The 72,089-nt window shown below is 40.9% G+C and overlaps 2 protein-coding genes across 4 annotated transcripts; both read left to right on the top strand.

Annotated features, from left to right (window-relative positions):
* Positions 1 to 8,875: 8,875 nt before the first annotated feature.
* Positions 8,876 to 20,483, top strand: LOC139910492 (stathmin-3-like). The gene is made up of 4 exons (XM_071897797.1): positions 8,876 to 8,978; positions 10,176 to 10,363; positions 12,599 to 12,790; positions 20,378 to 20,483. Exons 1-4 carry the CDS (start codon positions 8,894 to 8,896, stop codon positions 20,435 to 20,437), a joined length of 525 nt encoding a protein of 174 aa, XP_071753898.1. The 5' UTR covers positions 8,876 to 8,893; the 3' UTR covers positions 20,438 to 20,483.
* A 6,175-nt stretch (positions 20,484 to 26,658) lies between these two features.
* rtel1 (regulator of telomere elongation helicase 1) lies at positions 26,659 to 69,352 on the top strand. Of its 3 annotated transcripts, none has more exons than XM_078288235.1 (33): positions 26,659 to 26,785; positions 27,519 to 27,612; positions 28,907 to 28,988; positions 32,496 to 32,556; positions 32,969 to 33,044; positions 33,649 to 33,733; positions 34,483 to 34,548; positions 36,020 to 36,176; positions 36,377 to 36,415; positions 36,565 to 36,640; positions 36,867 to 36,964; positions 37,133 to 37,188; positions 38,363 to 38,434; positions 38,544 to 38,625; positions 42,056 to 42,188; positions 42,852 to 42,965; positions 43,600 to 43,640; positions 43,874 to 43,959; positions 44,130 to 44,207; positions 45,835 to 45,912; positions 52,347 to 52,493; positions 52,618 to 52,733; positions 53,409 to 53,532; positions 54,589 to 54,754; positions 55,122 to 55,276; positions 63,236 to 63,292; positions 63,817 to 64,030; positions 66,251 to 66,388; positions 67,105 to 67,236; positions 67,849 to 68,055; positions 68,188 to 68,310; positions 68,539 to 69,001; positions 69,043 to 69,352. In XM_078288235.1, the coding sequence occupies exons 1-32, from the start codon at positions 26,725 to 26,727 to the stop codon at positions 68,607 to 68,609; spliced, it is 3,285 nt and encodes a 1,094-aa protein (XP_078144361.1). In that variant the 5' UTR covers positions 26,659 to 26,724; the 3' UTR covers positions 68,610 to 69,001; positions 69,043 to 69,352. The 3 variants fall into 3 exon arrangements, with proteins under 3 accessions (XP_078144361.1, XP_078144360.1, XP_078144359.1); XM_078288234.1 differs by having other exon boundaries at positions 63,197 to 63,292; XM_078288233.1 differs by having other exon boundaries at positions 63,197 to 63,292; positions 63,805 to 64,030.
* Positions 69,353 to 72,089: the final 2,737 nt, after the last annotated feature.

Below are 72,089 nucleotides of genomic sequence, written 5' to 3'. Positions count from 1 at the left end.
TTGTCCCAAATGGGTATCCATGAGGACTGTGACACTGTTTCCTTAGTAGATTTGTGAATCAACCTCCAGATGTTATATAGGAAGCTTAGACAGGGGTGAGACTCATCCACTCCTTGCTGTTTAATATATATAGCATCTGTAAGGGCAAATTAAACTTCACCCGTTGTGGGTCAAAATAAAGAAGCAAAGGTTCAAGAGTCTTCCGTGGATTCTTTATTCATACCTGCATGGTTCAGTTCAATGCTCCAGACAAGTAACAAAGAAGTGACCAAGACAGGTGTGGGGAGAATTCACTTACATAGGTTGAAGTAAACAAAACCGTAAATCTTGGCACAGAGCCAAACCCACTTGGCTCAAAGACAACCCACAAGTTCGGACTTTTTAACTATGTGTCCACCTATAGGATCACTCAAAGCCACACATAACCATATATAGTGAACATGTATACATTCAGGCACTGATTACATCATTATGGTATGTAGGACAAAGGGCACTCCACTATGCAGGACAAAGGGAACAAAGAACAGGGTATAATATTCATTTAAAAGACACAGTATACATTTTGTTTCTTACACATCTTTCAACTGAACAGGTAGCATAAGGTGTTGCTCGATGTTAACCCATGATGGCTTAGGATAGGGAGATCTGACTGTCATTATAAACTTATTCAATGTGAATGCCCAATGATATAGCTGGAGATTAGGCAAGTTAAACCCTCCTTTATCTTTAGGTGTTTGCAATGTTGTAAGGCTAAATCGTGCCTTTCTCCCTTTCTATAAAAAATTATGTATATGTCTATGTATATGTATATTGACTTGCTTATATACATTTTCAGGCATTTGGATTGGCAGCATGTTGAGTAGATAAAATAGTTTTGGGAAGACCATCATTTTTATAGAGGATATTTTACCCCAGAGGGAAAGGTTGAGTCCCTTCCACCTCTCAAGTTGACTTTTAATTTCCTCAAGTATAGGTCCAGAGTTTACTTTCATTATGTGTTTATGTATTCTTTATATCGAGAGGAAATGCCAAGATATGTGATGCCATGTTGTGGAATTGTAATGTTCCATTTTCTTGTCCCAGTCCATCCCTGCTCCAATCCATTGCGAATGCTCTCAGTCACGGCCCTGTTTACCAGTGTTACTTGCCAGAGCTTGAAGCAGAGCGTCTGCTTTGTTTTGACTCTGCCGATGCTGTCTCTGGGACTTTGGCTGCTGTGTTGACCATCCATCCCCGCTGGCGATCGCTGGATACATCTGCGTCGGGTGCGCCTAGTTCTGCTGGTCTTGTTGATGATACCCTTCTGGAGGAGGGCCTGCCTTGCTTCATTGGCGGTGGCATACAGCTTCGGTGAAGACTTTCAGCTTGGATGGATATATCACATGGGATTTCACATGTTTCTCTTTGAGTTGTTTTCTAATGGGCACATAGAGATCCTCTCCTCCTGCAGCTTGGCAGAGAAATCATGGTCGAAAAAGATCTGTGAGCCCTGGTAAGTGATAAGTTTCTTCCCCCATGCAGAATTCAGCACTTTCTGCTTTATGTCCCACTGTAAAAAATGGGCAATGATGGACCTGGGGGTAGCTCCTTCTGTTACGGGCCTGTTTGCGAGAGATCTGTGGGCTTGCACAATAGTGAGACCGTCTCCGGAGATTCCCAGTTTATCCGTGATTAGCATTTTTAGGAACCCCACCATACCGTACCCTAAGCATTTTTATATTAATAATTATGAAAAGGCCTATTCATTTGATTGTCTGTTCCTGTCGTTCTTGGTGGTCTCTCATTTTCAACCGCTTGGTGCTGTGCGTAAGCATGGTCAGAGCTGTGCTTAAATTCACGCACGCTCTCAAGCATTGCTTGGAAATGGTCGTATGCATGGTTTACACACATATTTGTACGTACGCACTGTTGATAAATGAGGGCCCTGGACTTGACCCTATACTCTGATGTATGTGGACACCTGCTCATGTCATTCCAAAATCTTGGGCACTGATATCGAGTTGGTCCCCCCTTTGCTGCTATAACAGCCTCCACTCTTCTGGGAAGACTTTCCACTAGATGTTGGAACAGTACTACACGGATTTGCCTCCATTCAGCCACAACAGCATTAGTGAGGTTGGGCACTGATGTTGGGTGATTGGGACTGGCTCGCAGTCGGCCTTACAGTTCATCCCAAAAGTGTTCAATGGGGTTAATGTCAGGATAAGGGTTAAGGGCAGGCCAGTCAAGTTCTTCCACACCAATCTTGACAAACCATTTCTGTATGGACCTCACTTTGTGCATAGGGGCATTGTCATGCTGAAATAGGAAAGGGCCTTCCCCAAACTGTTGGAAGCAAACAATCATCTAGAATGTCACTGTATGCTGTAGCATTAAGATTTCCCTTCACTGGAACTAAGGAGCCTAGCCTGAACCATGAAAAACAGCCCCAGACCATTATTCCTCCACCACCAAACAACTACAGCTGTCACTATGCATTCCATCAGGTGTGTTCTCACACCCAGATTCGTCCGTCGGACTGCTAGATGGTGAAGCCTTACTCACCACTCCAGAGAATGCGTTTCCACTGCTCCAGAGTCCACTGGTGGTGAGTTTTACACCACTCTTGGCATTGCGCATGGTGATCTTAGGCTGCTTAGCCATGGAAACCCATTTCATGAAGCTTCCGACGAACAGTTCTTGGACGAACAGTTCTTGTGCTGATATTGCTTCCAGAGGCTCGCTGGAACCCGGTAGTGAGACGTTTCCACTTCACAATAACAGCACAGCATAGGCATCCTATGACGGTGCTACGCTGAAAGTCACTGATCTCTTCAATACAGCCCATTCTACTGCCAGTGTTTGTCCATGGAGATTGCATGGCTGTGTGCTTGATTTTATATACCTGTCAGCAATGGCGGTGGCTGACCCAGTCAAATCAACTAATTAGAAGGGGTGTCCGAATACTTTTGGCCATGTAGTGTAAATCACCAAAAGATATTTTGTAATTCCACATATATTTATTATTCAACACTGGATCACATAATTGGTCCACCTGCTAGTATGTAACATCAAAGCATAGCCATTAACACAAGTGCCTGTCATTGCTCACTCGTACAGACTTGCTAAGTGAAGATGTGACAGCAGTATCCCTGAGTCTTGTTTACCCGAAGTCTGCGTGTGCGTTGAGAAGGAGGAATGGGTGTATCCCAGTTAGTAATATTTTTTTTTTCCATAAGAGCATTAGTGGCTGACAGGATCCTTTGATATGCCTCATCATTCAATCTCATGTCAGCAATTGATGCCTTTAATCCTTCCATCAAGTCAATGCACTCTGTCACTGTCTGTGATTGCTTTTGTAAACCCTTGGTGGCAAAATCCGATATGCTGAATAGTTCATCAACCAAAATCAGCATGAAAATGAATTTCTTTGATTGCAGCTGCTGAAGAAGAGACACGCATCAATCTGAGTTTGCCCCCCCAGTTTCTGTGAACTCTGACAACACCTCCAAAATAACATCATAGTGTCAGTACTTGCAGCTGCTGACCATGAAATCCATCCGATGTCAATGTCCCTGATGTGAGATTGGACAATAGTTCCGCCTGACAAGTGCAAAATGGGCAAGTTGATTACAGCCATTCAAAGCTTCCTATTTCTCTACAACTTTTATTTGAAAGACTACAGGAATAAATGTCTAAAAAACAATGCTTAGAGAACGGTTGCATCCATCATTGGGGTTGATGGTAAGCTTTAAAGTCATGTTAGTTATTTTATTTTATTGAGTTCTGTTTATTTTCGATTAATACTACCTAATTAGCGCTTGGTAGCTAGCTATGTTAACTTTAAAAATGATGTACAGGCAAAACGTTATGACAGCAAATACTACAGCAGCAAAAATACATGATTTGCCTTTTCAAAAATTTGTAGCTGTAGAGACCACTACATATACTACAGTTGGAGCCTCTGGCACCGCTCACAATCGGAATAGAGTGAGAATAGAGTGACCCATTAACTAAGTCACAATGTGAATGCCGTTAAACACTACTGTGTTCTAGCATTGTCAAAATTACACTGATTGGCCTAAGGGGGGCGCTACAATTACAGGTCAAAATAAGGTGACATATTTGTGACGTCATTTGTGGGGGACGACATGTTTGCAGCCATCTTTTCTCTATGAAAATATTGCAGCCTTTTACAGTTTTAGAAAGACCATTTCAGTATGGCACATGTGTAGTAGTGATAAATATAGAGCTTCAAGGCTTCTTTTACCCATTCTGTCCAATCATCAGCTGAGTTTCCCTTGAATGTCTTTCCCATTCAAGCGGTCGGACCTGCATTGCAGTCTCTCCTGTCTGTCTCTTAGTGACAGAAGCCTGGAGAGCACTCAGCCACTGCAATATGTCAACCATGTTATGTATAGGTTCAAGGGGTTCATTAGCTTTCCACCTCTCCTGCAGTTCTGATGGGAACTGTCACTCCAAAGAAGCATTCAGCCAAGACACTTTTGGGGCTGCAGCCCTGACTCATTGAGCCTTTCTCAATTAATAATTGAAAATACAGCAGGGATGAGGAAGGTGGGTGTGTGCGTGAGAGGAGAGAGAGAGAGAGAGAGAGAGAGAAAGAGAGGGAGGGAGAAAGAGCAGTGCGTGCAAGCAATGTGTGTATGTGCACGCAAATGGATGTCTGATCGGGATGGTTGGGTGGAGTTGACAGTGTGCCTCTCAATAATTCAGCAAAACCTCGGACTGAGATCTACCACATGGCCCAGCAGCTGTGTGGTAGGAAACGTGAGTTTTGAGTGTGTGTGTGTGTGTGTGTGTCTTCATTCATTGTGCCAGACATACACATAAGTAACTTTTTCTCTCTCTCACGCAACCAACTGCCAAGCAAATTTTATGCAAACTTTTGAAATATGGAGGACAGAATTGGACTATAATTAGAAATTAATGAATAAATAAATCTATTAATTAATATAGAAATACATAAATATAGAATAATATCCAGAGAAATCTGTCAAGAAATAAATGAAAAAGTAAAAATGAGCATAATTCAATAAATAAATGAGTAAAACTAGAAGGGCACTCCGAGAGCGCAGACCTCCACCAAGGTTCATGCTATTATTGCTTGTTTGTGAGTCGGATCCGGATCCGCTCCAAAATTGAATGGGTTCTTCCTTGGCCCATGCTACACCCTTCCATGAAGTTTCATGAAAATCGGGCCAGTAGTTTTTTTGAAATCCTTCTAACAGACAAACAAACAGACAAACAAACAAACGGCACCGAAAACATAACCTCCTTGGCGGAGGTAACAAATGTTAGCCAAATCCAGTCAAGCAATGCACCACAACAATGACCAACCAATAACATGTTAAGCGCCACCCACATGCGTTTGATTGACAGAGCCTAATTATTATAGGATTCTAGGATATATAGGGAGAAATTGCCTACAGAAATAAATTCAGGGACAAAGATAAAGGAAGAAATAAATGACTTTTTACATAGTTTGTCTTGTTAATTCATTGTCTTACTCATTTATTTATTCATTTATGTTCACTGTTATTTATTTATATATTTATTTCCAGATTTTTTTTATATTTATTTAGCATTTATTAATAGATTAATTTATTTATTGATTTATTTGTAATTAATTCTGTGATTCTTTCAACTTTTCTCCTTTATTTGTAATTATGGCCAGAATTGTTTAGTATTGATTATTATTGGGAAAGTTGTTATTGACCTCCTCATTTCTGAAGGTCGTGGTGGACAGATATTTTACAGCCAACATTTCAGAATGTCCAAAGCCACTTTTGAACTGTTGTGCAGTGAAAATGAACCAGTCGTATCAAGCCTACATTACTATTTTTTGTATTATTATGCATTTCCATCACTGTTTATCATTTCTTGACAAAATGTTTTTGTCGATAATATATTTTGCACATTTTGAAAATGTGGTTATATGTGAAAAGTATTTGATACACTTAAATTTACATGAGACTAGAAGTTTGACTTTTTGTGTATATTTTTGTTCTGTTGGGTCCTGGAAACCATTTGCATTGCTGTGTGTTAAAATCTCTCATGAATTACTGTACCTTAACCCATGTATCACAACTGGATGTAGCCTACTGCAGAAAGTATACTGTAGAGTAATGCTCAGCCAAGAATAGAGACTTCTGGCTCTTACATAACAGCAACTTGCTGAACTCAGTGACACATCTGCAGTCCCAATACAGGTTTTTAGTGGCAGGAACAAATGTTGCATGTGAAGAAAATAGCAGGGAAAGTAGTGCTCCGAAAAAACCCCATGGATAAATATTTCATGGTTGTTCTCCTCTGCAGAGGCAAAGAAGCTTCATAACCATCTTTGAGGAAAGTTGATGAAGAGGGAAGCTTGCCTTAGTCAAACAATGTATTGGAAATGCTCAAGAATAATATCCACTTTCTAAGAGTGATATGGACAAGAAATGCTCTAGTGCTCCAGACTTTTACACAATGTCAGGGACTTTAGCCTGGTCTGGCAGACCAGATAGGTTAACCTGACTGTGTGCCATCACAATCTCCAACCCATCTAATAGCAGTGGAGTAACTCCAGTGGACGGAAAGAGATGGTAATTTGGTGAACTTTGAACCCACCATGCGCTCACCTTCTTTGACTACACAGCTGCCGGTCCATAATGGAGGAAAATTTGATTGTGTTTTCTCGCATTTTCCCGAGCTCTATAACAATTCCATAAAGGCATACAGAGACCACACCAAAATGTCAGCCTTCAGATGGAACTATTGGGTTTGTTGTTTGACGTTATAGATGTTATTTGAGTTCGGTAGATATCTAGCTACTGCTAGGATTTAGCCCACAGAATTTTAATGGATAGGGTTAGGGTTTCCACTGTTTTCTATGGTATTTTGGCTAGTACACCATAAAATGGATATATATGGTTAGTTGCTATGGTGACAATGGAAGTTTGGCCATTAATTCCATAAAGGGTGTCACACCGGCTGCCACACAGCATGAGTGGGTTAGCTTTGTAATGTTACAAGACTATCATTAAATGAATAAAATGTGATGACTTACCAACAGTAATATAGAGCGATTAAACCCTATCGGTCCAAAAATCCATGAGTAGCCCCTAAAGCGATGGAGATAGCACAAGACGGCAGTTTTCCACTGCTTGGTCCTTGCTGCAAAACCTCTCGCCTCTGCGACTTGCCGTAAGTCGGTTTATACGTAAGCTAGTCCAACGGTACCAAGGAGGTTTTATATTATCAAACGATACACATAAAAATGGCTGCTGCTTCGACCATCCAGGAGCGTTGATTTGAATGTGAAAGACCGTTCTATCCATTCAAATTCTGTGATTTAGCCTCATGTAGTTCCTTGTTAGCAAGCTAACATAGCACCGCCTCGTGTGCTGGAGTGGTTAAACATTGCGCTGTACAAAGCGTGTTTTTGCACGATAATGTGAATGTCCCTTGAGGAGGTGGAGGCACAAGCGTGTTTTTGGACACCAAAATTGCATAAGGGAAAGACAAATTGTGTATTCCGCACAGCTTCCAAGCTTCTACAGATCACAAATACAGGAGACGGACAGTGACATCCTAGAGACGAGTTGGGTTTCCCAGAGCCCGAAAAATGCCATTTTGTAACTGTAATGGAGATAGGCATATGGGTGTGAGCACATGGCTGTAATTGTTTTGGTTAAATTTGAAAGTAATTTTTATCAAAAAATATACATATATTTCCCATATCCCAATCAAAATCTTCACTCAACCTTCTCAACCTTCACTCATGTAAACAGGATTATTGTTGAGTAGCCTGACATCTGTTTAGGACTAGGATGAGATTGGTTGTGTTACCCAACCGCCATAACATAAACCAATCACATTCCACTGTGTGTGAATAACTTCTCGCGTAGACAACACAAGACAAAAAACCAAAGCCACTTACACTGGCTGAAAATTTGCCCGGTTTTGCCTAAAAAAACATAGGACCACCTCACTTTGATGAAAAAATATGGCCAAGTGTGTGATCCAAGTGCCCACAATAATTTTCATAAATTGGCACCTATGGAGGTATTAAACATAACACAACGGACAATTCAGGCAGAAATCATAAAATGGGGTTTACTAGAAATAGAATACAGTACAGGAAAAAGTTAAAATGGTAATCCACGACATCATATAAATAAATGTCTGTTTTGTTACTCTCTGTCGCTGATTGATATAACACAATAGTGATTCAACCTATAGCCAGTTCATGAAAGCTTTTACATTTGCTGCTCTAAAGACCCGGTGTCTGGTTCTACCCAGGAAAAATCTTCTGGCACACAGGAAGTGATGCGTTTTACATTTCCAGTTTGTTTAAATAGAAGAAGAACTGGGTAGTTAGCATGAGCAACGATAGCCGCCATGGCTGAACAGACAAAGAAAAGAGAAACTCAAACAGAAAATCCAAGGATATGACGTCACAGTACTGGACACACACCTTAAATAAGTAAATCCATACATGTAAGCAAACCCATATATGTTAGTAATCAATACACTTTCGTATACATACAGTCTAGTTACATGTTGGAACTATTCTATTTTTATGTTTACAATCTACTTTTTCCCTGCTGAATCATATAACTTTTGCTGCAAAAAAAAAAACAATTTCCCAAGGGGTATCAATAACTTTTAATCTTATCTTTTCTTAAACCACATACTCATGGTATACTATTGCATAGCAAAATATTGAGTACTTAATAGTGTATCCTCAAAAATTTGGGGTGTTGCCGGGGCAACAACTGAAGAGTCAATTAACACAATCAACTATGTCATCAAAATGTTGTTTTTCCTTTTCTTTCTTTCTTTCTTTCATTCTCTCTGTCTTTCTTTCTCTCTGTCTTTCTTTCTTTCCCTTGCAGCCTACACAGAAAAGATGAAGGATATGTCCATGATGTCCATCATCTGCTCCTGTTTGTATCCACAGACCAAAGCTACCACCACCCAATACCAGTATGAAGGTCAGTGGTACATTGAGTCAGATTCATACCACACTGTACATACAGTACAGTATGGCACCATGAGTTTACTGAAGTAGAGCACTGGTGTAAAAATGTACTTGTAAAAGTAAATGTAGCTCATTTGAAATGTGCTCAAAGTAAAAAACAAAACAAAACCATATTGTTGCTTATGATCTTGATCTGATGATCTTGATGATGTAAAATAAAAATGGTGAGAAGACAGAGAGTTCAGTATGTGACATTGTACATGTCTTATAGGCAATGTTGACCGTTAAAAAACTAAGATTGGCAAAGAAGGTTCTCATTATTCAACAACGACCTAGTCTTGCTTAGCCAGAACATTCTCCACACTTAAGCTGCGTTCGGAATGATTCACTCGTTCACTCACTCACTATCCCCTATGGAGTGTTTGTCATATAGTGAACTATATGGGCAATGACCGAACAAAGTTTCAGAAACTACATTAATGCGCCGGATATTCATGTGACGCACATGGACACGCCCAGCATCTCATAAACAAACCAAGCACTCGTGACAGTGGGTTGAAACATACTCAGGTAGTATAGATTTTGCAAAGTTTAAATTAATTGTTGAAATTCTAATCATGTGCAAGTGTGGTTTTGTCAACTAAGGTGGCGTCTCCTAATGGTAGCTGTTTTGGTTTGGCAAACAATAAGTTTGTGAGTTAACGTTAGCAAGCTCACAAACTAGCGACTAGCACTCTTCGTCTTTGGTGAGACACGATCGCATTGGATTGTGGTATACAGGAGAAATTGTAAGGTACATCGGCTGTTCACTACAATTTGCAGTGCATTGTGGGTATTTTATAGGGAACTATACAGTGACTCAAATTAACCGTTGAGAATTTGGACACTAGCACAAAATGGCAGACACACTATATAGTGCACTATTTCCGTGCAGTGATATAGGGAATGGTTTCGAACAGAGCTTTAGTTTTGGCTGCACCAGCGCAGAAGAATGATCTGATGATGACACTAAGCTAGACTAATAACATCTAATAACAATAACATTTCCAAAAACTTCTAAAATAATGCATGACAGCCATTTTGAGTTTGCTAACTCACACACAGATCAGCTGTAAAATGTCATTAAACCATTTAAACGTGGAACAAAATAACATGTCACAGACAACAAAGCAACTTACTTGAAAGCATTGGTTCCTGTCTTCCTGTGTAGGCATGGAGGTGAAGCCGATCAACAAGCATCTGTCGGGCCAGTCGTTTGAGGTGATTCTGAAGTCACCCAGTGAGCTAGCTGCAGATAGGTCCTCAGACCGGCTCAGCCCCCTGGCCTCTCCCCCCAAGAAGGACATTTCTCTGTACGACCTGCAGAGGAGGCTGGAGGCTGCCGAGGAGAGGAGGAAGGTAGGAGAGGAAGACAAATAGCTAATTTATTTACTGATCATATTGTTCTATTAACATCTATGTGCAACTTTTTGTAGCTGGCGACTGACTGTTGGCTTTAACTTGGGATGCATCTTGTCTTCCTTATATTTGACCACAGCTATTTAAGATCAGATCCTAATCTATAATAATATTGTAGCTCTTTAGGCTGTCTGAGGTTAAGCAGTGTATTGGCCCCTTGTCTTCTAAAACTTGGGTGTTATTTTTGACCCGTTGACAGGATGTTGGATAGATGTTGTTTCTGCCAGTTGAGGAACATTTCTAAATTAAGGCCAGCTGCAACTTGAAATGATTATTCAGGCATTTGTTTCATGTCTCGCCTGGATTATTTTAATGTCGTTTTTACATGCCTTAACAAGTCTTCTCTTGAGCAACATATTGGCCTCCCAAATTTCTTCTAGAGCTTCTGTTGGGACTTTTTATGAATGTGGTCTGTGTGCTGTTCCCATTTCAGTTTGTTATCCAAAAACACTGCAAGATATTTGTATTCTTCAACAATCTGGATTGGTTGGTCTTTGATGACAGTATTCTGGGGGAGGGGGGGGGCTGAGTCTTCCTAAATCAATGTGCATCTCCTTAGTTTTGGTGGTGTTTAATACCAGCTAGGAGTCATCATACCGCCTCACAAAATCATCCAGTTCAGGGCCATGGTGGAGCTCTTTGTCAGCGAGCAGGCTAACTAGAGCCATGTCAACTGCAAATTTAATCAGGTGTCTGACACAATTGTTGGTATAAAAGGATAAAGAGCAGCAGTGACAAGACGCAGCCTTGTGGTGTGCCTTCATTCATCACCCTGGTTTCAGATAGCCACTTTCCCACTTTCACCTGCTGTGGTTCTCTGCGTGAAGAAGCCAAGTGGCAGCTAGAAAATAGATGTAACAATGCCAGCCAACTGATTAGAGCAGTGAGCATGGTCAGGTAATCCGTGAGGACATTCAGTCAGGACAATGCACGTATTGATATTATTACATTTATGAATGGTTATTATGACACAGCAATAACTTGAGTTTAACAGAGTTTCCTGCCTGAACTTTTGTTGCTCATTCTGATGATGAGGTCCCATAAAATGGCAAAAGACCCTTGTAGTTTAGACAGCCTCTCCTCATTCCAAATATGGACTATTTTTTCCCACAGGGTTCTCCCTTTATATTGAGTTATATCGAGTATGGCACTTGACATATTGTTTGTAGTTACGAAGGCATTTACCCAATGAGCAGCTATTAAAATCCCCAAGGATACACTTAAGGGCGTCCTGGGAGATAGAGTCTAGTCTCTACATGTTAAAGTTAAAGATAGTATCAGATGCTCTGGACGGATTAGCTTTTGGAGGAATGTATACCACAGTAAAGAAAAGTTGTGGGAATTCACGTGGAAGGTAGACTGGGTGAAGAGAGACACATAGAAACTCTATGTCAGGTGTGCAATGCTCTCTTGGGCTTGGGGGACAAACTACAAATTAGTCATAATACTTTGTACTAGATAATGTACCTATTTGTTGACGTTTGGTAAAGTTTAAGATGTACCTGAAGTCTCCATGGTACAACTAAACAAAGACTTTCGCGTCAAACTATTTTCAATGCAACTTTTTGTGTAGACTAAACGCCCTAACCTGCCACTGAATGCATGTTCATGGTGCAACAGGCTGCTGATGTCGGACCAGAGAAATCATTCCAGTGTGATGTAGGAGGATGTTACTCAACAGCTTCAGATGTGTCAGTCTGTAAAAACCTGCAATGAAACCTTCCTCACCCTGCCTTAAGGAGCTGTGAACACACCGAAAATAATCGTATTAGTCTGGCCGTCAATGGAGAGTTTTAGTGTCCCATGATGTTCTAAATGCTGTGTCAGAGGCTTTTAATGAACTGAATACTTAGAATTTCTTTTATTTTTTGGCATGACAATGTTCAAATTTACAGATCAACACAAAATATCGGCTATTGGGAGCTACAATTTTGCCATGGGTATTGGAATCAGCCTTTAAACATGGATATCGGTCAAGGGTCAAACAAACCATTTTGTGAAGCAAATCTCATGGAAACAATATATACTGTATAAATCAAAAGTTCACAGTGCCATAATGAATCTAATTTCAGCTTTCCTTATAACATTTCAGCCAGTAATCAAATGTGAATGAAATGTGACCTGAATGTGAGCCAGATTTCCGATGCTGAACGGAGTGTACTGTTGTGTTTCCAGTCCCAGGAGGCCGAGGTGCTGAGGAATCTGGCTGAGCGAAGGGACCATGAGCGGGACGTGTTACACAAAGCCATGCAGGGACACGACAACTTCAGCAAGATGGCCGAAGAGAAGCTCAACCACAAAATGGAGGTCATAAGCCAGAACCGCGAAGCCTACCTGAACTCCTTGAAGCAGAGGCTGCGTGAGAAAGTATGTTTTTTTTTTTAGTCTTTTCATATTTCCATTGTGCCCCTTGACATGATTTTTTAAAGGGCAAAAGGGCAAAAGGGCAAAAGGGCAAACCAGTCATGCTGGTGTGCAATTGTGTTGTTAAAGCAATATTCCACTTAGTTTTAATAAAAATAAAGAAAATCAGAATATAAACTAATCACCAAGATCAGATGCAGCTGGATGAGTTTGTAGCATTAGGATTTTTACTTCCCATTCATTTGAATGAGTCACGAAACTGACATTTAACACGTTGGTGAACAGATTCAACAACAGTTCTATATCATTCTTCCTGACCGCCAGAGGCAGTGCTTAACACTGGATATCATCCTTCTCGCGCACACGCAGGTCGAGTTGTTTATACCAACAGAGTCACCCGTGACCCAGGATGATGTAGGGCGCTACCAGCCCCACCGTATAAATGGCTCCGTCATCCTGAGTTTTGTCCCTTCTTTTTTCTCGTACAAATTTGCGAATACAGGTGAGAAGTAGCACAAAGCTAAAGACAAAGACTAGCTGCCGGGTTTTCGTGTGGAAGCCTCATAACCAAATAGGTTGGAGCTATGGTTCCGTCCTCCAGAGGCTGCGACCTGCCGACAGCTGTCTGTTCTATTTATTTATTTTTTTGTCAGAGCGGTGTTTTCACCGGTCTCTGTTACCACGAGCTGACAATCGCTTCAGCGGCCAGCGCTAGCAGTGCTTAGCCCTGGCAGAGGTGGGTATTATAGCCGGTTAAGTTGCTTGATTCATACTGTAAGAACTGTTTTCGGTTCTCGTGTAGCGGAGGCTATCACCGGGCATAGAGCGTCCTGCTCGCAGCCATATGATAGCCATCAGTGGTGCAGGTATCGGTGGGTGCTTTCACTTGCCTCGGCAGATGAATACCGGCTCGGTCTCGGCTACGCCGGAAAAAAGAGAGAAAGAGAGAGAAGGCTGCTCTGATCCCAGAGGCGGCTAGCACTTATTGGAGCAGCACTTATAGACGGAGTGTTTCCGTTCCGTTTTCTGTGTTGTTTTAATTTGTTCGATATCATGCTCGAGGCTCATACTTGCAGTACCTGCATGGCTCCTCTTCAGGCTGATGATGGCCATGATGAATGCCCCTCATGTCTGGGTGTGGAACACCTGAGGGAGGGGTTGTCAGAGAACCCATGCATGAATTGTAGCTTCATGCCTAGGGCTCTGAAGTTGGCCAGGCTAGCCGGGGTGGAGGCTCTTTTGCTCAATCCAAGTGAGCTACCCCCATCTGATGTTGCGGCGGTTGTACCGGGGCCAAGACGCCCCTCAGCTGAGACAAGGGGGGGCCCCCCAAAGAAGAAGGCGAAAAGAGTGGACACTCTGGCTGCTAAGGTGGATACCTTGTCGTCTGAATTTTCCCAGATTAAGGCTCTGCTTCTTAATCTCCAGCCGGACAGGACAGTGATGGAAAGGGCCCCAGCGGACAGCCCTCCTGCTAGGTCTTCCCTTGCCCCTGAATGGGATGATGATGTTCTATCCACCAGAGCCTCCTGCAGTCAGTTCTGTGGGATGGGAACAGAGCAGGAAGAGGCAGAGGCTGCCTCCCACACATCTGAGGCCAATTCCCGGGGGACTGAGCACGGTTCCAGGGAGGGCTCAGAGGCCGGCCCAGCTGCAGTTAAGACGGTAATACTTCTGGCTCTAGCGCGCTTGGGGCTTGACGAGGCCCCAGTGGTGGCTACTTCCTCAAGTGCCTTCTTTAGGGGAGCTCCACAGTTTTCTGCCTTCGGAGTACCACCCTCAGAGCCTTACATTGAGGAGCTTCGGAGGTGTTGGCCGGACCCTAGATCCCTCTCTCACCATACCAGTGACAGCAGGGCCCTTGCCGCCATGCAGGAAGCAGGCAGTTATGGACTGGACCGCGTGCCTGCTGTGGAACCATCGGTTGCTTCCCTAATTGTGTCGCCGGATGAGGCCTTGAGACCTGCAGCCCGCTGCCCCAGGCCGCAGTGTCGCATCACGGACGATCTGCTTACGAGGAGCTATGACATTGCTGCCCGCATGGGCCGCATGGTGAACTCAATGTCCCACCTCATATTGGCACTTTCCCAGTCCTTGCAGGCCTCAGGGGCAGACTCCTCTACCCAGAGCATTAGTGACACTTCACTGCAGACATTTGCATTTATGACAAGAGAGCTTGGCAGGCTTATGTCAACATTAACACCGGCCCGCCGGCAGGTATGGCTAGCACAGTCTCCCCTGTCAGAGCCATGTAGGAGGGTCCTCCGTTCTCTCCCTGTGGTCCCAGGTGAGATGTTTGGTCCTGCAGCTCAGCAGGCACTGGAGCGCAGCATTCAGGTGAATCACACCAGACGTCAGTTTGACAGTCTGAGAAGGGAGCCTACATCCTTTTCTAGACAACGGCCCCCCCTAGGACAGGATAGCCGTCACTGCTGTCCACCAGCTCGCCCTGGTGGCTCCTATGGGGGCCCACAGTCCTCTGAGAGACCAGACCGGCACCAGTGTTTTCCCCGACTGCCGGCACCTAGGGCCCAGAGGGGCCGCATGTTCAATCAGCGCCCCCCCCCCCCCCCCAGAGCCCCTAAAGGCCAAGGGAATAATGCATGAGACCATGGGGCCGGGCGTCGGTCGCTTCTCCCAGCAGCGCCTCAACTACTGGGAAGAGCACACATCAGACCCTTGGGTGGTGGCCACACTTTCCCAAGGGTACAATCTCCAATTCCGACGCTGGCCCCCAATTTTCGGCGGGGTCAGGATGACTGTGGTCAACGATCCCGCAAAATCTCTGGCGCTCAGTCAAGAAATATCTGCCCTCCTGGAGAAGGATGCCATAGAGCCCGTAGATCACCGAACGCAGCAGGGCGGGTTCTACTCAATGTACTTTCTAATTCCAGAAAAAGACGGTGGTTTGCGGCCGATACTGGATCTAAGGGGGCTAAACCAGTTTCTGGAGCTTTTGCCCTTCCATATGCTGCGCACTGCAGACGTTCTCCAGGCGGTTACGCAGAGAGACTGGTTCACGTCCATCGATTTGAAGGACGCGTACTTCCATGTGCCAATGGCACTGCATCACAGGCAGTTCCAGCGTTTTGCTTTCAAGGGCCAGGCGTATCAGTTCAAGGTGCTCCCATTTGGCCTCTCTTTATCCCCTCGGGTGTTCACGAGGTGCATGCGGGCAGCTCTGTCCCCGATGCAGGCCAAGGGCCTTCGTATCCTCCCGTACTTGGACGACTGGCTGATCTGTGCCCCGACTCCGGAGCGTGCCGTACAGGACACAGCAACCCTCCTTTCTCATGTGTCCCAGCTGGGCCTTACTGTCAACCTGACCAAGAGCTCCCTCACACCCAGCCAAAACGTGGTGTTCCTTGGATTGTTGCTGGACTCCCAAAGGATGAGGGCCTCCCCGTCGCTACGGTGGGTGGAGGACATACTCAGTCTACTCCTTCGTTTTCAGAAGGGCAGGACACTGACATACAGCCTCTTCCTCAGGCTGACAGGCATGCTGACAGCTGCCTCAGCTGTAGTTCCGCTGGGCCTCCTACATTTGCGTCCTCTCCAGGTGTGGTCAGATGGCCTGCATTTGGACCCCAGACGGGACAGGCACAAGAAGGTCCGGGTATCCGGGTGGTGCATCCTTGCCCTTCGGCAATGGAGGAGCAGGGCATATCTGACCAGGGTCACCTTGGGTGTGATCCCCTCCCGCCGGGAGGTGGTGGTGACAGACGCCTCCACTTCTGGCTGGGGGGCGGTGTTGCAGCACAGAATGGTAAGGGGGCTGTGGAGCACACGGCAGAGGCAGGAGCACATAAATGTGCTGGAACTCCGGGCCGTGTTTCTGGCGCTCAAACACTTCCTGCAATCTCTAAAGGGCAAGCATCTCCTCATTCGATCCGACAACACTTATATAACACCATATAAACCACCAGGGGGGCACCAGGTCTGTCCAGTCACTGCGGGTGGCACGGCGGCTCCTGTTATGGGCCTTCCCTCGACTGGCGAGTCTCAGGGCCATCTATCTACCAGGCCTACAGAACACTGTGGCAGATTTCCTCTCTCCCCACAAACCTCCTGCAGGGGAATGGAGGCTCCACCCAGAGGTTGTGGACATGCTCTGGGGCAAATACGGCAGGGCGGAGGTTGACCTCTATGCGTCGGAGGCCTCGACACATTGCCCCCTCTGGTTTTCCTTGGCAGAGACTACAAGCCCACTAGGACAGGACGCGTTGGGCCATCCCTGGCCGAACCGCCTCCTTTATGCTTTTCCACCAGTTCCCCTGATATTGGAGACGCTACACAGAGTCCAAGAGGGCCCCTTGGGGGCCCCGTATTGGCCCGGGAGACCCTGGTTTCCCATGCTACACAGGCTCCTGGACGGGGAGCCGTGGCCCCTGCCGAGGAGGCAGGACTTACTGTCTCAGCTGGGGGGACGCATTTGGCATCCGAACCCGGAGCGTCTAAAGATGTACGTTTGGCCTCTGAGGGGTCGGACCCGCTTCTGAATGACTGCGACCAGGCGGTGGTTCAGACGATCTTGGACTCCAGGGCACCTTCCACCAGGCTGCTTTATGCAAATAGGTGGAAGTTATTTAGCGAGTGGTGTAGGGCTCAAGAGGTGGTCCCTGAGCGTTGCTCCGTGCCCATGGTGTTAAGGTTCTTGCAGTCCCTGTTGGAGGGCAATCGGTCGGTCTCGACCCTGAAGGTGTATGTAGCTGCGATCTCAGCTCGGCATGTGGGGGTGGGGAACCAGACTGTTGGAGCCCACAGCCTTGTTGGTCGTTTTCTAAAGGGGGCTCTGCGACAGAAGCCCCCACAATTGATGAGAGTTCCCTCATGGGATTTGCCGTTGGTACTTGAAGCCCTTTGCCAACCCCCTTTTGAGCCCGGGGGGCAGTTGGAGTTGAAATGGCTGTCTGCTAAGACAGCATTTCTGCTGGCCATAGTTTCAGCAAAACGGGTGAGTGAGCTTCATGCCCTGTCTGTGAGTCAGGCATGCATGCGCTGGAACTCTGATGGTTCGGGGGTGGTCCTGTGGCCTAACCCCTCCTTTTTGTCAAAGACGCTGTCTACTTCCTATGCCAATCGGGGCATTGAGCTAGAGGCATATGATCCTGGGCACATGCAAGGTGAAGCAAGTGAGAGAGCAGTGCTGCTCTGCCCAGTAAGGGTCCTTAAGCAGTATTTGGAGGTGACAGCTAGCTTTCGCCAGTCTGATGGGCTGTTCGTCTGCTACGGTGGGCACAGGAAGGGTCACGCCTTGTCTAAACAGAGGCTTTCCAGCTGGATTGTGGAAGCCATCGCTCAGGCATACAGATCAAAGAGCCTGCCTGTACCCTTTACTGTTAAGAGCCATTCCACCAGGAGTGTCTCCACATCCTGGGCAGCATTGAGGGGTGTGCCTCTAGGTGACGTATGCGCGGCGGCCACCTGGGCTTCGCCGTGCACCTTTGCCAGATTCTACAGGGTCAATGTCGCTGCTCCCCAAGCGATTGCGACTGCTGTTCTACCTCAGCCCGCAGCCTGCTCTCAGTGAGGTGGGTGAGGGATTCCTTGTGACCTTGTTGGTAATAGTCATCCAGTGTTAAGCACTGCCTCTGGCGGTCAGGAAGAATGATATAGAACGAAAGTTACGCATGTAACTACGGTTCTATGAATTCTGGATGACCACCAGAGTTCCTTGTCACTCAGAATCCTGACGAGAAGATTCTGTAGGGACAAAACTCAGGATGACGGAGCCATTTATACGGTGGGGCTGGTAGCGCCCTACGCCATCCTGGGTCACGGGTGACTCTGTTGGTATAAACAACTCGACCTGCGCGTGCGCAAGAAGGATAATATCCAGTGTTAAGCACTGCCTCTGGCGGTCATCCAGAATTCATAGAACCGTAGTTACATGCGTAACTTTCGATCCCGCTACTGTGATTTTCAACTGACTGTGGGTTCAACATTTTAGAACATAATTTCACTAAATAGCATTTTTATTGATAGAAGAAAACATAATGGAGGGATACCATTTAGGAGAGATAGTTCGTGTTTACTGGATCTACTTTTATTTTTGTTTGTTGAATAGGTTCACCAACATGTTAAATGTCAGTTTTCAGGCTATTTTCGTGGCCTCATTCAAATGAAATCCAAACGGTCATTGCAGCAGTAAATAGTAATAGGATACAGCACAGAAAAATAAAAATAGAATAGAGCAAATGCAGGTAATAAAAATAACACAACTGACAAAAACAAGACTAGAACATGTTTAAGTGGTAATCTGTGAGATTCTTGTTTTTTTTTTGTTTGTTTTTTAAGCGCTCATTGCTGTTTTTAATTTGTCTCCATCTTTGGTGCTAAGCGCTCATTGCTGTGGTGTTTCTGCACTGCACTTCCCAGAGATCATCTGTCAATCAGATGGTCCAGTACTGGACAGTGTGTCCAGTACTGTGACATTTTTTTCCTTGGATTTTCTGTAGTTCTGAAGTTTGAGTTTCTATAGGCCTTTTCTTTGTCTTGTCTTCTCTTGTCTTTGCCATGGTGGTTATATAACTACCCAGTTCTTCATCTACTTATTCCAAACAAAAATGTGTATAACCCTTACGGAAATTATTGTGGTGGCAATGTGCTTAATGGATGACAAGTAGACAACTTCCTTGTAGAATTACTGGAAAATTATGGTTTGAGATAATAAGATCATAAACAAGCATGATCTCCATTATGAGACAATTTACGTTCACTAGGCTACTTTCCTTCTTGGAAATCCCATGAAATGTTGTTTTACAGTTTGAAACACCAGCAATACAATCTACAAAAATTGAAATGTTATTTTCTTCCCCGGCATGAAATCCGGGGAAGAAACACATTGTTTTAGGGAAAACACATTTTGACACAATACTAGTAAACAGCTAGCCAACACAAGAACAGAACAGCAAAAACTTTCATGAACTGGGTATAGGTTGAATGACTATTGTGTTATAGCAATCAGTGGTATCAAAATGCACATTGATTTATATGGACACAGATAATTACTTGCATAATATATTAATGGAAAGATGGGAAGATGGGTTAAGTATGTATTACAACATGACAACATAACTGCAGTAGCACTCTACGAACCAGTAATCCCTTAAAATTCCCTTACATTCACCCCTTAATTCATGCAAAATCACCTTAAAACGAATGAAGGGAGTTATTAATGAAGTAGATCCCATCAAAACCTCCTTAAACGCCCCTTAATGTTTGACTGCTTACTTTCTAATTTAATGTAAAATTCAGGGAGACAGGAACTTTCCATTAATAACTCATTAATAACCCTGCAAACCATGCACAAAAGGCAAATCCCTTTATTTCTAGTGTCTCCACAAACCAACCCATGAGTAAATCCTTTAAAAACCCATGGTACTAACCTTACTTTTTTAATGCTATGTTATTTTTAATGGATAATTAATGTTTATGTAATTAAGAAATTAAGGACATTTCAGGGAGGAAACATGAGAACAGATGACATGAAAATATACCAACAATATGAATATATGCATGATGAAATAAGTGGAAAATTTATGAAATAAAAATGATAAAAATATATAGTGATGGTTTTCTTCTTTTTAGGAGAAGCATGCTGCCGAGGTCCGCCAAAACAAGGCGCTGCAGGCCGACTTCCCTGGATAGAAGACATTTCCCTGGAGGAACTTTGTCACCCTATAGAATTCAGAATTTCTCTCTGCATCCTCCTGTCTCGTTATTAACAGACAACACATAAATAAGCTTAGTGGAAATACATTACAGTAAATGTTCTAGCTCATAACACATCAGTTTAGTTCTGCAGGCTTTTTTTCCCCTCTGCAACACCAATACATTCTATACAAGTTCTTCAAACTCTCGATTGTCACATTTCAGTCAAGTGGTTTAGAACAGTGGTGCTCAACGTGGGGTTCGGGGACCACCGGGGGTCCTTGAGGGGGTTCCAGGGGGTCCCCAGCAAATTGAAGAATTGTTAAACTTCAGCATTATTTCATTTACAAGAAGTTAACACAATCAGAGAATGTAGAAGAATGACTGTTTTGATCAAAGTATCTCTGTTATCTCTCAGCCTACAGTACAGATACGGTAGTCATGGAATTCTGGACAAAATCATATATAACAATGAAAATATTCTCAGATTTGGGTCCGAGAGACAAAATCTCATCAAATGGGGGTCCTACTGTGGCTCTAATGTGGACTAAATTAGGGGTCCTTGATATGAAAAAGGTTGAGAATCACTGGTTTAGAATATGAAATGGTCCTGTGCTTGCATGCGCACTCTCTATTTAACACTCTTTCTGTAAAATCAACTGGAATAACACAGACAGACACATGTGAACACACACATACAGGGCTTGAAATTAACTTTTTTGATCACCAGCCAATATGCAGGGATTCTCTGCATTGATCTGTGTTATCATCAAAAAATAAACGTCAATTCTACTAGATGCTGTTGATGTTTTTCTGGAGTAGGAGTGGCTGTGCATGTGTGTGTGTGTGTGTGTGTGTGTGTGTGCGTGTGTGTGTGTGTGTGGTGCATTCTACAAATGCTGGGGAATTTTTCTCTCCAAACTCTAAACATCTCACCCTTGACCTGAGGCCTGTACTACGAAGCAGGATTTGGGGTTAGCGAGGTAACTTCAGGTTTAACCCTGGGTTTTCAGTCTCATGAAGGTGGTTCACTTCTTACCGGGGTAGATCACCATGGCAACTTATGCTGCACGGCATGTTCTATGTTCTAGATAACAGATCAACAGGCATAAAAGCACCGCCCACTGACCAATCATTTTTCTCCAAATGGCATCACCATTCATCGAAGATCCCGTGGACCTCAGTGCGCGGATCGTGAGAGGGGCTCTTAGGAGAGAAAGAGTGTTTAGAGACCGGCAAAACCCCTTGGCTTTCCCTGATGATTTCTTATATGAAAGATATAGATTCTCATCGGAGGGAATCACCTATCTGTGTCAGCTGCTGGAGCCGTATATTGCCAGTGCGACACGTCGGAGTCATGTGCTCACAGTCCCGCAGACCCTATGCATTGCCCTGCGCTACTTTGCCACGGGTAGTTGCTGTGGGAGATGCAGAGGACCTGAGCAAAAATACAGTCTGCAGCGCAATCCATGAGGTGGCACGTGCGCTAACAGAGCTATTGGATGCCTTTATCGTGTTCCCTGGGCACTTGCCCACGCAGTCCATAAAAGAGGGCTTCTATGACATAGCAGGTACACATTAACCTATTTGACTACTTGATCTATACATCATGTAGACCCTATGACGTATACTGTTGCATATTAAATGCAGCCTACTCCTGTCATAGGGTTCCCCAGAGTGATCGGTGCCATTGATTGCACCCACATCCCCATCTCCGCACGTCTGGGTGAGAATGAAGCCGATTATGTGAATCGTAAGTCATTCCACAGCCTCAACGTTCAGGTAAATCTTGCAATGATAATTTGCAATGCACAATGCACATTTTACATTCAACTTGCACATCAATAGCAATATCTTGCCCCAAGTTTGAATTTCTATCCCACCTTGCTGTTATCCCACGTATTTGCATGTAGTACAGTACCTTTATATTCCTATATTCAAATTCCTCGTATGTAATCTGATTACCTACTTGGCAATAAAGTGATTCTGATTCTGATATATATATGTTTGGTAATTCACACACACACCTCATTGTGTGTGTTTTAGTAAGTAATGCAGTAGCCTGGATAATTAAGGTCATTCCCTCTTAGCACATATGGAAATATTCACACAGCACAGGTGTCACAGTTGGACTATCTTTCACTCCACCATGGGGTCCTTTCAAATGCACATTGACGCTACATTAACCTTAATGCTGTTATCATGTGGAAGTATTGTTAACCCCAAATGCTTTTGCAGATGACCTGTGACCATCACTGCATGATCACCAGCATTGAGGCAAAGTGGCCTGGGTCAGTCCATGACTCCCGGATCTTCAGGGAGTCTGAACTGTGCCACAGATTTGAGCAGGGTAGGACAACTGTACATTGCATATCATTCTGTGTTATGTTCCTTAAACTGCAATTCGTGATACTGATCATGGCAATATTCCTTCTTATTTTCAGGGCTGTTCAGTGGAGTGCTGCTAGGAGACAGGGGGTACGCCTGCCAGCCCTTCTTAATGACCCCCTATCCTGACCCTGATGCAGGGCCACAAACCAGATTCAACGTGGCCCTTGCCAGGACCAGGGCCAGGATAGAGATGACATTTGGCATACTGAAGGCCCGCTTCACCTGTCTACGTGGGCTCAGAGTGGCCCCAGACCGGGCTGGCAGAATAGTCACAGCATGTGTTGTGCTCCACAACATAGCCACCATCCGGAAGGAGAGAGCCCCTCCTGTCAACCCACAGCCCCCTGATGTTGTGGACCCCATCACCCTGGACCACCCTACTGGCAGGGCTGTGAGAGAGGCCATCACCCAGCAATTTTTTGCCTGAACACACACAAAGAACACACCTTCTTTCTTTTCATTTACAAGTCTTTATTCTTCAATTATCTTTTGTTCTCCTGTTCCTGGGAACAAAGGAAAATACATTTTAGTTTAATTGCTTCCCATGCCTGGAAATCAATTACGTTACTGAATTACCTTCTTTCGTACTCTAGTTTCTCCACCTCGAGTTTCACTTTTTTTATTAAATGTTTTTTGTACTCAATATCGAGTTCTAAGGTCCTCTTGTAGAGAGACCTCACATTGTCTGCTCCAACCTGAAACAAATAAAACACATAATACAGTTGCTTTAACATTTAAGCATTGTCCCTTTGCAAGGCTCACTTGAAGGAAGGTGCAAATGTCACATTGACTACCCTGTTTAAATTAAGGTTAATTCATTACCACTTGTGATCCTCTTGGCCTGGAAGTGGAGGCCACAGGCTCAGGGGGAGGAAGATTTCTCTCTTCCTGCAAGATTAACATCATAGCAATGGAAGCAATTGATTCATTTTAGGACAGAGAGCACATGAAGCAGTTATTAGTCCCATGTGCAGACCACCACCAATAGCAAGTAATTGGAGATAAATCAATTACAGCCAAGTGTCCACACTCTCACCATCTGTGTTGAGATGGGCAAGTTGAACACTGCATAAAATTGGTAACAAAGGACTAAAGTGTACCTCCAAAGCTCTCTCTGAGCATACAGACACCGTCTCGTCATCTAGGACCTCCACCTGGGAAAATAAGACATGTAAATGGTCTATTTGATCCATGATCAGCAACCACAGATGACATGCCAGTGTATATGACAGGTTGCTTTCGCTGTTACCTCTGTCTGGGACAGTGTATAAGTGGGTGGTGGCAGCAACACCAATGTCTCCCCATCAACTGTAGAGGCAGTAGGTAGGCCTACATGTTACTTACTCCCACAATAATTAGTATATTATATAATTGTGTTTTATTAGCAACCCAGTAGTTTAACAGTGAGTCATTGACACATACCCTGTACAAATGTGGCCTGTTGGGAGCTGCTTCTTCCACCAGGGTCTGATGTGACACCCCCTTCCACCCCTTCCATCAAGGGGCGACCCTGATTGTTGGAGAGGGCCAGCTCCTCAGCAGGAGTGTACTCCTGTGTAGGAGGGCCCCCTCCTGTCTTCTTCATCTAATTTTTTTTCCTGTTGGCTGCAAGCAATGTCAAAGCCATTTCATTGTGCTTTTCTATACCGATATCATCCTGAGACAGAGACTGATTGGAGCACTGAAGCCTTGTACTTGTTGTACTTATAAGATATTAAAGTAAGCCTACTTACCACTTTGGATTATGTTTTTATATTTATTTTTTATTTGCTCCCAAGTACGTTTGACCCCGCCGGGGTTGCAGCTGAAAGAATAAGGCTGATATTGTCATACACGCCAGAAGAATACATCTAAGCAACACATTAATTTAATGGAATACACAAATGTAATTATAGTCAGATCTACTCATGCCCTAATGATGGGGCAGTGATATTATAAGCCTATTAACTTACGCATTCACACAGTCGGCGATTTTTTGCCAGCTGTCCTTCCTGCATTTGGCAGCTGCAACTGTGTTGCTTTAGTATAGGACTCTCGGGATTAGGATTTATTTGTTTATTTATTTGTTGAGAGTTGTGTTCCCCGGCGCATACTCCTGTCCAATTGATGGCGGTAATGCACCAACGGTTCAACCGGTGATGGAAGCGGAAGAAGACGAAGAAGAGGAGGGGGCGTTTGCTTGCGCGCGCGCATGTGCACAGGACTGAAAAGTGGAAAGCTGGCGCCAAGAATAAAACCTTGTTGACACTTTACAGAGAGAGTAGCTAGGCCACTGTCCACAGCTAGCATTATGTTAATATCTTGTGTGAGGAGTTTGTGTAAGCGCTGTTAAGCTAAATTGGTCAATGCTACTGTTACCTTAAGAGACTGCGTGATACACCATGCCTTCACTAACTTTGAAAGGAGTGGCAGTGAATTTTCCCTTTACGCCATATGAATGCCAGAAGGATTACATGAATAAAGTTATTGAATGTCTTCAAAATGTAAGTAATTTAACAGTAACGGAAATAGATAGCATAGCAAGCTAGCAAACCAACTTGATAGTTTCCCCTCTAGCTGCAGCTTGTATAACGTTAAGCTTAATGAAACTGCGTAACGTTACAAAATTAGTCCGTTGTTTCTCTCTTCTCGGGTTGTATGTATCTCTACTACATTACTTTCTAATCTACCAACGCTAGAGAAGTGTGCCAGCTTCTTTATTTTGGTAAGCCCAACAAGGTCGTCTTTACGAAGAAGTGCGCAGGAAGAAATTAACATGCATTCGTTTATTTTTAGCTTAAAAATGAAATGTGTTTTGCTTCCTTGGTGTATTTTTTAACAACCAGTCCATAGTATGACTTAAAAAAAAACATGAAGTTTGAAGGCAAAGCTCGCTACAGACACCAAAGATAGATAAATCTGGCAATTTTGCCGTGCTTATTGGCAAAGGTAAATACCAGGTAGAACATAATTGACATCTGACCAATCATTGTGATCCACTGTTCAATTCGGCATTTGTACAATACACCAAGCAGCACTTATTAATGCTTGTGAATTGTTGACCCCCTCAAAACTGCAAGGTAGCTTAGGACTTAGGACCAAGGGTTTCTGGCCTGTCCAAACTTAAAGTCACACTGAAATGAAAAATAACTTTTTTGCCGTTTACAATCATTCTGTCATACAATATAATTACTTGACTGTTTTATTTATGCCAAAGACAAAAAAAAAAGTGTTTTGATATCAAAATCTCATTACTTTTACTTTCTGGAAAATCATGGTGACTTCATCATGAACCAGGAGGCATACATACAAATTCCAGCCAATAAAACCATCACAGATGCCATTTAATTGTAATATTAAGCTTCTTTTATATGTTTGGTGTTCCTTTTGTTGTGGAGCACTTTGTAACACTATTTTCAAAATGTGCTATAAAAAAGATTTATTCCAATAAAAAACGGTAACGAGCTGTGTGAGTCAACTTTTAAGGTTGAGAGATAGATAGATTTTATTTAAATAAGAACTGCTTGGTGGATCACTTGTTAGCTGAATTTACTAGAAGAAGCTAATGATTTCTAAAAGGTCTCATAGCATGTTCTACCAGGTATGCACCTTTGCCGATAAGCTAGGAAACATCAAATTACCAGATTTTTCTGAAAGGAGTTTGGTATGGCGTTCTCTCTATATGAAAGGATGAAACGTATTGGGAACCAGTGATGAAACGCTGTGTGCCTTTTTAAAAAACAAAACCGGCATATATCTCTGCCTGCTTTTTCCAGAAAGAAAATGGGATCCTCGAGAGTCCTACGGGTACTGGTAAAACCCTGTGCCTGCTATGTGCCACCCTGGCCTGGAGGGAGCACTTCAAAGACACCATCTCTGCCCGCAAGATAGCAGAGAGGCTGGGCGGGACGGAGATGTTCCCCGACACACCTCTGTCTTCTTGGGGGACGGCTGCTACAGATGGCGACAAACCAAGTATGCTCGTGTCACCCTCGACTGCTGTTTCTCAATTTAGATTATTGTGTTTCATTGGCTACGTTTACATGCACAGAATTCCTGACTGTGCCAATAATTAAGTCGGATAACTGCATCTCAGAAAACTCTGGGTTGAGAAATCTTGCCCTTAGAATTCTGACTTGAAGGTCAGGTTATTTTTCTTATTAAGAAGTCTGTGGCTTGGAAACATTTTACTCCTTTCGCTTTTTGGTTTTCACTGTCTGCACAAACTCCTTTCCCACCAGTCCTGACTCCAAACTTTCATCCACAATTGTTGGTTGTTCCCTGTGGGCATCATCAGTTAATTTCTAGGGCTGAGTTCATTTCTAGCTATGGCCCGGTGTTCTTGATGTCCGTGATTCATAACAGTGAAAAGTAGAATTGCGTGGAACAACAGGTTATTTGTCAAGAGAGTCAAGAAGATGGCACAGGTTCCTATTTGGATCATCATTTGGATCTTTCCCCTGTATTAGCAGTAAGCTGCTATTGCTCAGTCAAAGAGGGAGGGCGAATGCTCTTTTAACTGGTTTATTCATAACAGTGTGACTCAATCACAGGGTATGAAAAATTCATGAAAATACGCCTATACCCTGTACAATATCACAAGGACAGAATTATTCATTATTGGCACTTTGGAGAGAGAGATGTTTTGGCCAGGCTACTATTATGTGGTTCTATAATGTTGAATTAGTTTGTCTTCTTTGTCTCATAGCCTTCTACACAGATGTTCCCAAGATCATATATGCATCCAGGACGCACTCTCAGCTCACTCAGGTTGTCAGCGAGCTAAAGAGCACTTCATACAGGTGAACACTGTTATTTCGATGCAGATGTCAGAATATGCTCAGTGATTATGCAAGATGTATGACTTCTGTATTCATGTGTATGATTTGTAGGGTTCCCCGAAATGGATTTTGGAAGGCCGATACCAATACTGATATTTTTGGATTGAAGCTGCCAGTAGCTGACATTTTGTGCCGATATTCAATAATAGCAATTTTTCCATTGTCATGGCCAAAAATTCCAAATATTCAGTGTTTCCCCAAGATTTTTTTCTTGTCAGGGTGGAAAAGCCTTTGAAACCGCATTTAGACCGTAATGGGACACTAAAACTCTCTAATCTGCTAATAAAGTTATCCGGGTGTCAGATAGTTTTAACATGGGGGTTATTCGGCACTTGAACGCCATGAAAACCATAATATAAACTAATCACCAAGATCGGATGCAGCTAGACAAGTTTGTAGCGTTCAGATTTTTACTTCCCATTCATTTGAATAAGGCCATGAAAATAGCCTGAAAACTGACATTTAATACGTTTCTGAACAGATTCAACAACAGATCCCGCTACTGTGATTTTCAATTGACATTTGGTCCAACGATTTAGAACATAATTTTGCCAAATTGCATTTTTTTTTATAGAAGAGACTATAGCGGAGGGATACCATTTAGGAGAGATACTTCCTGTTTGGGACCCTGGATCTACTTTTTTTTTTTAATACAAATTTTAGTGTAAACCAAAAATAGAAATGCAAAATGACAAAGGATCCAAGATTGCTTTATTGTCTTAAAAGCGGGATTTGTTGTTGAATCTGTTCACAAACATGTTAAATGTCAGTTTTCAGGCTATTTTTGTGCCCTCATTCAAATGAATGGGAAATAAAATTTGAAGGTTTGGTTGAGAAGTAGAACCCGCACACCGAAGTAATCTTAAAGTAAAAATTTGAACCCTAAAAACTCATCCCAGCTGCGTCCAATCTTGGTGATTAGTTTATATTATGGTTTTCATGGTGGTCAAGTGACTTGGCATTAAAAAGGTCTTAAAAATTCCTTCATTACTTAAGCTGGGACAAACCTGTAGTCACCCTGTTGTGCATGCTTGTGTGGAATCCGATCAACATGTCACATTGGCATCAATTTGTTGTAATTTCGTCCCATAGAAAACCAGTGTAGTATTGATCAATTCTATAATATACTGTATATGAAATCAATCAAACTGCATCATATCCATCGGAGATGACACTGACTTTTTTAGGCCAATATTGGCAAACCCATATCTCGGTCTAACCCTAATGGTGGGTGAATGTCCCTCTGCTGATTCAGGCCCAAGGTGTGTGTGTTGGGTTCAAGAGAGCAGTTGTGTATCCACCCAGAAGTCATGCGTCAGGAGAGCAACCACATCAAGGTACAGGAACTGCAGTATTTGTGATTTGTTCATCCCATCAGATCACATCTTGATTGCTACAGGAATGTCTTTCCATTCCACTCTCCATCTGGAGGTTTTGATAAAGTGAACAGCTAGTAATACACATATCCAAAACCAAAAATTGCACATTCTGTACATTTTATCTGCAGCTGTAAATTTAATGTGCTATGAATGGGTTTTTTTTTTTTACATGCCTACAGCCTAGTTTTTTTTACATATGTATGGCCTTCTGTAGACCTGCTAATGCAGGGGTCTCAAACTCAATTTACCTGGGGGCCGCTGGAGGCAGAGTCTGGGTGAGGCTGGGCCGCATCAGGTATTCCACAAGAAAAGCTTTGTTAAAAAAATTCCAATCTTCTCAAATGTCTTTATTTTTATTTTTTAACACAAAATAAGATTTAAACGTCTTTATTAACAGTTCTTTAACCTCAATGGGTTCTTCTGAATATGAATTGTCCTGAACATGAATGGAACATTGAAGAACATGAACTGTTCTTCTGAACATGGCTTCTCTTGCCTACTCCTTGCTGCTAGAGACCTGGCAGTAGTCATAGAAACAAAAAAAACAAATGACATCATATAGAAATATATGTAGTGTTCATCGTGTGAGGCAATGCAAATAGCGCGATGCAAATAAAAAATAATGACCCACAAATAACGGTGCGACCCTATAATTGGTCCGGGTTACCGGGGACTGTTATCGCCGACGGACAGGTGTCGCTATGTGACTGCAGACTACATTAGGCTACATTGAGTTCCTTACTTTTCTTTTATCCCGCCGCGTACGCATCACTTTGATTTATTTTGTCAGAGAGAGACATATATACGTATAATGTCCCGCTGGGCAGCAACTTTAAAAACTTTTTTTTGGAAGTGTTGTGAACGCAGCGCGCTGGGACGAATGTCCGCGTGTGCCCAATAGAAACGAGGCAGCCAGCCAGGCACGGAAGAAAACGCTCCATGGCAACGCTGCTGTAACTTTCACTCATTGAGAAATGTTTCTCTGCTTGCATCAAGCCCGGTCGATGTCCCACCCCCGAGAGCCATATACCCCACCGTGATTGGTAGGTTCGTTCAGCTCCGCACACAATACTGTAAAGTGCCATCCATATAAAACTCGCGGGCCGCACTAACATTAAACTTTCATATTAAGGTGGGGGCCACAAAATATCGTCTCGCGGGCCGCAATTGGCCCGCGGGCCGCGAGCTTGAGACCCATGTGCTAATGTGTTTAAGATGCACATTTTATGGAAACTGTAAAATCAAATATTTTTCTTCATATTCTCATTTACACTGGATACATTCGCATTCATATCATACATACTTTCATAGGGTTAGGGGTGGATGCGGCGGCACAAATGAACCACAGAGTCGGTACATCTCAAATTTGCAGATTTATTTATTCTATTCAATACAACCATATTATTTCACTGGTCAAATTGCAGACTGATTTGATATACCATACATAACATGCAGAGTCTTATAAAAAACATTCAAAACTTTAGTTACCTTGTTGAGTTTGTCTTCTCTTCAGTCGCAGGAAGAAATGCATGTGTAAAACAGTCTCGAGAAACTTATTAACGTATTAGACACGGGTGATCTTAAAGGGGACATAACATCATTCGCGCTTCTTGGCGCAGCTTTATGGATTGATTTAAGATTTCATAATTGAATTTTCATTCTTCATAATTGAATTTTCATTCTCCTTCCGGCTTTCTCCCTGACCAGATACTCTCTGCTTTGCTCCCTGCCAGCTTATCTATTATCAGCAATAGTTTCCTGTTTTTTCTTGTTTTTCCCCACTGACCAACTGTATGTATCGATCACATATTTATACTGATTATCGGCCGATTCCGATTGCTGGCCGATCGATCGCGGCATCCCTAAAAGAAACCCAACCTAGATGGTAATGCACTGACAAGCTATAGGCTGATATCCAACCTTCCATTCATTAGTAAGATACTTGAAAAGGTAGTTTCAGTGCAAATAAACTCCTTTCTTAAAGAAAATAATATCCTGGAGGAATTTCAATCAGGCTTTAGAACATACCACAGCACTGAAACTGCTCTTACTAAAATAATCAGCGACCTCAGACTAAATTCTGTTGAAAATAAGGTCTCAATTCTTGTCCTCTTGGACCTAAGTGCAGCGTTTGATACGATTGACCATGATATCTTAATCAATCGTCTTGAAAAGTCGGTTGGTCTTTTCTGACTGTGTGTTAAACTGGTTCAAAACATACATCAAAGGGCGAAAGTTTTACGTCAGTCTTGGAGACCATGTGTCTGAGAAACATGACATCTGTTTTGGGGTTGCACAAGGGAGCTACCTTGGTCCATTATTATTCTCACTATACATGCTGCCACTTGGTGACATCATTAGAGAGCACAATGTGTGTTTCCATAGTTATGCGGATGACATGCAACTGTACATCTCTGCTGAACCAAATGATGCTGCAGCTATAAACTCCCTTACTACCTGTCTTTTGGCAATAAATAAATGGATGAGCAAAATTTTTTTTAAAGTTAAACAAGGACAAAACTGAAATCCTACTAGTCGGCCCTAAAACAAAAAGAGAAATGCTGTTTAATAATCTGGGAACATTGACTCCCTGGATTAAATCTAAGGTTACAAGTCTTGGTGTTATCCTAGATTCAAATCTAAGCTTCAAGTCCCACATTAACAAGGTGACGAAAACATCATTTTTCCACCTTAGAAACATAGCTAAAGTATGACCATTTATAAATCAAAAAGATGCTGAAAAACTGATTCATGCCTTTATTTCAAGCCGACTCGATTACTGTAACGCACTTTTTACTGGTCTCCCGAAAAAAACCACTGAGAGACTTCAGCTCATTCAAAACTCTGATTTTGATTTTGACTCTGATTTTAAGGTCCTCCTCCTTATATACAAAGCCCTTAATGGGCTAGGACCAAGCTACATTGCTAACTCCCTTGTTCACTACCTGCCTTCAAGAACACTGCGATCATCTGCTGCTGGTTTATTGGAGGTTCCCAGCAACAGCCAAAAGAAAATCGGGGATGCAGCCCCAAAGCTATGGAACACACTACCTATAGATATCAGGGAAGCCAGCTCGCTAAATATTTTTAAAAGAAAGCTAAAAACTTATCTCTTCACTTTAGCCTTTAACTAGCTATGACTTTCCCGATACAGGCCTTAAACTCTTTTTTTTTTTTTTTCTCACTTTGCTTCGCACTTATGCACTGCTGCACTTCTTTTAAAATTTGTATTTTACTTGATTTTATGCATCCTATGTACTCTATTTTTTAACTTTATTTTTATTATTATTTTACAGTGGATTTTATTTTCCATCTTATGTTATGCATTCCTCATATTTTTACTATTATTATTCAGTGGGTTTTACTTTCCATCTTATGTTATGCTCATTCTATGTCTATTTTCATGTGAAGATCAAATGACCCAATTTCACCATGGGATAACAAAGATTTCATCTTATTTTCCAGGTTCATATGTCCAGAGCAAAGGTTGCCTCCAGGTCGTGTGTCTTCTACAATAATTTAGATGGTAATGTGTTAACACTTAATAAATACAGCAAATGCATAGATACATGAAATACATAGATGCATGATATGGACATGTGCATGGTGTTCTCTGGATGGGAAATGCATTAGATACATGACTTTACCTGCATTTTTAATTTATACATTGTATACACAAAGCCATAAATCACAGAACTAAGACCACAGTGTTATTAAGATCTAAAATCGAGATCGTAGAGGGCGCTGTTCTTCCAGCACGGAGGGAGAAAGCAGCAGGGTTTGTGGGAAATGTGGTCTTAAATGAAGAGAAACACTAGCAATGCAACTGGTATGAGATGGAGGCTATCAATCGTCTCGAGCATGGTTTGGATATATTGATGTTTAAAATGCTCCATGTAACAGCCTTTAAATTTTAATTTTTATCTTATTTTCTTAAGAGAAAGGCATTGACAAAGACTTGGTGAATTCCATCCTGGACGTGGAAGACCTGGTCAAGTTTGGCAACAAACAGAGGTTTGATTTTATATATTTTTTCCTCTCCTATTTGCCTTTTCATAAACTAATCTCTGTCCTGCTTTACTACAATATGAAGGGTCCCATTTAGCGTTGCTGGTAGAGGAGAATATTATTAGACGGTATTAATGTCTCTGGAGTGTTGAAGTTGTGAGGAGTTGTTTTCTAGCTGCAGCCTTCATTTATATCAACCCCACTGGATATCGTCCGAAGTGACACCTGCACACATCACCAGCAAAAACAGCATGATGCTTATTACTTCATTCACATTGCAGTTTGGAATGAAAGGTGCTAGAAGCACTCCAGGAAGCTGGATACACAAAAGTTTCTGTGTTTTACCATGATTTGCTCTTGAATTATATTTTTTTAATTTTTTCCTCGCTATAGATATTTAAGTGCAGTTTAAAAATGTTTGGATATATTGACTTATTGTATGATGTGTTTATCACATGATGATGGATGCATGATGTTCTATCTCATGCTCCTGTTTGTTTTTATGTCCTTGGTGCTGCGGCTTTGTCTTCCCTGTAGGGACAAAAAGGTTTATCTTCATTTTTTGCATGCAATATATACATTTTAATTCATAGGAGCTTTTTTTCTGTAGGGTCTGTCCTTACTACCTGTCCCGTTCATTGAAACAGCAAGCAGACATCATATTCATGCCTTACAACTACCTCCTGGATCCAAAGGTAAATATCAGATTGCTGTTGATGAGGAGCCATGGCTTCATTCCAGATTTGTCTTTGTGAGCTTTGGAGAAAGTGCGATGTGTCTACCAGTTTCAAGGGCTCTGTAAGAGCTGCTGTATGGAAGTTGCTGAGGTGGACTTAGAGCGCAAACAAGTAGAGGTGCACCAATACCAATTTTTCAGAGCTGAAATTAGTATTTTATTAAAGGATAATTCTGGTTATTTTTAACCCGGGCCTTATTTTCCTACTTTTCCCATCATGATCCTGACCTCTGAACATGTCATCACGCAGAAATCGTAAACTAGACCAAGGCAGCAGGACCATGTTCACCACGAACACAAAGAAAGAAATAGAAATATATCTCTTTGCTGTTTTTGGTAAGCATTGATGGGCATTCTGCCTCAAAAAAATGCTTTTTCATTATTAAGATAGCTAAAAAAAACATTCTTAAGTAGTGGTGTGTATCTCTCCGTCTAAGACGATTCGATATACACAGATATTAGCGGTGCAACTCCACATACGTACACATTGCTTCCAGCTTGGTATCCATTAAATAGCTAGTTTCTGTGATTCTTTCAGAGTACCGTCTCTCAGCATTATTAATGATAATGCAAGGATATGAAGTGGTTGTGTTAACAATAGTAGTATTGCATCATAAATTGCATATTTTACAGAGATTTTGTCATGGTTGCTGCACTTTCAAATCCAAAGAAACTGCTTGTATTCTTTTCCCTGCATGTGTTCGACAGAGCCGCAGAGCGCACAATATCGAGCTGAAAGGGGCAGTGATCATCTTTGATGAGGCTCACAACGTGGTAAGACACCACATCTCCTTGACACATTGCAATCTATAGAGGTCATAGGTAATTGATAGGCACTATCGTCCACATACATTCAAATCATATCATAAGTTTGTATATTGTTTATATATCTAAAAAGTGCCAGTGTGCATAGACTTAAATGGATGAGCATATATGAAGATAGTAGAAGTGAGGGGTGAAACGGTTCTCGAAAAAGTCTGTGCTGTACGGTTCTGTGTCCCCCGCTCCCGATCTCCCTGGAGAGTATCTGTCCAATCAGTTGTCAGAATTACATGTCAATCTACGATGACATCACAGATACCGTTACTAACACATGCGAGTTTGGAGCAAATTGTAGAATGTTAAGTTTCACTTTTGTTTTCACAACGGTAGACTGTTGGATGGAATACAATGCTGATGGTCTATTGGTGTGTGCATCGCAAAATGACAAACATGATGTGATGCGCACATCAGGTGCATTAGAGATCGATTCAGAACAATTTCTATACATTGACCAGCTTATGACTTTGTGGATTCCGTGCCGATATTGTGGCGGTGCGCCACACATGAGCCCGAGATCAAGATAGTCCTAGTCTTAGACTTAAATCTGAACTTAAGTCAAACTTGCTATAGACACTTATATTTACCTGTTCCTACTACTTCTTGATTGTTGAAGATCTCTAATTGTTTAAACACTCTCTTCTTCAGGCTCGTTCCAAAAACCAAAGATTTGCCATCTTTTATGAAACAGCTTCAGTATTTTAACTTCCTACTCTGACAGGCTGAGTCGTTGCCATAACAACAAAGTTCTTAACTCAAGATTAGCCAGGGGGAAAGTGGCTAACTTTCCTACCTCAAAATAAGTCTGTTGTAATATTTAAGTAACTGACAGTCTTAATTAGTCTAGTCCAACCTGAGAATCTAAGACCAGTCTAAGGCTTAGACTAGTCTTAAACTAGCTTTATGCAACTGGCCGCTGGTGTCACACTGCCAGCAGGAGGAGAGGAGGAGGAGAGCCGAGTTCAGACAGGCACAGAGCAATAACCAAAGCCATGGGGGTGTCTATTTCCTCTTTTGGACATCTTGCTACCTGGATGACTGAAATGAATCTACACAGACATACTTTATAGCGAAAGATAGTAGCCTACAATGCAGGGGTATTTGATGTTTTAACAAGAATGTTGCGTATTTACTTTTGAAAGAATGTCTGTTGATTTAGTTATACTGGACTTTAATTTAAGGTGAAAACAAGTTTTCACAAAGGAAACTTAAGATTTTTTAAAAATAAATTGAGTAAATTGGAATTGACAATTGCATCCTGTGGTGTTGTCAAATGTGATGGAGATTCTCCAGGGAAAAAGAGCAGTTCAGTGTCAGCGAGGTTGAGTTTAAGGTGGGGGCCAGACATCCAACTGGAATGTCAATTAGCAGGCAGAATTATTTTCCTCAACCTGTCAGAGGAAAGATGTTTCTACTCTGTCTGCAGGAGAAGATTTGTGAGGAGTCGACATCATTTGACTTGACTCCCTATGATCTGGCCTCAGCCATTGCCGCTGTGGACAAACTGCTGGCAGACCAGGCTAAAGAAGCAAGCAGAGGAGACTCTGTCACTGAAGACTTCAATGTCGAATCTCTCAATTCTGGTTAGGATTGCTGTTGGTTTTCTTATGAAGTATAGCACATCAGACACGCACTGAAAATTGCCTACAGTGTCACATGGGGGGGGCGGGATTCATTACATTTGATTGACGTGATATTGAAAGTATGATTTGTTGACTGATTAAACAAGCAAAAAATGTTTTAAAGTAATAAAATGTTCAACTGATAATGTTTTTTGTTGCAGGTTTAAAAATTAATATAACCATGATTGCTAAAATTAAACGTAAGTATTTTTTGTTACAATAAACAAGAAAAATATTTCCGAAGAATTATTTGTGCAGTAGAGTAGGTACCATTTCCACTTCATGAACTAGCTAAACTAAAGCTGATAATCGCTACATTGCCTCCATTTGTAACCGTCTGGTTTTACAGAGATACTCCTGGATCTGGAAGCTGCCATTGACTCCTATGATGTTTCAAATGACAAGGGCATCACAAGACCTGGAAGGTACACCAGATGGTGCTGTTAGATAATGAGCAGGTTTCAAGTTTTTTCCATATATCTGTTATATCATATATCATATTGTTAGAAAACTAAGCTGATGCAATAGAATGGTAATACACTATATTGCAATCAATAGAAAGTTAGTTTAAACACTATTTAAGATTGTCTTCACTTTTCACTATCTGCCTCTCTCTCTGTCTTTCTCTCACACACACACACACACACACAGCTTCATTTATGAGCTATTCCAGAGGGCTCACCTGACCTACGACACCAAGACGCCCATCTATGAAGCTCTGGATCAGATCACTAGCTACTTGGCAGGACGTCAGTATTGTGTTTTTTCTTGTGCACATTTTGCATGTTTTTGTTTACACATCACCTCTGTGGTCACATATTACTTCATTCAGAGTGCATCAGATTTTCTGGTGTATGGTATGTATTTATCGTTTGCCGACGGGATATGGGATATGTGACATCTATGCTTCTCAACAGAGACAGGAATATTCTTGAACACAAGTGGATTGCAGAAACTGGCTGATATCATACAGGTGGGCCTTGGTGAAATTGAAGGTGCTCGGTGTAACATTTTTAAACATCAGTATGTCCTTGTCAAATGAATTGTGATACGTTGGTACAATTACCAAAGACAATGGTATCCTCCATCTCATGCCAATGGTATTGTTAGTGCTAGTGTTTCTCAAAATTAAGACCACATTTCCAATAAATCCTGTTGCTTCCTGTCATACCATTAATGGAACTGTGTTCAGTGAAATATCACATTACATTTTGAAAACAGTGACTTTCTTGTGGCTTTGCTTCTGAGAACAATGCCAGTTCTTCTGATGTAGAGCTGGGCAATACAACATGACCGCTGATATTTCTCCATATGTACGTTTATTTTAGCCATTAGCCTTTATGCACGGTTTGTCCTTAAGGGCTTCCGTCGCCCAGTAGTTTTGCTGTGTGTGTTCACAAAATGTGTTGCGGTTTCGGTCACCCTCTAGTGGTCGGAAAATCGCTTAGTGTAGCTTTAAGAGAAACATAAAATTTTCAATACCTTTGTGCAAACAGTTAAAGAGCTGCAAAAAAGAAATTGTTCTGACTTTAGTGTTCAAGGATACAATTTTTTTTTCTTTTTTCACAAATAAGATTTTTTTTAGCTCTAAACTTTTATCTGAAAAATGTGTTGGGCGTCCTGGTGGCTCAGTGGTCTAAGGCACGTACCATGTAACCAAGATGTCCTGGGTTTGAATCTGGCCCAGGACCTTTGTTGCATGTCCCCCTCTCTCTTCCAATCTTTATGTCTATCTCCACTGTCAGCTATCAGTTAAAGGCAAAAATGTTGGAGCTTTAAATAATAAACAAGAATTTTCTTTACCTGCTGGAATATCATTAGCTTCATAATTAAATTCGATAAATAGTAAAACATGAATAAATGTTTGTAGACCAAAGCTCTTGATACTACTACTGTAAGCTGATATCAACTTTTTATTTTCTATTCTTTTAATCTTGTTTGACTCGGTAACTTTGTACTCTATAGTACAAAGTTAGCTACTGTACAGTGCATCTAGTATTGTGATAATGAACACATTTTTAAAAAGTGGACACAACTCGTCATTGAACCAATTGATTATACAGCAATTAAACAGCAAGTTGAGTTTACGGTTTACCACAGGGACAATAATTATTCCCTTTGGTCACTCATATTTCCTTTTCTTGTAGCTGGTGTTCTGTGGTGAGCCACAAGAGGGGAATAAAGGAACACACATGCAGGCCAACACTGCTCAATTCAAGGTTGGTATTTTTTTAAAAGCCATGACCAGCCCATTGATTGTGCATCTGTACACTCTTACTAGTTATGCATACAATGACATGATCTATTATGTATGGTTGTCTTCCACAGGTTCATATCCACCGGGACACCAGCCATCACAAGAAAAAACAAAACACTGATGTATGGGCTTCATCTTCGTCAAAAAAACAAGGTAAATTGACTGGATTTCCCTACTTTTGGGAGGAGCTGCTACTTGATCCCCTAGACTTCCAGCTGTTGAGCTATACTACCCGTTCCCATACCTTCAAACTGCATACAGGGACATGAAAAAGGGATCTATGAGTTTGTCTCACTCTGGGTAAGTAGGAAAAAAAAACAAAAAAAAAACTATCCCTTTAATCTGGTCATCTCACATTAAGGACAAAGCTAAGAGATCTTAGGAAGCAGACATACTCAGAATTTTACTAAATGCACATTTAGCCTAAATTATTCAACACTTTATATCACCTTACTATTTCCTTGTAGACAAATATGCCAATATTGCCTTGAAAATATCTGAATGACCTAGGTTATTATGACAGTACATAATAAATCCTTTATGTCTCCTTACATTATGGTTTCAGAATAATGAACTGGTAAGGGTTTATAAATTGACATACATAGGGTTATAACTGCCTTCTGATGCAAAGCATGCCCTTGTTATTGTCTCATTTACAACAGTATTTACTGGTAAGTGATGGTTATTTACTATGATATCCGTTTCCCTAGCTTTATTTATTTTACATTACTGTCTCCTTCATATGAGGTTAGCGATAAATTTTGAGTTAATGAGCTGAGCGATTCCTTTCCTTCTACATGTTCCCACTTGATAACATCATTCATGAACATGTTGTCTCATTCTACCGCTGTGCAGTCAATTCCCAGTTGTGCCTATTGGAATCAAACGATTTCCTTACAGATATCAAGTGCTGATGTCTCTCTCACACCTCCAGCTTATTCAGAATGTAGCAGCTAAACCAAGAGACCAGATATCCCAAGTTTAAGCATCTCTAAACTGGTTGGATTTAGAGTTGGTTTTATGATTCTACTGATCACGTTTAAAGCACAGCTACGTCTGGCCCCTGGCTATATTGCAAACCTCTTAGTTCCCTATTAGTCTTAGCCTTCCTGACTGTCCTCAGTCTAGACTCAAGACTAAAGGCAAATTTATGGTTTCTGCGGTGTGCCTGGTGTTCGCGGTGCGGAAGGTCTGTGCGGCGAGTGCGAAGCTCCGCAGGGGGTCTGCGGAGGGTCCGTACTGAGCTCCGCGCTCCTCCGCCTCTGCGGAGGCCTCCGCAAACGCCGCTATCAGTTCAGAGGCTATGATTGGTTAATGGTTGCTATGTTAGTTGGTTGCCAGGGAAGTAGTCTAATCGAGCCAACTGACAGCTGACAACCGCAAACATGGACAATCGGAGGAGATTCTGCGCTCTCCACGAACACCGCGCTGTTACCGCATTTACCATAAAATGCTGTGGCTCTGCGGAGAGAACGGTCTTGCCGTGAACACCGCGAACACCGGGCACACCGCAGAAACCATAAATTTGCCTTAAAGACGAGATGAAATGAAAAATGCCTTTTTAACCCTTTTAGATCACATCCCCGGTCATACTGTGCACCTATTTAACAATATATGCCAAAAAAAAATACCAAAAATCAATTTCATTGTATTCTTATATCAAAATTCAATCATGTTTTCTTCCTGTAAAACAAAATATGCCGTGTGCTTACATAAGCATGCCCGTAACTAATTTCAACCAATAATATCATGACATCCACCCATCAATCAATCTTCAACTTTTAGCGCACAGAGCTAAGAGGCTAAGATTCATTAGTTAGCTAGCTAGCAACAGCATGGTACTTCGGTGTGTCTTCAGGCGTTATGACACGCCCACTGTTCAACGTTCAAATCAAATTCCTCCCAACGTTATGTCCCGCCTGTCTTTCCTGTTTCACTCGGAAATACGTCCCGATACGGAAGTTAGATACTCTCGAAATGCCGTTTCATCTCGACTTTAAAGGTGATTGATTTTGACTGTCCCTCAGTTTAGGCTCAAGACTAAAGGTGATTGATTTTGACTGACTCAGTCTAGACTAAGGGCGATTGATACTGTCTTCAGTCTAGGCTCAAGACTAAAGGTGATTGATTTTGACTGACTCAGTCTAGACTAAGGGTGATTGATACTGTCTTCAGTCTAGGCTCAAGACTAAAGGTGATTGATTTTGACTGACTCAGGCTAGACTAAGGGTGATTGATACTGTCCTCAGTCTAGACTCAAGGCTAAAGGTGATTGATTCAGACTGTCCCTCAGTCTAGACTCAAGGCTAAAGGTGATTGATTCAGACTGTCCCTCAGTCTAGACTCAAGGCTAAAGGTGATTGATTCTGATTGTCCCTCAGTCTAGACTCAAGGCTAAAGGTGATTGATTCAGACTGTCCCTCAGTCTAGACTCAAGGCTAAAGGTGGTTGATTCAGACTGTCCCTCAGTCTAGACCAGGGGTCTCAAACTCAATTTACCTGGGGGCCGCTGGAGGCAGAGTCTGGGTGAGGCTGGGCCGCATCAGGTATTCCACAAGAAAAGCTTTGTTAAAAAAATTCCAATCTTCTCAAATGTCTTTATTTTTATTTTTTAACACAAAATAAGATTTAAACGTCTTTATTAACAGTTCTTTAACCTCAATGGGTTCTTCTGAATATGAATTGTCCTGAACATGAATGGAACATTGAAGAACATGAACTGTTCTTCTGAACATGGCTTCTCTTGCCTACTCCTTGCTGCTAGAGACCTGGCAGTAGTCATAGAAACAAAAAAAACAAATGACATCATATAGAAATATATGTAGTGTTCATCGTGTGAGGCAATGCAAATAGCGCGATGCAAATAAAAAATAATGACCCACAAATAACGGTGCGACCCTATAATTGGTCCGGGTTACCGGGGACTGTTATCGCCGACGGACAGGTGTCGCTATGTGACTGCAGACTACATTAGGCTACATTGAGTTCCTTACTTTTCTTTTATCCCGCCGCGTACGCATCACTTTGATTTATTTTGTCAGAGAGAGACATATATACGTATAATGTCCCGCTGGGCAGCAACTTTAAAAACTTTTTTTTGGAAGTGTTGTGAACGCAGCGCGCTGGGACGAATGTCCGCGTGTGCCCAATAGAAACGAGGCAGCCAGCCAGGCACGGAAGAAAACGCTCCATGGCAACGCTGCTGTAACTTTCACTCATTGAGAAATGTTTCTCTGCTTGCATCAAGCCCGGTCGATGTCCCACCCCCGAGAGCCATATACCCCACCGTGATTGGTAGGTTCGTTCAGCTCCGCACACAATACTGTAAAGTGCCATCCATATAAAACTCGCGGGCCGCACTAACATTAAACTTTCATATTAAGGTGGGGGCCACAAAATATCGTCTCGCGGGCCGCAATTGGCCCGCGGGCCGCGAGCTTGAGACCCATGGTCTAGACTCATGGGTCTCAAGCTCGTGGTTGATTCAGACTGTCCCTCAGTCTATTGTTGACTCGCCTGCATCACCCTTGAATAAACATGGTTAAGTGAGTGTGTGCAACTGTGTGTTTCTTTGCACTTTTAGGCAACATTCTGAGTTACTGGTGTTTCTCGCCTGGCTTCAGCATGCAGGATCTGGTGCGTCAAGGTGTACGCAGCATCATTCTGACCAGTGGTACCCTGTCTCCTCTTTCCTCCTTCACCTCTGAAATGCGGATGTAAGTTTGTCCTTCACAGCTTACCCGTCCCTCCTCAAATCTAATTTTGCTTATATAAAGCCATCCCTGTTAGACCAGTGGGAGTGATATATTGGTTTGCCAATATAATCTATAAAAATTAATATATAATTTTTATTAAAAATGGGATGTGATCCAGTCACTGTCATCATCCCCTGATATACTGGATATGAAGTTTGATTACATAATTTATTGTAGAATTGATCAGTGCTACAGTGGTTGTCTATGGGAAGCCCTGAATTGACTCTGTCACATTTTGACACAGTATGTATAAATGTTGTTTTTTTTTAAATTATTATTATTATTATGTTGTTTTAATGAAGAGTTTCAGTGTCCCATGCTGTCTAAATGCTGTTTCAGAGGATTTTCCACCCTGCCAAGAAAAAAACACTGAATATCCATTTTGGATATTTTTTGCATGAAAATGGTAAAATTTAAAGATATTGAATTTCAGCACAAAATGCGGGCTGTCGGCAGCTGTGATCCAAAAATATTGGTATCAGTATTGGCCTTCAAACACCATATCAGTCAAACTTAAATCACAATTCCATTTTCTTGCATCAACATAGAGAAAGCTTAACATCTTGGCTGCTAGGCTATCTTAGATTAAAAATGTTTTTTGTTTCTGCCATTTACCATTTTCAGCCCCTTCCCTGTTAGCCTGGAGAACAACCATGTGATTCAACATGACCAAATCTTTGTTACCGTCATTGATCGAGGGCCAGATAGGGTGCAGTTAAGTTCAGCATTTGATAGAAGGTAAGTATTACTGTGAACGGACAAGCCTCTATGCATCATGTAATACTTTTAACTGTACATCACCACCCTCATTTGGGTGTGAGTAATTGCAAATTAGTCACTGACTAAGGAAAAAAAAACCTGACTATGTTTTCACATCTAGTTGGGTTAGGGTGTGATCACACCCACAGTTCGTTTTCATTGGTCTGAACCATAGTGGAAAATGTAAGGCTCACACTGCCAAGCAAACCTGGGCATTGTAAACAAAAGTCACATGGACTCACAAGTAGCTTGTTTATTGGATAAGTTTCTGGTAATCTGTCATCCCGCGAAGTTGGAGATTTTGGCAGCAGGGGGGAGTCGAACCAAATTTTATTCCACTCCCTTTAAATTAAGCTAAGTATGATGGTCTTGTCTGCGCTCTTTGTCATAATTTACCGTCTCTAGTGTTCATACCAGTTAAACACATGAGGGAATAGCTGAATATAAGCATCAGCCCAGACTGTGGTTTGCTGTCGGTTCATTTTGTTATGCGTTCAGGAATGACTGAACTCATAAACTTAATTGGAAGAGGAGCACTTTACAATAGGCTACCAATTACCATAGAATTTAAATACTGATGCATTTAAAATGATAATTTTTTCTTACGTGATAGGTTTGTCCCTGAAAACATGGCATCTTTAGGCAACACTGTTGGTAAGAAGCATTCATTTATTTCAGTCATGTTATATACTAGGTTTCTAAAGACATGCTTTTCCAGCTAATGCAATCGCTATTGTTGCTAATAGGTAATTAAGTAGTACTCATGATTTAACTTGCAAACCCATAATATGTGACTGTGAGGCATGTAGATGTGTTCAACATTTTGTGTCTTCATGCATCACATGAATGTCACTCATTACCTTCTTGATAAAAAATCTTCTCTTCAGTCAACCTGAGCCGTGTGGTTCCTGATGGTCTGTTGGTGTTTTTTCCCTCCTACCCTTTGATGGACAAAACCCTGGAGTTCTGGAGAGTGAGTTGAAATACAGAGTGACCTATATGGAAATTCATCATTAGGTTTTGTGAAGAGATTTGCTGCATTCCAATTGATTTCTAAATTTAATTCAGGGATGTATTGGATGGCCCCTTGTGTTTTTTTTAATGTTGTGTGCAGCTAACAGGCTATATGTGGTCTTTCACCAGGCAAACGGACATGCAGACCGCATTGAAAACATGAAGCCAATGTTTGTTGAACCTAAGGGAAAGGGCACCTTCACAGAGGTCAGTGCATTTAATCTTCATGTGCATGGCAATGAAACCTGTATCTACTCCACTGACAGATCTTTTTAAAATACCTTAGTCAACCACGTTCATTTACATTAAGTCAATTCCCTGATTCTTTGGATGTCTTAGAATACTTAGTGGGACATAGTGTGTGTTTAGGCAACAATTTCTGAAGACAATGGACCTCATGCAAGAACATTTTCGTATTCTTACCTTAAATTTCTCGTACTTTTTTCGTGAGGTGGACTCGTACGAGTGTGCCACATCAGATTCACCAAACGCTCGTATCTTCAGAAAACAGTCGTAAATGACCTGCGTAAACATGATGAATGCCACCTGTTCTAAATGAACGCGCGTTCATGAGAATTGTGAATTTGCATAATTGACGCCCCAATAATGCCATATAAGGTTAGGCGTCCGGCCCATATGTCGGGAAGCTTCATTTATAAAAATGACACGGAAGACTAAGAAGAAATCTACCAGCTCTGAGATTGAAGTCCTACTATCAGAAATAAATCAACCAAAGCGTATAATATTTAATATAATTCAATAGTGGAATCAAAGGTCCTGCTAAAGCCAAGGAATGGGAGAAAATAACTTGTTCTGTTAATGCAGTGTTGTCTGTTGTGCGTCCCCTTACGAAAAACAACTATAGTATTTCTGTACATTTTAGATGAATACTAAATAAATATCCCAACAAAGGGCACCGTCACAGAAATAAAAAAAAAGAAATGGCTTGACATGAAATTAGATGCAAAAAGCAAGGCGATCCATGACTGCAACAGGAGGGGCCCAGGAAGAATTCTCCGTTACACAGACAGATGAAAGAATAGGCCTATACCTGCCATAATTGGCGATATAGCAGTGTCAGGTGTCCAGCGATGTCGCCCTGGACAGCGACTTGCACCTCCACCTGGTAAGACCTAAAGCCATTTCTCTTTTTAAAGTTTAGATTCACTTGCACCCACATTAACGTTATCAACTGGAGTAAAATAGCCTAGAAATCAGATTTATCTCCCTCTATAATGTATTTCCCCCAATACAATCTAACCTTGCCTTTGTCTCATCTGAATGTTTGTCAAATAACCTGGCAAATTAGTGTTTTTTGTTTTGTCTTTGTATTGAGCGCACTTATAGGCTACTATGTAACCCGCATGGATACTTATGAGATTTTATGCGGCTCTGGTAAAATAAATTACGCACTACTTTTTGAAAAAACCAACAGTGCTCCCTTGCTATTTTTCCTATGACTATAACCACTGTCCTGGTTAATCTCAACATGATTATACATAACTTTACAGTGTAATTTATATATTCAAACTCAACATTTCTTCAAAGTGACAGAGATACAATCCATTAGTCAACAACAAAGTTTTTTTTTTTGCTTTGGAGAACGGCAGGTTGATTGTACGTGACTCGTACGACAGGTCTGGGCCACTCGTACTCGTATTTTGTTCGTACCTAAGAGAAAATTCTAAATACGAGAAAATTGGTGAATGCGGCAAGTTCTCTTAAATCGCTTGTACGAGTGATTTAAGAATGAATCTGTTCGTACGAGTGGTTCTTGCATGAGGTTTTAAATGAGCACTGACAACAACAAATGATCTTGCCTCCTTGTTTTTAGGTTATCGATGGTTATTACCACAAAGTCACCGATCCAAAATCCAAAGGAGGCAGCTTCTTTGCTGTGTGTCGGGGAAAGGTGAGGTTACTGGGTGTCAGCGAGACTTGAAAAAGTCGTAAATAAAATGTCTTAAATTATATTATCTAAACTCAAGGCCTTTAAAAGATCTTGAATACAGTTTAATGGAGCATTTTATGTATAAAATTCAGTTACAGACGTCTTAAAAACCTTGTTTCTGGGTGCACTGTTTTTCTGGTGGCAAATCAGCCCAGTCATGCAGACCTATAGTATATTCTGACAGTTATACAGTTTTTAATTTTCATGTTTATTTCAATTGTGAAATTGATCTTATATTTCATTCTAACTGGCATTAGAACATGGCCAGTTAAACTATAGGTAGACCGCAGACACAACTGTCCCAGGGACAACTGAGATATGTGCTCAGGAACAGGGAAAAGACTCTACCAACTCCTAGGTGACCCCTCACATCCCCTTTTTAATGAATTTGACAAGCTCCCCTCTGAGAAGCGCTGTAGAATGCCCAGAGCCCTTAAAACACATTCAAAAGGTCTTTTATTGGGGGCGCTAGCGAGCGACAAATGGAGTGAGACGCACTTTTCAGTGCTCCTGCAGAATCCGTACTAATTTCATATTTAAATTACATTTACATTTTAAATCGCACGTAAAACGCTCAAAATCTATCATTAATAAACCAAAATGTAGTTAAAGGTCAGTAAAATCGACGTGGATGGCGTCAAATCTGCGAAAATACAAATACGAAGGTATGTCCAATGCAAGGCCCAACACCTCCTCCGTGAAGAGTTCGGATAACCCCGATCAAGCCCCACCTGTACTTGCTCGACCATGAACATTGCAGCGCTCAAAGCTGATATCCTCTCCTCCTTAAGGAAAGACATATCCACGGTAATAAGAGAAGAGCTGAAGAGTGCTTTAGCGGATGATTTTGAAGCATTAGAGAAGGAAATAAAGGAAGTGAAAACTGAAATTGCTAACAATACAATTGCAATTCGCACAGAAATTGATCACGTAAAAGCTAATGTAACAGCCGTTGAGGAAGGACTGTCAACATGGTCGGACGAAGTAGTATCGGTACAAACCACTGTAACAGACCTCAAGAAGCAAGTAGAAGTTTTAAAAGAAAAGTGTGAGGACATGGAGGGAAGGATGAGAAGAGGTAACATTCGGATCGTGGGGGTCGCTGAGCAACCGTGATCAAGCTCTCCCGCGGCAGTTTCCAAACTTCTTAAGGAAGTGTTTCAGATGGACAAAGATGTACGGATCGAGCGCTCACACCGCAGCCTGACACAGATAAGACCGGAAGACAAGCCACGCGTAATCATTGCAAAATTACACAATGATGGAGATACCATGGACATCCTGAGGAAAGCTCGTGACCGTGGTGGTCAACTCAACTAAAACAGCAATCCAATCACCATATTCCCAGACTACACAGCCAACGTCGCTAAAGCCAGAGCGGCCTTCACGGACGTCAGGAAGATGCTTCGAGGAAGACAAGGAGTCCGTTATGGAATACTCTTCCCTGCCAGATTCCGCATCTCCCACAACAACGAAGAGAAGGAGTTTGTGGATGCTACCAAAGCCATGGCCTATGTAAAGAAAAAGGTCATCCCAACAACTGAGATGGACGTATCCTTGTTTCACATGGGAAGTGACACATGAATATTAAATCAGCCATCGATACCTTTCTAGATTTATGGCTACTCCCCACCTTCACAATAAGCTTTATATACAATATATAATTACTTTGATGATTGAGACATTAAGGTTAAGGTGTCGTTATCTTTTCTATGTTTTATTTCGAGGTTCTGCAGGAGCCTGAGTGGCTAACTAACAATCTTAGTTGTTCTGTTTGGTTTCATATCCAAGCAAAGGCGAGCACTTTCAAAGACTGTTCGCACAGCTGCCTGTTCTGACCTGCAGCATGGGACCTTGTCCCAAAGGACTGGCCGGACACTAATGTTGGCTGAGTTTATGGTTTATCTAACTTTATGTTCAGTTCTATCTGTGCAGATCCCACTGTTTCCCAGGGATCCTATCGTAAGAATAAGAGCAACAGGGAAATTGATTTTTTCCTCTATCCCGATACAAAGTCTTATGTTAATGCTTAAACATTACGGTGATTATACTGCTGTACTTACAATTATTAATTATTTTACACACAATGTTTCAATCTTATTTATACATTTATTTTTACTTGTATGTATTTTACTTTTATATATATATTTTTTCCTTTTTTCTTTGTTTAGATACCCCAATTCCCCTATATTTTCCACCCATACTTACTGCAAATACTTACCTTCATACACCCACTCACTCACACTCGTACAATCATACACATAGATACTGTATCTATCTACGTTCCACTCTCAACTTTCTCCTCTACATTTGCCTTTCCTTTCCATCACTGTACTTAAGGGCAAAATGAATATTCTTCCTAATTCTAATTTTGAGTCATAGGATCACTTAAGGTTATAAGCTACAATGTCAAAGGTCTTCATAGTCCTATAAAGAGGAAGAAAATCCTTAATCAGTTAAAAAGAGCCAACTGTCAGAGAGACCCGCCTATCGGAAATAGAACATGAGAAACTAAAAAAATGTTGGGCAAAGTATTTTACTCATCACACCAATCAGGTAGAAAGAGAGGAGTATTTATTTTGATACATAGACAGGTTAATTTTACACCAACTACAGTCCACAAAGACTCTGAGGGGAGATTTATTCTGGTAAATGGATCTATTGATGGAATACAAGTTTCTCTCATGAACATATATGCTCCAAATGAGGATGAGCCTGGCTTCATTAGTACAATCTTTAACACAACTCTACAGCATAGCTCTGGTATTCTACAGCTGGGAGGGGACTTCAACTGTGTTATGTCTCAGCTTATGGATAGACAACCTACCTCAAAAACTCCTACTTCTAGAATGAGTAAAATGCTTAAACATCTATCGATAGAGTCAGGCCTAGTGGACGTTTGGAGAAGTAAATTCCCCAAAGGTAGAGATTTTACTTTTTATTCACATAGACATTCATCTTATTCTAGAATCGATTATTTTTTTACCCCCAAAGCAGAGTTACACAGGATAGAAGACATAAAGATTTTACCAATTACTATATCTGATCATGCACCTCTTGCATTATCATGGGACGTAGGTCACAGGCCAACAACCAAACAATGGAGATTAAATGCATCACTTTTAAACGATAAGGAATTTATCACATTTGTAACAACTGAACTAAGTAATTACCTAGATACAAATTTCAGCGTCTTTTGCAGAATTTTATAAATCCCTATACAAAAACACGGACACTTGCACACAGTGTCCGTTATCTGAGCCTATGGCAAAAGAGTTGGATGAACCAATTGAGGAATGGGAAATACAACAGGTAATCTCTACACTGAAAAACAATAACAGTCCTGGACCAGACGGGTATATTAATGAATTTTATAAAACGTTTAAAGAGACAGTATCACCTTTACTGTTAAATGCTCATCACCATGCGTTACAATCTGGAACCATGGCCCCCTCTTGGAGGGAGGCGACAATAGTTGTAATACATAAGGAAGGCAAGGACTCCACCAAATGCCAATCATATAGGCCCATATCACTGCTGAATGCAGACCTACGTATATTAACAGCCATTCTAGCGAGACGCGTCAATAAAATTATCACAGAAATTATTCATCCTGATCAGACCGGGTTTATTACAGGAAGATATTACGGGGACAATATCAGAAGATTACTAAATTTAATGACTCATCCAAAAGTCAAGGAGGAGGAAGCAATGATATTATCCCTCGACGCCCAGAAGGCATTTGATCGAGTATCCTGGCAATACTTATTTCAAACACTGAAACGATTCCAATTTGGCCCCAATTTCATAAAGTGGATACAAACACTGTATTCTAATCCACAAGCTGCCGTTAAAGTGAACGGGTTTTTATCAGACCGATTTGCACTAGAACGTGGCTGCAGACAGGGTTGCCCTCTGTCGCCCCTACTGTTCGATATCAGTATTGAACCACTAGCACAGATTATTAGAGATGACAATAACATAAAGGGACTGACAATAAATTAAGAACAGCATAAATTATCATTGTATGCAGATGATGTACTTTTATATCTAGCTGAACCTGCAACAACAATCCCACACTTAAAGGGTCTTATTTCCACATATGGGTACTTCTCGGGTTATAAAGTAAATGTGGATAAAACAATGGCTATGGATATAGGTGGTAGAATTCCACAAACGGTCAAACTCCAGAGTGGGTTTAAATGGCCTAAAGATGGCATTAAATATCTTGGTATTCAAATCCCCTCATCGCTAGAAAATTTATATGATGTAAATTACAAAAGCATAATCCAAAATATTAGTAAAGATTTGGACTGATGGTCAACGCTTCCCCTGTCTCTGCTAGGCCGTATCGAAAGTGTACGCATGAATGTGCTGCCTAGGCTTCTCTATCCATTTCAGATGTTACCTATTGATATCCCTAAATCTACATTTGATAAATTGGATAGGCTCATTTCAAAATTTATATGGCAAAGAAAGCGCCCAAGAATCAGACTAAAAACATTGCAGCTATCTAAACCACATGGAGGGCTAAAACTCCCGAATCTAAGGTATTATTTTTGGGCTGCACAGCTAAAACCTTTAACAATATGGATTCAAGATTTTTCATATACACGCTGGCTCAGCATCGAAAAAAAAAAACAACGTCCCCTTAAGAGAAACTCAAATGGGTGAATGGACTAGAGTCACACTAAAAATTTGGAGGAAAATAAAACTATCATTTGGATTGCCTAAAGTAATTTCAGCACTAACCAATATTGGATTTATAAAGGATTTTGTACCCTCCCACATAGATGCAGGGTTTAGAAAATGGTCAGAACATGGACTCACTAATCTACACTAACTCCATAAGGATGGCAGCCTTAAATCATTTGAACAGTTAAGAGAGGAATTTACGCTTCCTAACACAGACTTTTTCAGATATTTACAATTAAGGAACTTTTTAACAAAACATAAAGAATGGGATAAAGTCTTGGAGCCCACTCCAGTTGAAGAGTTCTTGATAACATTACAAACAGGGAACGGGACTAAGAAAGTTATGTCATTTTTACCAAATATTTTTAGGCATGAATTTGAATAATACACTACAGATAAAAGAGAGATGGGAAACTGAAATGAACACAGACATACCTCAGGACATATGGGAAGAAATATGCACTGAAGCACATTTAGTAACAAATTCAAATACATGGAGGGAATGTCAAATGGAAGGTAATTATGAGATTTTTTCGGACACCAGAAATAGTGGCTAAAATGGGCTCAACACGCTCAAATAGATGTTGGAGAAATTATGGTACACAAATTGGCAACCATACCCACGTATTTTGGACATGCCCTAAATTAAGAACATTCTGGGAAGAGGTGTTTGAGGCCCTTAAAGAAGTATTCCACCAAAATTTCACAAAAGATCCAAAGGTGGCACTACTGGGAGTAATACCGGAAGGCATTGATGGAAGAGCTAAAAAATATCTTTTACAAATATTGCTAACAGCAGCAATTAAATGCATCACAATTAAGTGGTTATATGGACTGAGAAAGTATGGGAAATTTATCAGATGGAACAAATAACATACTCTTTGAGACTCCAAAAAGATATATTTATTAAAAGATGGAGCCCTGCCATGGCTATATTGATACAGTGAAGCGATCTAAATCCTTCTACACATTCTGAATCATACATGTATCTTTGTCTCCCCAACTCATCTTATCTCTTTATGCATATACACACACCCATACTATTACACACATGTACACACAACCCCCCTCCCTGACCCCTATCCCCCCCGTTTTTTTTTTCTTCTGTTTTTTTTCTTCTGTTTTTTTGTTTTTTTGTTTTTTGTTAAATTATCTATAAACCATATAGGTACAGCTGAAAAAGCAGAAAAAACAGTAGACAAAATTGTGAATATGATTGTATAAGTTGCTGAAACTGAAATAAAAACTAAGTTAAAAAAAAAAAAAAAGGTCTTTTATTCCACAGGCTATTGCCCTGATAAATTCTTAACTATAACATACCTCTCCACTATTGCATTTTAGTATTTTAAGTTTTTCAGGATTGTGTCTTCATTGTGTCTTGCATGTCCCCTTTGAAAGAAAAAAAAATGTTTAGCAGATTTGTCAAATCCATTTTTTAATTAATGCATTGTTAAAAGTCAGCTAAAATACTACGAAAAATACGAAAATTCACCATCATAATTTAGGCTATAAGGTCTTATCATAAGTGATTAGCATCTGTGTATATACCTTTGTACCTTGTTTCATTTTCATACAGTAATAAATGGGCTAATTTGATTTTTGGTGTGTAGGACTCTCCTAACGGACATCACCTACCAAACTGTTTACTAGAGAAACATAGATATCCATATGATATGTATATTCATTTCTTCATGTGTCAGGCTAGCGAGGGGCTGGATTTTGCAGATACCTTTGGCCGGGGGGTCATCATCACAGGGCTTCCTTTCCCTCCTAAGATGGCCCCGAGGGTGATCCTGAAGATGCAGTTCTTGGATGAGATGAGCCGGAAGAAGGTTCCTGGGGTGAAGGTGAGGTGGAAGCTCCTCAGTGGGCTTCAGGATATGGCTTCAGGGAGTTTTGGTGGCATATTCTTTATGTGGTTTCCTGATTGTTCTCCCTCTCTTACCCTGTGTGTGTATGTGTGTGTGCCAGTACCTTTCTGGGCAGGATTGGTACAAGCAGCAGGCTTTCCGGGCTGTGAACCAGGCCGTTGGTAGAGTCATTCGCCACAGAGAGGATTATGGCGCCATCTTCCTGTGTGACCAGCGGTGAGGCACTGTGATGTCATTAGTCAATAATAGATCATTTCATTGCTTATTCTAAGTTATAAAATGTTGTCTGGATTGGGATGAAGGACAGGAAGCAACAGAGTTTATGGGAAATGTCTTAATTTCAAGAAATACTAGCACAAACAATACAATTGCTGTGAGAGAGGTTACCAGTGTTCTTTTTTTTTTTAAACAATATATTGAGTTTTTCTTTTTTTCCCACAAAAAAAGATACAAGGCAATCAATACAAACAGCATCAGACATGGCTACCAGTGTTCTTGACCATGGTCTCATTTGTTTACAGTAATTATACCAAGGTATCACAGTTAATTTGACAATTATATATTGATGGTTAAATATGCTACACAGAGTAGGCTACCTTTAAATTGTTTCAAACTATGCTGACATTCCAGGCAGTCATCTTTTGATAGGTTTGAGTTGAAGCAGCATTTATTTGAAAATGTATTTTTGAGGGTATAGAGGGCCCACCAGTTTGAATACCTTGGCCAACTGGGAAAAACTAGAACTAGCAGACTGTGGTTGTACCGGGCAGCTCCCAGTGTGTATGTATGGAACTCTGTGAATGTGAAGGGTGTTGCTGGAAAACACCAGAGTTCAGTCGACTTTCCCTGTATAAATAAAAGTTGAAAAAAAACCATTTGATTTTTCCGCAGATTTAAAAACTCAGATGCCCGAGCCCAGCTTCCATCATGGTTGAGGCCTTATGTGCGGCAATATGACAACTTTGGGAATGTGGTCCGTGACGTCACTCAGTTCTTCCGGGTTGCACAGAAAATGGTAGGTTTTGGTAGGTGTAATCACACAATTAACAGAAATGGCACACCTCCCCCCATTAAAGGCGCACTGTGAGATAAATGCTTGGTAAAGTTTAATATACTGTGAAAGTTCAAGTGTTAACTGTGAAATGTTGAATGAAGGAATGAATTGGAGACATCCTCACCGTCAACTTTGTGTCAACAATACTGTCAACTTTGTAACTTTAACTGGTTGAAAAATAAGCCACAAATTTGCTCTTCGATATGATTACAACAATAGAAGCTTGTCTGCCTTTCACAAAAACGATAGAATGCCATATGTCTCAAATTGTGACTAGTCTCTGCAAAATGTGTGTAGCAATATACAGGTGATATATTGACTTTTGTTGTATGTTGTCAGGAGATACTAAATAATATATATATATATTTTAATGTTTTACATTTTTTTTTAGGCATTTTATGCTTTATTTTTGATAGAGACAGTGTGAGAGGTATGGGAAGGTATGGGAGAGAGAGGGGAGGACATGCAGCAAATGACCGCGGGCCGGATTCGAACCCGGGTCGCTGTGGGAAAAAACACTTTGATTTCAGTCAGTTATACCAAGCAAACAAATGTGTCTTTTTGCCAAATAACACAAAGAGAAAGCTTCCTACCCCAGCTTTAAAGACGGAACAGAAGTAGTCTCTAACATCACGTGATCAGCACTAATCAGAGCTAGAAAAAAATATTACTGTCACTGTTTTTCTGTTTGGAGCATTATAGCCTTATAGCCTACTACAATAATGATGAGAAAGGTGGTGGATAATTCAGTGACTGTGTACTGGCATTTAATGATGCAAGTACCTAATGCCTTTGGCAACAAGTTGAATACTGACAACTGTTACAGATGTAACTATAGTTGTTGGATTTCTGGTTTGGCTCCCTAAACAAGTGAGTCACAAAGTGGGATCTAGGGACCCCCAGGGGTCCTTGATGGGTCTCTGGGGAGTTGCCAGTAAAATGGGGAATAATTTAATCTCACCATTGTTATGCTGTAACATAATGATTGCTGAGGCCGATTGTGTTTAAATGTTACAGAGGCCTCCGGTAGAGAAGAAAGCTGCAGCGGAGAGCTGTGGTACAGTTGATTCTCCAAAAAGCCAGCTCTCCAGCTTCACGTCTTGCTCGTCCTCCCAAAGCTCCCACACCCAGAAGGCTAAGGTGCTGGATGCCCACATTCCCAGTCTGAAGAGGAGAAGACTGAGTGAGTATATTTTATAGATACATTTCAATTCTACTAGCTGTTCCACCCACAGCACGGATAACGACATACAGATATACATATACTCAAGTTGGAGTGCTGTTACTTTGCTTAGATTTTAGAGAGAACATTGTTCCATATGATCTTTCCTATGTAATGCTAAAAGTATGAGAGGACAGAGTTCAAACTAAACTACGCCCACAAAATTTGTACTGTATGTTACAGATATGATGTAAAATATAACAAAGCTACTGAAAAAGCACAAGTGCTCAAGTGCTGTTCTGTGGCTGGTCTGTAGAGGACTGCAGGTGGAAAAAAAAAAAAAAATCATTAATTCATTTGTTCCCTCTTGGCTCGTCTTTGTTGTCAGATGAACAGCCAGGAGCAGATGGGATGGCCAGGCTTTGTATAGAGTATGAGGCTGAGATGCAGGGCAGCCAGAAGAGACCAGTCGGCCTGCTGGATGCCCTGGAGCACAGTGACCAACACAACGGAGAGGATGAGGATTTTGTGGGAGAGGAGAAGGTATGGTTTTATAAAAGTCACCTTGTTGTCGTCTTTAAAGGAATAGTTCACCCAAAAATGAAAATTCTGTCATTATCTACTCACCCCCATGCCAGTAGAAAATCAGGTAAAGTTTGTTAGTCCATACAATAGTCCCAGAGCTTGCCAGCTGAAGTACTTTGCGGTGGTCTCCAAAACAACTGCAGTTGCAGGAGACCTGTCTTCACAGTTCAAAAAATAACGGAAGATAACCATAAAATGGCTCCATGCAGCTCTTCCAGGATAATCCAAGTCTCTTGAAGCCAACAGATCCCAAAGTGACTTGAAAAGGCCGACATTTACACCATTATTTAGCTAAAATCGCCACTCTGGCTGTTGTTTTCAAAATACGTCACGTTTGCACGCACCCCGGCCTCGATAGGTAAGACTAGCTCCAATTACCAGAAACAAGACTTCCGGTTTGGCCGTTTAGCCTTCAAAATAAAAGCGCAAGATTTTAAATGGGTACAAATACTGTTTTAAACCAATTACTTTGGATTTAATCATCAAATTCAATAAGTGAGCACCCCTATTAATGTTTGATGTCATAATAATAATGAAAAATGCCATAATATGTGCCATTTTAACTATAAATGCTGCATGTATAACACTGTGCAGAATACATACAGAACAGAGACTAAAGTGGACATCAAACATTAATATGGGTACTCACTTATCGAATTGGACAGGTCTCCAGCAACTGCAGTTGTTTTGGAGACCGCCGCAACGTACTTCAGCTGGGACTGGACCATGGACTAACAAACCTTACCCGATTTTCTTCTGGCATGGGGGTGAGTAGATAATGACTGTATTTTCATTTTTCTGTTAACTATTCCTTTAAGGAATCAGGAATTTTGTGTTGACTCATGTAAACGTCAAGTACGGGTGAGAGGTGAGTAGGGGAGAGTGGGGCAAATTGTCATGTGGGTAAGTTCTCTCAGTGGCTTTATTTCTGAAACTAAATATTTTAGAGCCAAAAGCCCAATTTAAGGTAGAATAAATACCCTTGATGTTTCTTATAAAAGTGATAAATGAAATGCATAGCTGTCAGTATCAAGCGTCACTATGATAATGTTTTGCAAAAAAAAGCCTGCGCCTGCTAGGTGAATGTGAAATTTATAGCCTATGCACTTTACTGTTAAAAAAAAAAGTAACCTCATGGATATATACAGTGTATAGGCCTATTTATGCTGTAGGCTAAGTTGAAAAGTTTCAGCTATATGTCCATACCAGATAAAGACCCACAGACCCAGTCTCCTGCCTCATTCCTATGGGCCAGAGCACAATACAGACCTATTTTTCCATCAAGAAGGCTGAAGAGAATAGTGTATTTTTTCCCACTGTGCAGCCAAGGGCATCACACGGCAAATTCAGGTCATGCATTCAGTCAGTCAGTCAGTCAGTCAGTCAGTCAGGTAACGCTTAGTGAGATGTCGCTTCGTGAGATGGCCTCTAGAGGTCGTCTTTGACTAAGAGATGGCCTCTCACCTATGGGGTATTGCTCTCGTCATCAGCATCAGGCTTCCAGGGCTTTAGCTGGGAATGTTTTTTGACTAGCCCCGAGTCTCTTGGCAGAGGAAACAAATCTAGGCTATATCCAGGGGGTCATTGGTCCGGAACGCACCAGTACATCGTTCCAGGAGTGAATTTGACGACGTAACACGCGTTCCGGTTCTGAAAAAATAAATACAGAGCAGTACTGGTAGTTGTACCTGTTTTAGGAGCTTAAACTACTGGCTTGGTTCGTTTTATGACCAAAATTTCTGGCTGGGCGGTGTGTGGACCTTCGGGCCAATCGCAGTGCTTAAAAACGGAAAATTCCACTCAACCGGGATGTCGCGCCACCTTTAACAAACGCACAATCAAATGACAAGCACAGACAGTTTAATCTGAGCTGCGGAGCTGACAAGTTGTGTTGTGAAAATGTCCAGAAAGAAGAAACTAGACAGTCTTTCATTTTTTCAGTGATAAAACAATGTGTTAATTTAAGTTGTTTCTATGAAGTAGCACCGTTATGAGCGAAGCTGGGCTACTGTATTTCTGCCTCTCCCACCATGTTGACATTCCAAAACAGCCCAATTGACAGAAATCTATCTGTTAATAATTCTGTTTGTTTTCGGACGGATCAGTGTGGCCGCAGCTAGTGACATTCAACACACGCGCCGTGGGCCTGTACAGGATCTGTACTTTTGCCACAACTTTACACAGGACTCCACTGAGATATTAATCCAGGCAGGGATCCGCGTTACCACACTGTGTGTACAATTTAATTTTGAGATATAAATCGCGCACAATTTTAAAATGAAGGGTGTGTGACGGTGTATATTTGTAATTAGGACCTATATGTGTAACACATTAAATGAAAGGCCTATAGTGGTTTTTTTTAACTCTATTGTCCACGGGCCGTGCGTGAAACACTGGATGATGTGAATATTCATTTGGATGCAGAACTCCACTCCATGTGTGTATGGTAATACTGTCCAGTGATATAGGCACCTATTAAAAAAACGAACCTGGTTAAGATGCCTAGCTTACTCCCATATTAAACAGGTTACTATGGCATGGAAACAACGCTTGGAAACAATGCTCTTTCACTCATGGATCTTCTGCCAATGCTTACCTCTCACATTTTGTCTAAGTGATTTTTTTCCCCAACTTTTCCTTCTTCCTTTCCATGCTCTCTAAGGCAGCTACTTCCATTTGGCTACTTTTTTTATATATATATATATAAATCACAAGTTTCACAATCACAAGTTTAATTATTAAATTAATGAGAAACTTGCTTATCTTAAAATCTTGCTTATAGTAGGATATACTGTACATTTGAGTGTTTGAGTGTCAGATTCTGCTCCATTGCTGCAGAGGAGGTCAGTTAAGTCTGGGTTCAGAGTACACACTGACGGCCTTTAACTTAATATCTCTCATTGACTACGTTTACATGCACACTAAAAGCTGTTTCACACCAGTGCGACACGAAAATGCGGGATGGATTTGCGGAATATTCGTGCAGGAATTTTCCGCATGTGAAGCTTACACACCGGGTCCGGTGCGACATTTTCGCATTCTAGTGTTCCAATTTCGCACCAACAGAAAAAATAAATCCTGTTTATTATCTGAGAGAAAATGGACATAGAAAGTAGCAGTCACAACAACGTTATCTTCATTCTTTTAAACAGTAAAAAGAGGAGAAAGTGTTGGGCCCATCCTATTTTGGAAAGGCGGACGGAACACAGAGAGTTTATAGGCTCGTCCAGGAGCCTGTAACTATCATAATGAAATATGTAGGCTGTAACACAAAGGTCATTCAATAATCAAACTTTCTCCATGATTCAGCAACAACAGTGCTCACACATAAAGCCTATAAGTGATTATTTATTATACTTATGGAATCAGTATGTATTTTTTTTATAGTTATGGCTCTTGTAGCCTAAATAAAAGTTTAAAATGGTATAATATCATCGGGGTGTTCAGGACTATTCATTAGTCCATGATGAATATTTATAATTGAAACCAAACGAATATAGAAAAGAAAGAAGGAGACCATGGAGAGACAGATCACACGCTTTTGTCTGGACTACAGGCTTCTGCGGCCAAGCAAAGACCAACAGACCGCATCAGTAACCTAATGTTGCCTATAGGGGAAAAACACCACAGCCCTACCTCAAAACTTCATCTTTGGAAAAAAAACATTGCAACAAAATCAGCATCTGTGTATGAATTTCTAAAATACAATATATACGGGGAAACGGAGGCGTAGCCATTACTTCAATATATTAAATATTACAGGCACATTGCCAAACGTGCTTGAGCAACAAAACGGCACAAAGAACTGAGCAATTAAATGATAAAACAATAACGAACTATAAGGTATTTAAAAAAAACATGACAGGCTCTTTCAATCATCGTGAATTTACTGCATGGAATCCGTGGAATGCGCCATGACGCAGCGCTCAGCTCACGTTTCCTACAGCCTACCTTACAGTGTTATATAGTGTTAAATCATAGGAAATAACCAGTATGGATAACATTTGCTAAATGTGAAATATTTGTAGATATATAATGAGCTCTGTCCATCCCCATTTGGGGATGTCCCGTTGAAATACAGAAGCACAATATTGCGCAATTAATCATTCTGTTTATCCACAGACAGAATATCTCACGTTTCATGTCCAGGAGCTCTGTGTCTCATCACACTGTTGTTCTAAAGGTATGCAATCATATGTGTGAAATTACTTTACATGGAGTCTTGATGGCGCTGAGTTGGTCAGTGGAAGAAAGGAGGAGAAGGAGAGGGAGAGACTTCACATCTGTCTACCAACACCCTGAAGCCCGTCATACTGGTGTAATTTGTGGGTATGTTGCAGGGAGAAAATTGAAAAAATTTATTTTGGTACAATACTCGTTTTTTAGAATTCTGAAAAGGCCTTTAAAGCGAGACCATAGTATTTCCAGTGTTTCAGAAATTGAAATTGAAAATCTCAACGCCACCCCATGGCCTTTCTAGTGTTAACAGAAAAAAAATACACCAAAATACTGATATTACAATGGTTAAAAAGCCTATGCAGAGTGGATTTAACACGACGCGGGGCCAATCGACCCTGAGCAACGACTTGCAGTGTGTTTGAGGTGAAACCAGTTGCTGTTCTGGCTACAGCTGTGGAGAAAATAGATCATAGGTTACATATGTTGTCTGTGAAGCGCTACCATACTCTCAGTTTGGCAGGCGATAATTTAATTTGTGCCTATATATCTATATTAGCCTTCCTAGTCCACTGTATGAGTGAACGTGGATCAGAGTGTGCCTCTGCCTCACCTGTGCGTAAAGGCGCACGGCCTAACCATCATTCCCGTACCCAAGCCTTTTAGCGATCGAAAGCCACACATATTTATTTCAGCCTGGGACAATGTTTGAAAATGTGACATCATAGAAAGCAAAAGATTTAATTGGTCAAGTGTATATTTTCGCAGACAGAATGCCGCAGGAGACAAAGTGGTTCCGATTTTTTTTTCTTGCCGCACGAAAGTTCCACCCTGGTGTGCAAGCTTCCATTATAACCCACAAAATCATTTTTTGTAAATCTCCGTGCGAATAATCCACACCGAAATTCGCACTCGTTGTGAAAGAGCTTTAACAATGTGATTGGGGCCAATAATTGTGTGATTGCTGAGTCAGCTGCACTGCTGCTCTCTTACACATGCAGCTCTTGTGCTTTTTTCACATATTTTCATACCGTTTTCCTCTTAGTATTATTACATTTTACTACATTTCTAACAGTATTAGTTATCACTTTCTTACTTTCTGTATTTTGTACTGAATATACAGTATACCTACTCTTCATACTCCTACTCTTCATACTATTCACACTCCTACTCCTCATACTCTTCATACTCCTATTCTTCATACTCTTCATGCTCCTACTCTTCATACTCTTCATACTCCTATTCTTCATACTCTTCATACTCCTACTCTTCATACTATTTACACTCCTACTTTTCATACTTGTCAAAGTCTTACTCTTCATACTCTTTCAGACTCTTCATACTCCTACTCTTCATACTCTTACTCTTCATACTCCTACTCTTCAGACTCTTCATACTCCTACTCTTCATACTTTTCATACTCCTACTCTTCAGACTCTTCATACCCCTACTCTTCATACTATTCATATCTTCATACTATTCATATTCCTACTCTTCATACTATTCATACTCCTACTCTTCATACTATTCATACTCCTCATGCCTTCCAGCTTTTACACATAAGCCTAACCCTTTCTTACTTTTGTACTTGTTACTAGGGGTGTAACGGTACACAAAAATCACGGTTCGGTACGTACCTCGGTTTTGAAGTCACGGTTCGGTTCATTTTCGGTACAGTAAGGGGAAAAAATGCAAAACATAAAATTGCTTGTCGTTTATTATTAACTTTTGTAAACATCAACAGTTTATAAAAAATTTTTATAAAATTTTAAATGAAACATAATAAAAAATAAAATATATAAAAATAAAATGGAATAAAAAATAGAATACTGCTGCAAACTACTACTAATAAGTTCTCCAATAAATAAAATATTCTCAAATAAATTAAACAAAATATGAAATATAATAAGAAATATATAAAATATAATAAAAAATATAAATAACTATAATAATCTTTTCTTTTTTTAGGAAATGAACTTTTCCACATTGACTAAAGTGCAGCATTTGTTATTGCTTTGGCCCGATCTGAATTACCAGCGAAAGGCTGTTTAAATGACGAAGGGAGCAGCGTTTGCACTACGCTCGTTTTTTTCCTTGCAGCAGTGATATTCACATTCGCGTGGTGCCGTTTCAAATGAGTTATCAAGTTTTGACGTGTTGCCAGAAACATACCCGATCACTACTGAACAAAGGAGACCTTAACGGTAAGGGAGGGTCTTCAAGCTCTGGCTTATCGTTTGCATTGGCCATGACGTTCGCTAGCCAGAGGCTAGGCTAGGCTAAGCTAAGCGTGCTGTCTGTGTAGTGCGCTCAAAGTGCGAGGCGGAGACTAAACAAACGTCCGGTCCGCCACTTAATATGTTCGTGTGGGAACTCTGATTTGAAGTATGTTCCGCACGCAAAACAAGCCTACTAAGATTGCATTCGGTACACATCTGCACCGTACCGAAAGTCCTGTACCGAAACGGTCCGGTACGAATACGTGTACCGTTACACCCCTACTTGTTACTATTATAAAATTTTAGTACATTTCTAACATTATTACTTATCACTTCGACACTCATGACAGCTCCTTCACAGAAGTGTTTTAAACTGCCACATTTCCCACATTTTTAACATACACACATTATACTTTGCTTCAGCTGCTTCAATTTGAACAGATGATTCACAGTCAGTCATGTTCAAAAACATACACACAATTACAGTCACGCACACACATGGACACACGCATGGATACATGCACACATACACACACGGGCACACATACACAAACACACACATGCACATACCCACACGGACACGCCCACACACACGTGCCTACACACATCACATATGCTAGGTATTTGTTATTATGGGCTGTCACAAGCAACAGTTTGCACTCTCAGCAATCACACGCATTTTCTCCAGAAAATGCACCATTCTAGTTAGAGTAAGGCATTACTGCGATTAAGATGTTTACATGACTCGTCAATTCCTTTGAATCCCGTTTACATGCTACTTGTGGTTATTCGATTATTTGCAGAATTGTGGGTAGTTTCTAAATCCTGTCTGCCACTTTATACTTCTGTTGTCCCGCCATCAGCAAATTCTACCACAACAAGTGACAACTGTGCTGTGCTCCCATTTGCGCAACTTGGTCAGAGTGGAAGAAATGCGATTAAGCTGTATACATGCCTTCATAATGTGATAAAAATCGCAGTACTCCACATATCTTACTGCGGCAATGACCATAATCGCATTAACATAATCAGAGTATGGTGTTTACATGGGCTCCACCTTACTCGCATTACTGCCTTAATTGCATTATAATTGGATTTTTGGTGTATATGTAAATGTAGCCATTTACATCCTATTTGTTGTTGTTGCCAACAAGTTAAGCTAAGGTCAGGAGAATGTCATCTGGTGAATCACTCTGAAAGAGCTTTTTTAAGATAATGCGACACTAAACAAATAATGTAGAATTCTTAGTCACTCTGGTGATGTTTGTCAGTAAAAAAAATACTGTACTGTTAGCAATTTAGCTTTATTTCCCTGATGACTTTCTTCAAAGCTACCTCTAGATGAATCCATATCATAAATTACAGAATTTTTTAGACCACAGCACATGAATGGTAAAGTATGTTTTTTTTTTTTATTACATGTATGTAATGTGTATAATGAGTATAATATACGTTTGTATGATTGTGCTTCCTCCTCCTGTAGGCAAACCGTTTATCCACACTCTCTCTTCAATATGACAAGCGGGTAGATGAGGAATTACGAGGAGGAAAACGTAAAATCAAATTGGTCCAAGAACGGGTATGTTTTATGTTAAAGAAGTCTATTTCATTTATTTATTCATTTATTTGTTTGTTTTGTTTTTGGAGTTTTATATTTTGGTACTGATGCCTATGTTTCTGCATTGCAAACTTGCATTTAATTGAAAACTTGTTTTGTTAATTTGGTTGTTGGGAGTCCAATACTGTTTCTGAATTTTGCTGAGTTGACCTTAATGAGCTATGGGCATTAATAGAGCCAGCAGTCTTCCGTTTTTTATAGTTGATTGTTTGATCATACTGTATGTATGTTTTTTCTTTTCTTTTTTTTTCCTTTTATTTGACAGCACTTTGTACTTTAGTGAAAACTGTTATATAACAGCAGTGGTTCTTAAAATTATTATGATGGTTTCCCTTTCATGTTCAAATTCCTTGGAGACTGAATTAAGTCCAGCATTCCTTGACAACTCACGTTAAATATGACTGAATTGCTATTTTTTATAGGTAAGACCCACTTCTACTGTGCATTACACCTGAACGGTTTATTTTTCTCAGTCCCTCTTGAAGAAAGTCACCGTTTCAGAGGATGTGGCCGAGGAAGGTAAAGCAGCCAAAGCGAAGAAGTTCCTGGCAGAGATGAAGAAGTCATTGAGCCAGGTCAACTTTGAACGAATCGTGCAAGCTCTGCAAACATACAAGAAGACGGACAACCTTGATGTCCTGTTGACTGAGGCAGCTGACCTCTTAACTGCAGATGCCAATACTCACAGCCTTCTCCGTGGTAAGTGATCTGCTATCTGCTTTTCTTGTGTGCCTTGTGTGTCCAGCACATATGTGTGACTACAGTGTAACTCATATGCACATACATTTTTTGTGTTGGCTGTTTTTTCTATCAGTGTGCTGTCCATTGTGATAGACAGCAGGCTGCTTACTGTCATATATTGGCTGATCCACCACAAGTGTTGTTTAAATTTTAGTAACTTTAATCAGTATGTCATGGAGCCCCGGAATGGCTGTCCTGTAGGGGGAAAAAATTTATTTTATGGTACTGACTCATGGGCATGATATGTTATTCACATCATGTATTCATGTCACAATAAATAAAATATGCACTCTGGTTGCACAGACAGCATGCATATATAATATATTCATACGTTAACCCTCCTATTATGTTAAAATTAACAAACGCCTTTATATTTGGGGTCAAATTGACCCCAGAAATTTAAACCTAGAAAACATTATTGTAATTGAAATTGTTACCCAAGTTTACACTTCAGAACATCAGCAATCAACACATAGCAGTTAGTCAATAATGAAAAAACACCAATAAAAAGTAAATTAGTCACCTCTTCACCTCGTCACGTCTTTCAAAGAGCTGTGACAGGACCTCATTGGCAGACAATCTTCAGGTGAGAAAAAACTCAAAAGAGAAATGGTTTAGAGGGCTGTGCGCGTGCGTCTTATGTTATGGGCCCTAAAGCATGGGAACATTTTTGAAAGATCAAAAAATTGCATGGGAACGTTCCCTTGGTATCAGTCAAACAAAGAGAAAGAAAATATGTGTAAAACTTTTATATTTTCTCTGGTTTCGTAAGGCTACTGTGTTTGAGGTCAAAATGAAATGACAAAATGATGGGTAGAGCCCATCATTATGCCTCATCGTTATGAAATTAATTGTGATACCTTGCTGTACCTGCCATGCTAGTGTTTATCAAAATTTCCCCACCCAGATTTTTCCCTTTTTGACAGGCAACCTTTTCTATCCTCTAGGCTACTCCCCCTCTCTCCATAACAGAGACAATAATATATACAGATAGATATACACCCTTCAAAAGTTGATTACATATTGATTACAATTAATTCGAATAATTGCAGTAAACAAATGAAACCATGGTTGAGACGACTGGTAGCCTCTATCTCACACACCAGTGGTATTGTTAGTGTTTCTCAAAATTAAGACCACATTTCCCATAAACCCAGTTGCTTCCTGTCCCCCCTCCCCCTCCCTGGGGTCTTTTTCTTTACTGAAGAGAATAAACATGTTGGAAGTGATTTTTTCATCGGCCTGTCACTCCTTCCACCATCTTAATTCAATTTAAATTTCATTGGAATTTAGTCTATAATTACATTGTGTGTGTGTACTGTGTGTAGCCCATTTGACCCGCAAAGTTGATGTGATAGTCCCATTACAGTCATAATCATATTTTTGGTTGTTTTTGTCTATATCAGGCAAAAGAGTGCATTCAAAATTTATATAAAAAATAGTTTTGCTTCAGAATCGTGAGAGAGAATCGTGATCTCAATTCTAAGCAAGAAAATTGAGATTCTCATTTTATCCAGAATCGTGCAGCCCTATGTCAAAATGTTACACATACCAACTTTAAACTGAATAAATTTGTGCAATCAAGTAAATTCAGCTCATCAAGGTGAGTGGGTGAAATCGGTGTGAAACCTGCTAATAAGCTAAATCAAGCACAAGCTTTAAAAACATGTATATTTCATTGTTATACATGTCAACTTGTTCACACAAAGTTGTGCGCATAAAATAATGAAAGTGAGAGCATGAACTAACCAAAGCGAGGGAACCAGGTCTAATTATTATTATTATATTAATTATAATATACAGTATTTGTCATGTACAGGCCACTGTAAGCTGTGCCAGATACCTGTTCCTTGGTCACTGATAGAGGCTGATAAAAGTCATAGATTACTTAAAGCTCCTTTATTTCAGTAGTGACTTGAGTGGCTCACATTGAATTGAAATAGAAGTGGGATAATGTGTTGCTATTTTATGCCTGACGAGATGCTTGGGAGGGTACAAAGGGCCTTATTGAGTGCTCTTAAAACAGCACGGTAAAATATTATAGCGTGCAAGCTTTATTTTTTCTTATTTAACCTTTCCTTAGCTCAGCATCTGGACAATATTTCTTTTACTTCTAAATGTTCTATTTGCAGTTTGTCGCCAGTTGATCTCTCGCCTAATGCAGCCAGTATGTTACAGGCTTCTACCAGTTCATACGACCACATCACAAAAAGACATTTGATGAGAAATGCCAGGAGCTGACTGGCCAAGGCTGTGGATATAAACTTGATCACTCGCTCTCCAAGGAGGAGAAGGAAGCACTGATGCTGCAGAGCGGTATGCAAAACTTCCACTTTCACATTTGTCAATAGACCCTTTTCACACTTCCAGGTTCTACGCAACGGAAGTCGTCACAGTTGGTAAACACCACAGCGGCGTTTATCAATGAGAATAATAGACACACCGAGTGTTTTCGTCTTTACTGCGATATCTACCAGATCTTTCAACTAAAGACATTGTTCTTTTGGTGGACTAGTTTTCGATCACACGAAGCTTGACAAAGCTACAAGCTCTTTTTTGAGAATTACATCCATACCTAGGTAAACGATCTCTTGTCTAGTTACCCAACGTTTGTTAATAACGTTACCAGGATACGCAGGTCGAAGGTAACGTAGCTAGTAAAGTATTCTTCATTCTCTTTCAGTCATATGTTAGCATTATGTCATTTAACTTTAATAACATGTTTGTGTGATGGTGTGTCTATTATTCTTATTGATAAATGCTGCTACTGCTGCGGTGTTTCCCAACTGTGACGACTTCTGTTGCATAGAACCCGGAAGTGGGAAAAGGGTCTATAGGCTTTACTCTTGTTAAAAATGTGTCCGAGCGGACATCATTGATCTTTGTAAAGCATTGAAATTTTCCAGTATTACGTTCTCAAAGTGGGGTCCAGGAACCTCGAAGAAGTTCCAGGGTCCCCAGTAAAATGAGAAATAGTTTAATTTCACTAATTCAATTAAGCCATAGGACTCCATCTGTTTATTTTCCTAAAGCTACAGACAGAAAACCTGGTGTGGCTATAGACTTTTCAGATGGCAGCTCTTCATGCAGTCAGCTGAATACCCTGCAACTCAACAAGGGAGGACATCACCTAAACCACCGTGGCTTAAGGGAGCCTCAGGCTGGTAGGAGACTACATTCTTTTTTTACCCTTGATGTTGAATACATTTGGCTGAGGCTTAATGCCACAGTATACTTGATGCAGAAAAAATTTCGGTAGGTTCATATGGACAAAACGCCACCTTTTTTACGGAAAAACCAAAGCATCACATTTGCTCCGGTGTGAACTGGCTTCCTGGCTGAACTAGTTGAATTCTTCACACACCAGCCCCCCAACTGTGACATGGGAACTGGAAAAGCGTCTCCATTTCCATCGCCTTTGTTTACATCTCTATGCTAACATCTTGTGGTCACCCATCAAACAGCTTCTAAATTCTCATATTCTCTCTGCCGCCTTTGTTGCTCTTTCACACAGCCATTGTTGTTGTTCTGAGGTTTGGTCACTGCTAGGTTGTGTCTTCAATCTTTATTTATTTATACTCCACTGGTGTGCAGTGTCAATAAATGAACAATACCAGTAAGCGTACATGTGGTGGCATGTTCAACGCTGTTTCTATTTTGGGCAAATAGAAATAGAGACCGCTGCCTTTAAGTGCATCACAGTCACTTGAATGAATGCTCATGCAACATGAATGAATTTTCAGTAAATTCCAGCATTTATTTTTGGTGTGAACCAGGTTCCATAGGAACAGTTCAGCCTGCTCCAAAGAATGAAATCCATGCAACCTTTGTAACTGATGTGAAAAAAGCCATCGGAGCGGAGAAATCCAGCCAACTCTTCCTAGCTATTCAGAACTACAAGAAGACAGAGAATTATGAAAACCTGGTTGCCACAGTGGTGAGCTTGCTAACAGAGAAAGATGAGGACATCCGTCTTTTAGTCAGTAAGTTCCTTTTTTTTTATCATCGAGCATATTTTTTGTAATGAAAAACGCCTCTATGTAATGTTTATAGGTTTGAATGAGATTTTATTGTCATCCGTTTTCATGCTTCTTCTTTCATCCTTTCCTCTCCAGGATTTGGCATGTTCATTCGCCCTCACCATAAGAAGCAGTACAAAGACATGTTGGATGCTTTGACAGGTGGATCAGTTCCCACTGCCGACGCTCTTGCTGTGAATGCAGACCAGCCAAGACAAGGTGAATTTAGAGTACATTTAGAATAGTGTGAACAACCATTTCTTTCCAATGCCTAGGGTGTACAGGGTTAAACAAGGATTGGAAACTAGATAACAGCTTTCTGCATGTTGTAAATAACTTTTCATATGATCTTATAGTATCTGCACATGCTAATGGAAATGTCTATTTTACATGGAAATAACATGTAAACATCCATGAGACATGACAATTCTTTTGTGCATTTTGCAGCTTCAACATCAGCTTCTCTGAAGACACAAAGCAAGATTTCCACTTTTTTCTCAGGCAGCCAACGGAAATAAGATCCGTGTTAAAGTAACATTGTATATAGATGTTGTGAACTACTTGTGTTTTGCACTACTTAAGGGAATCCTAGGGGTAGAAAGAATTCCTTTCACATAATGCATCTTAAATCTGAGATCAGGACAGCAGCCTGAAAGATGACGAAGTTCACACTGAATAATGAAGCAGAGTGGATTCCTATTATGAATATCAGGCAAACTTTTAAGGTCTTGTATTTTAACAGAAAATAAATCATACTGTGCATACTGTATATGAAAATGTTATCAATGACAATAAAAATGTAATTCATAATGCATAATGAAGCAAATGTTTTATGTTTTTTCCTCATTTAATTTGAAGAGATGTACACATGGCTTCATTTTTTCTTTCCTAATTTAAACAATGTTGTATTGTGTCCATAATGTTGCCTGCTAATACGAAGGTTATGCACAGTTTTTTTGACAGGGACTGTTATAAAGTCATATAAAAAAGGCACAGAAGTGTTACAGTCCCACTTCACTCTTCATTTTTTCTGGACAAACTGCTGTTTTTACAACTTGCCATCAAATCAGCAGACCCTGTATTTTCTAAACTAATTTTGAATATTGCTGGAAAAAACCCCATTGCTAAACAATGTGAGACTGGCAACTGTGTAACCAAAAGGCTAAAATGCTGGACATGAATTGGATTCCTTGGGCCTCATGCATGAATGTGTTCTTAAATTTGTTAAAGTAAAAACTTTTGGGGACACTAGAGTTGACCTCCAGCTCAGTGAGCAGCGGTGTATTAAGAAATGTATTAAGCATAAATTTTAAAAAAGCCTGTTTAAACATTACATTCTGGGGCATATATTTTTGTAATTCCTCTCACACAGCCGCGAGAGGGTGCACATGACCCCAAAACGTGGATTGTAGCTTTAATTCTTGGACACATGCCCATCAAAATGTAGGAGATTGTCATATTTAGGTCAGAAATTGACCCAATATCGTAGAAAGGACAGCTGTATCCCAACTCGCACCAGGGTGAGATACAACAGGAATAAGCCCTGGTTCACAGCAAAACTCAGTTACGCTTGGAAAAGGAGGAGCTGGTTTCGCATACGCAAAGTGGTTGCATTGCAAACAGCATTGTTCACATACTCGTCTGTATACTTTTTGTCCAACTGGAGGTTTTTGGGGGGGGGGGGGTAATATGTATGATCACGTTTAAAATTTGAATAATTTATCATGTGTGGCTTTCATGTAGCCTATCAGTCTAAGTTACAACATGAAAACCCCAACAGTCTTTGTCTCAAATCTCTGTATTTCAGATTAACCTGGAGTATATTAGAGGTAATGGCAGAATATTGCGTAGGCTCAATAATTGTCCTAATTTCATATCAAAAGTCAGATTAGTGTGCTTAGTATGCAGGCCCATCATACTTGCAAACCTACTCATTCAATGTTGGCCTATGATCAAGAGGTCAACATCGCTTGGGAAAAATGTGAGATGCATAAATCCCTCCCTCACTGTGAAAATGTTGGTGCTTACCACATGCCTCAAAATCCTGTACGCATCTTGCGATTTAGCATGATTAGATCAATAAGACGCCACATTATGGATCAATACTACCACAGAATCACTGCAGTTCTTTAAAATGTAGAATTGTCTCCCTCCATTGCAGTTGCACTCCAGTACTGACATTATTGCACATTTTCCCACTATTAATTCAAAACACTGGTTCTTCTGTAGATCAGGTCCAGGTCAAGATGCACAAATTTTTTTTTTACCTTTTACCACTTGATGTGCATTTTTGCTTTCACTTGAATAATTACTATATACACTGTGTAGTGCTTCATAAGATTATGTGATGGCTCCCATTGTGACGTAACAAGAAAACAAAAAATGCACACCAATGAGGGAGGTGCTGGCTATAAGAACATACTGAAGCCAAAGTAGGAAGATAACCACACACTCAAGCCGATGCCATCAAATGTTTTAATCGAACAAGTGTCACATTCTGGTTCAGATTTTACCTACCATAGGATAGGAGGGAGTCAGACTGTAAGACATCAGACAGATTGGCAAGAAACTGGAGTACAACTCGAGTCGTACTGCCTCCAAATGGCCAAATCAAGTCAGCTTCAGAGACTTTTGAAGAAGTCTTCTGATTGCAGTAGTCAACAGGTGCTGAAAGGAAGCCCAATCTGCCTGACAAGCAAATGGTACTGATGGCATTCCTCCAATTGACATTTGGTAGAAAGGGTTTTGTCCCAGGTTTTCCTTTGTATATGGATTGGTGCTGAGAAGCCATGACCAGTTTTGGAAACGCAAAACATTCCATTAGCAGCATCTATGTATGTATGTATGTATATATATATATATGTATGTATGTATATATATATGTATGTATATATATATATATATATATATATATATATATACTGAACAAAAATATAAATGCAACACTTTTGTTTTTGCTCCCATTTTTCATGAGTTGAAATAAAAGATCTAAGACTTTTTCTATGCACACAAAAGGCTTATTTCTCTCAAATTCTGTTCACAAATTTGTTTAAATCTGTGTTAGTGAGCACTTCTCCTTTGCCAAGATAATCCATCCACCTGACAGGTGTGGCATATCAAGATGCTGATTAAACAGCATGATTATTGGACAGGTGTGCCTTGGGCTGGTCACAATAAAAGGCCACTCTAAAATGTGCAGTTTTTATCACACAACACAATGCCACAGATGTCGCAAGTTTTAAGGGAGTGTGCAATTGGCATGCTGACTGCAGGAATGTCCACCAGAGCTCATGTTGCAGCATGATGATGCACGGCCCCATGTTGCAACGATCTGTACACAATTCCTGGAAGCTGAAAACATCCCAGTTCTTGCACGGCCTGCATACTCACCAGACATGTCACCCATTGAGCATGTTTGGGATGTTCTGGATCGGCGTGTACGACAGCGTGTTCCAATTCCTGCCAATATCTGACAACTTCACACAGCCATTGAAGAGGAGTGGACCAACACTCCACAGGCCACAATCAACAACCTGATCAACTCTATGCGAAGGAGATGTGTCGCACTGCAAATGGTGGATACTGACTGGTTTTCAAAAAATGCATATCTGTAGCCCTAGTCATGTGAGATCCATAATTCAGTGCCTAATAAATGTCTTTTTTCAAGATAAAACTGCACATTTTAGAGTGGCCTTTTATTGTGACCAGCCCAAGGCACACCTGTGCAATAATCATGCTGTTTAATCAGCATCTTGATATGCCACACATGTCAGGTGGATGGATTATCTTGGCAAAGGAGAAGTGCTCACTAACACAGATTTAAACAAATTTGTGAAAAAAAATTGAGAGAAATAAGCCTTTTGTGTGCATAGAAAAAGTCTTAGATCTTTTATTTCAACTTATGAAAAATGGGAGCAAATGGGATTTTGTTGACGTCACACAGCTGTTGCGGCGCCATCTTGAGGACCAATTTGAAACAACAAGATGCCCTCTATTTG

Source organism: Centroberyx gerrardi, chromosome 14 (assembly GCF_048128805.1).
Source record: "Centroberyx gerrardi isolate f3 chromosome 14, fCenGer3.hap1.cur.20231027, whole genome shotgun sequence".
Taxonomy (NCBI): domain Eukaryota; kingdom Metazoa; phylum Chordata; class Actinopteri; order Beryciformes; family Berycidae; genus Centroberyx; species Centroberyx gerrardi.
This window is presented reverse-complemented; position numbering and strand designations above follow the sequence as displayed.

Excerpts from the sequence above, each read along its gene's own strand:
- LOC139910492 (XM_071897797.1), top strand. The coding sequence starts at position 8,894 with ATGAAGGATATGTCCATGATGTCCATCATCTGCTCCTGTTTGTATCCA. Across the intron at positions 8,979-10,175 it reads CACCCAATACCAGTATGAAG|GCATGGAGGTGAAGCCGATC; the intron begins GTCAGTGGTACA and ends CTTCCTGTGTAG. Across the intron at positions 12,791-20,377 it reads AGCAGAGGCTGCGTGAGAAA|GAGAAGCATGCTGCCGAGGT; the intron begins GTATGTTTTTTT and ends TCTTCTTTTTAG.
- rtel1 (XM_078288233.1), top strand. The coding sequence starts at position 26,725 with ATGTTCCCCGACACACCTCTGTCTTCTTGGGGGACGGCTGCTACAGAT. Across the intron at positions 36,641-36,866 it reads GGCATCACAAGACCTGGAAG|CTTCATTTATGAGCTATTCC; the intron begins GTACACCAGATG and ends ACACACACACAG. Across the intron at positions 42,189-42,851 it reads TTCACCTCTGAAATGCGGAT|CCCCTTCCCTGTTAGCCTGG; the intron begins GTAAGTTTGTCC and ends TACCATTTTCAG.